The following is a 69,048-nucleotide window of genomic DNA, read 5'->3' on the forward strand; positions in this document are numbered from 1 at the left end:
GAGCACAGCACTCTCTGATCTCACACTGAGTTGTTATTCTGTTCCTCAGCTCATCCAGCTTGTTCTCTAGGTAGCAGTGGTCTTGTAGCCCTAGCCTTCTGTTTGTCGGCTGTGCCGCTCATCCAAGGCCGGTGCTGCTGGGCCTTGCCACCTGGTGCTGGTGGAGTGCGAGCGTAGAAGAAATTTGAAGTTCAAAAGGCTAAAGGTAAGTTCATGACAAACTTTATCAATCTCCAGGACCGCCTCTCTACTTTAACTGACTGTACCGTAGGTATACTGTACATTTAAAATAAATACTGAAGTTTAAATAAATAATAAATAGCATTGGTTGCAGGAGGAACACACAAAGCCGTCTCAAAGGGGCCTCAAAGCGGGCATAGAACTCATTCAGCTCATCAGATAGTGTAGTGTGGCTGGTTGTGACCACCCTGGTAGTTGGTGATGTACTGCAGTCCTTGCCACATGCACCAGGAGTCTGCGGTGGTGTAGTAGCCCTCCAACTTCAGCTTATACTGTCTCTTGGCCTCTCTGATAGATCTACGCAGGTCATATTTGGCCCTTTTGTAATCTTTAGTGTTGCCTGAGAGAAATGCAGCATGGCAAGCATGTAGCATGGACCGAACTTCACTGTTTATCCAGGGTTTCTGGTTGGGGTATTTTCTGCAGCGCTTTATAGGAACAACGTTTTCAATGCAGCTGCTGATGTAGCCTGTTACCCCAGAAGCATAGTAAGCCTGGTCTTGTATGACTCGAAATAACATCCTGGCAGTGTTGCCAAGATGGTCATCGAGTGGACAGACTTTCCTACAAAGACTTTAGAAGAACAAATTAACAGGCAAAAGCTTATTAATAAACTAAAACATCTAAGTATCACAGACCCAGATACAAATGTTGGACTTGATGAGATGAGTTGTAATTATTGGAGCAGAGTATAGGCCACACATATTACAGTACAGATACTGTAAGTAGCTTATAGCTTGTAGGACTTGTACTAATGGAGCTAGGCTTTGTGTGTTGGTTAAGGTATATAACACTAGACCTTAGTAAGTGTAAAAAAAATTGTATAGTTGTAAGGATGCACAATATTGCTATCAGTATCAGCACATAAGCAGTGCTCGCCTACTGAGCTAAAATATCTGCATTTTATTAATTGATATGCTTACATAACCCTATAGAAAGAAATGTTATATTTTTCTGCAATGCTGCACCAGGTTAATATAGTCTCAGTTTCTACGTACTGGCAGATATATAAACAAAAATATTGTATGTTGGTAATCGGCATCAGCCCACAATTCCCATATCAGTGCATCCCCTTGTTTTTCTTACTCTTAATGAGGCCAATCATGGAGAAAAGCTTGCTTCACTCCCAACTGCATATAGGAATATATTTACAGCATCTTGAAACACCTTCTGCTCTTCTGTTGCACCATCCATTTAGAAATAAAATAATGGCCTTTTGTACATACATTAGAATACCTGGAACTTTTGCCCCAAATCAGTGCATATCCACATGATACTCCCAACACTCAAAGCCCCCAGAGGATCATCCATCAACGAATAATGAACTAGTCATCAGATCTTTCACTCTCAGAAGAGTGGTCTTGTCACCACGCCAGCAGTTCTAAGAACCTGATTCCAAGTACCCTGGTACTGCTCATTGGTCAACATCATTGGCCACGTCCCCCGGAAAGCCTTGGGGAGTTTCAAAAGGTCATTTGCGGTCATGCTGTTCTGATGTCCTTCTCCGACAAGAGCTGTGTGTAAGCATGGGCAATCCTGGGGAGCTAACAAGTCCATGTTTGCTGTGCTAATAGTTGAAAATGTCTATTTACTCCTGAGAAGATCATTTAATGAATTACACCTTAATTTCTACTTCATATAACCCTATAGATCCCTAACAATAATATATAACACTAAAAAATTCTAACATAAATAAGTTCAGTGACCAGCTGGTCAACTAACATTAAAAACGCAATGAATTAACTAGGCAGCTATCTTATTTATAGCCTACCTATCTAGATTAACATTAACAAAACAAAAACTACAGTATTGTGAAAAGGTTAGAGACTAGACATCTGCACAAGGTAGGTTTACCCACAGGTCCCGCATGATCTGAGAAATAATTGCTGGGTGGCATTAAATGTGCAGCTCCGCAGTCATAGCGGGCAATATTGTAGTGTAGATGGATTAAAATCATTTAGCTTACTTTAAATTGTGTTTAATATTGTTAGTGGAGTTACTTTTGTGCCATTGGCTAGGCTGTTTCTGTGTTCAGTTGTTTTGCAAGTCATGCGCAGCTGCAGTAGGAGAACAGTAGTCTGAGTTTGGTTTATGAAGAAGGCAGCTCGTAGCCCACCGCATGGACGAAAACAATAGCGTTCTGTGCCCGAGCAAGAGCGCCTCAACACCTGTAGCCAGACCGTAACCACACAGAGACTGTAACAGCGTCCCATTGATTTGGAGACTGTGATGAGTGTTGGTTATTTCATTGCCCTGTACTGCCGAAGATTCTCAGTAAACAACTCGGCTAACTACCTTCAAGTGTCTTTGTCGCGGCTTGCTTCTACACCCACGCAAGTAACCTCCATAAACATCGAGACCATAAAAAACACGACAACATCATGTAGGCTGTGGGCTAGTGTGGGTGGGTATAATCACTCACTGGGAAAGGTGAGCTTGGGAAGTAATATTAGTTGCGAATGTAGGCGGGGATAAAATATACTGAAATATATTAAAATATACTGCAGGTGTGCTGTGCAGAAAACCATGTAAATTTACATTTTTTACATAATGCATGCACGAGAAGCGGCTTAGAAAATGGATGGATGGATGGATTGAACTTTCACTACAACCTAGATTTGGAAATGCACTAAATCTATTTGCCTTTTCTTTACAACAACATTGTTTGTTTTGGCAAAACTTAATGAAATAAGACCGCCTTATCTATTACATTTGCTGAGGCCAGCATTTAGCAGGAAAAGTCCAAGCCAACAGGCAGCATGGCTAGCACTAACAGTGTAGAACAGGAGCTACAACATGGTTAATACAGCACTGTAAAACCATCCATCCATCCATCTATCATCTTCCGCTTCTCCAGGGTTCAGGTCGCGGGGGCAGCATCCTGAGCAATGAGGCCCAGACCTCCCTTTCCCCAGCCACTTCCACTAGATCCCTTGGAGGGATTCCGAGGCGCTCCCAGGCCAGCTGGGCGATATAGTCACGCCAGCGTGTCCTGGGTCTTCCCCGGGGTCTCCTTCCCGGTGGACTTGCCTGTGACACCTCCCAAGGGAGGCGTCCAGGAGGCATCCTAACAAGATGCCCGAACCACCTCAACTGGCTCCTCTCAACGTGGAGAAGCAGCGGCTCTACTTTGAGTCCCTCCTGGATGACCGAACTTCTCACCCTATCTCTAAGGGACAGTCCAGCTACCCTGCGGAGGAAACTCATTTCGGCCGCTTGTATTCACGATCTCATTCTTTCGGTCATTACCCAAAGCTCATGACCATAGGTGAGGGTGGGAACGTAGATCGACCAGTAAATCGAGAGCCTTGCCTTATGGCTCAGCTCTTTCTTTACCACAACAGACCGGTAAAGAGCCCGCATCACTGCTGACCCAGCACCAATCCGCCTGTCAATCTCCCGCTCCCTTGTACCATCACTCGTGAACAAGACCCCAAGATACTTAAACTCCTCCACTTGAGGCAAGAGCTCATCCCCGACCCAGAGAGGGCTCTCCACCCTTTCCCGCGTGAGAACCATGGCCTCGGATTTGGTGGTACTGATCCACACTTCTCACTCGCTGCAAACTGATCCAGTAAAAGCTGAAGTTCACGGCCTGATGTCCCCAATAGGACCACATCATCTGCAAACAGCAGCGATGTGACCCTGAGGTCACCAAACCGGACACCCTCCATCCCCTGACTGCGCCTAGAAATTCTATCCATAAAAATATGAATAGAATCGGTGACAAAGGGCAGCCCTGACGGAGTCCAACTCTCACTGGGAACAAGTCTGACTTACTGCCGGCCATGCGAACCAAACTCCTGCTTTGTTTGTACAGGGCCTGAATGGCTCGTAGCAAAGAGCCATGTACCCCGTACTCCCGAAGCACCTCCCACAGAATACCCCAGGGAACACAGTCGAATGCCTTCTCCAAATCCACAAAGCACATGTGGACTGGTTGGGCAAACTCCCATGAACCCTCCAGAATCCTGGAGAGGGTAAAGAGTTGGTCCCCACGACCAGGGCGGAACCCGCACTGCTCCTCCTGAATCCGAGGTTCGACTATAAGCCAGGCTCTTTTCTCCAGTACCCCTGCATAGACCTTACCAGGGAGGCTGAGGAGTGTGATTCCCCTGTAGTTGGAACACACCCTCCGGTCCCCCTTTTTAAAAAGAGGCACCACCACCCCAGTCTGCCAATCCAGTGGCACCACCCCCGATGTCCACGCAATGTTGAAAAGGCGTGTCAGCCAAGACAGCCCCACAACATCCAGAGCCTTGAGGAACTCGGGACGGATCTCATCCACCCCTGGAGCCCTGCCGCCAAGGAGCTTTTTAACTACCTTAGCGACTTCGGCCTCAGTAATGGACAAGCCTATTCCCGTGTCCCCAGACTCTGCCTCCTCACTGGAGAACGTGTTGGTGGGATTGAGAAGGTCCTCAAAGTATTCCTTCCACCGCCCAATGACGTCTTCAGTCGAAGTCAGCAGCACACCATCTCCACTATATACAGTGCTAGTGGCACACTGCTTTCCCTTTCTGAGTCGCCTGACGGTTTGCCAGAATCTTTTCGGAGCCGACTTAAACTTACTTTCCAAGGCCTTACTGAACTCTTCCCACACCCGGGTTTTTGCCTTGGCAACGACTGAAGCCGCAGATCGCTTGGCCTGTCGATACCTGCCAGCTGCCTCTGGTGTCCTACAGGCCAACCATGCCTGGTAGGACTCCTTCTTCAGCTTGACGGCATCTCTCACCTGGGGTGTCCACCACCGGGTTCGAGGATTACCGCCCGACAGGCACCAACTACCTTGCGACCACAGCTACAGTCTGCCGCTTCAACAATGGAGGAGCGGAGCATGGCCCATTCTGAGTCAATGTCCCCCACCTCCCGCGATATCTGGTCAAAGTTCTGACGGAGGTGTGAGTTGAAGATCAATCTGACAGGTTCTTCTGCCAGACGTTCCCAGCAAACCCTCACTATACGTTTGGGTTTGCCTGGTCTGACCGGCATCTTCCCCCACCACCTGATCCAACTCACCACCAGGTGGTGATCAGTTGACAGCTCAGCTCCTCTCTTTACCCGAGTGTCCAATACACATGGCCGCAAGTCCGATGACATGACTACAAAGTCAATCATTGAACTGCGGCCTAGGGTGTCCTGGTGCCATGTGCACTTATGGACATTCTTGTGTTCAAACATGGTGTTCGTTATGGACAAACTGTGGTTTGCACAGAAGTCCAAAAACTGAACACCACTCGAGTTCAGATCAGAGAGGCCATTCCTCCCAATCACACCCCTCCAGGTCTTACTGTCGTTGCCCACGTGAGCGTTGAAGTCCCCCAGTAGGACAATCGAGTCTCCAGGAGGAGCACTTTCAAGCACCCCTCCCAAGGACTCTATGAAGGCTGGGTACTCTGAACTGCTGTTTGGTGCATATGCACAGACAACAGTCAGGACCCATTCCCCAACCTGAAGGTGTAGGGAAGCTACCCTCTCGTCCACCAGGGAAAACCCCAACATACAGGTACCGAGTTGAGGGGCTATGAGAAAGCGCACACCTGCCCGCCGCCTCTCACCATGGGCAACTCCAGAAAAGAAAAAAGTCCAGCCCCTCTCAAGGAGATTGGACCCAGAGCCCAAGTTGTGTGTTGAGGTGAGCCCGACTATATCTAGCCGGTATCTCTCAACCTCGCGCACCAACTCAGGCTCCTTCCCTGCCAGTGAGGTAACGTTCCAAGTTCCAAAAGCCAGTTTCAGCAACCGAGGATCAGAACGCCAAGGCCCACGCCTTCGGACACTGCCCGATCTACAATGCACCGCACCCCTACTACTGCCCCTCCCATCAGTGGTGGGTCGATGGGAGGGGGGACTCATGTAGCTCCTTCGGGCTGGGCCCGGCCGGGCACCATGAGTGAATGCCCGGCCACCAGACACTCGCTGGCGAGCCCCTCCCCCAGGCCTGGCTCCAGGGTGGGGCCCCGGTAACCCTGATCCGGGCAGGGTACACAAGTCCTGCTCTCTTCTTTTCATAGGGGTGATTATGGATCACACTTTGTCTGGCCTGTCACCTAGGACCAGTTTGCCATGGGAGACCCTACCAGGAGCTTTTGCTCCAGACAACATAGCTCCTAGGATCATTCAAGCACACAAACCTCTCCACCACGATAAGTTGGTGATCCATGGAGAGGACTGTAAAACCAATAAAGGGTAAATCAGATGTCTGATCAGATGTTAATTTCTGTTGTAGTTGATGGAGAGGGTCAACACATCATATATTTAGTGTGATAAATGCTCAAGATTTTGCAGTTCAAAGGCCACAAGTTGCATACTTCAAGTTCAGACGAGATGAACACAGACTGCGAATCTTAAATTGGATTGTGTTGTGCTGCAGTGAAGAAGAGCAGTTTTGTTCCACATCAGAAAAGCATTTATCTACAGCTGTAAGTAAAGTGTGTTTCATAGTTTTGAATCTGTCTCTTTCAGCACCAGTCTCTGTAGCACAGTGACAGCAGGAATCACATCTGAGGCTAATGTGTTCACTTGTAAGGAGCTCACTTGTGGAGTTTTACATCTGAAGACATTTGCTTGGCTGGCTGAGCTGTAGTTGAATGTCCTCTAAAGCCAGATATTTGAAAAACAACAACAGGAAAAGATTTGAGAACTACCAAAAATAAAAAAATGCAAAAAATAAATATTTAAGTTGTATTAGCCTTTTTTCTTTAATTATGTACAGCGAAGATAAAGATCACGACACACGTAATTACTCAGTATACTAAGCAACACAATGTGTATAAGGTCAAATAAGGTAAGATGGGATAACACACACACAAGAAAGAGTATGTCCAGTTCTTACGCTGTCCTCCCTGAGCAACAGGAGTGAGCTTGCATAATGCTCAGTAATTCCCCAGATAGTCATTTCTCTGCACTCCATTCTCCTGAAGTGCCTTTCAATTTTCAAAAGGATGTCCTTTCAATGTTTTTGCAAACGACTAACTTTTAGACTCTTTTATAGTGTTTCCAGACTGAAGTTAATTGCACATTGTTAGAGAGGGAATATGTTGCAGAACTGTCAGCTTGCAGTGTATCTTAAGGTAACACCTGGATCAAATTTCAGTGCCAGAGCATATCTTCCTAATGGCCATAACTTCCTAGTGGGCATGTCAATAAGTCAGTTTTCAGCATATCTGGAAAGTAACCATTTTCACTGTTAAAATATGTCTTCCTAGTGTGCATTGCTACTCATTATGTACAGCGCCTGCATAGTCCTCATGGTAACAGCCCACCTGATCAAACAGAGAAAGCGGGGCAAAGTCCATGCATGCAGCATGGTCAGCAAACAGCCATTCACTATCACTGACTCACATTCAGATTCAACTACATTTCATACATACAAATCTGGTCTTATAACCTTTGATATTAGAAAATGTGAGCTGCACAGTCAAGTGATGTTCTTGAACTGTCAGCTGACAAATGAATTTGAGGCACATGAACTGTGTCTAGACTGGGCCAGATCGGTTAGCACAGACCTTCTTGTATGATAAGTGATGGTGACTTTCTACTGTAAATACCCCACAGCGGAAAAGCTCATTTCAACATCAGGAATTGCTAAATGGCTTGTTGAAAACTTGGTTATCGAGGAATTATCAATGAATCAGTCAGGCCATCATTAAATTACAGTACACTGATGACTCTGCAGTTTTAACACAGCTTCTGACAATAATCTGTACTTTAATTTCACGCCACATTACTTACATTAAATCATCACAGCAACTGATCAATAGGTTGTAGCCAAAGAAGTACAGTGTGATGTATATTATTCATTTAATGTTTCACCAACAAAGAAATGATTGGTGGATAAGGCCAAACATTCTTAAATTATATTGGAAGTTGGAAGTCAAGGCTTTTTTCCAAGTAATTCTGGGCTATTTCTGTTGGTTTGTTCATGTTGAAATCTTAACACAATGGAGAAGGTAACTGGAGTTTTCAAAATATGTAAAAAAAACAATAAAAGTAGAGATGCCTGGATTTTGTGTGAGAGTGACAATATATATTATAACTTATTTATTATTTTTTTTTTTTTTTTGGAAAAGGGAGAAATTAAAGCAAAGGTCATCAACTTTTTTTCAGTGCTTGAGAAAAATCTGTAGCAAACCAATTGATACATGTAACACATATATACACTTAATATACAGCATCTCACAAATGTGAGTACACCTCTTACATTTCTGCAAACATTTTATTATATCTTTTCATGGGACAACATGACAGAAATGAAACTTGGATATAACAAAATAGTCAGTGTTCAGCTTGTATAGCAATTTACTGTCCTCTGCAAATAAATCAACACACAGCCATTAATGTCTAAATATCTGGCAACACAAGTGAGTACACCTCACAGTGAACATGTCAAATTGTGCTCAAAGTGTCAATATTTTGTGTGACCACCATTATTATCTAGCACTGCCTTAATCCTCTTGGGCATGGAATTCACCAGAGCTGCACAGGTTGCTACTGGAATGCTCTTCCACTCCTCCATGATGACATCACAGAGCTGGTGGATGTTGGACACCTTCCACTCCTCCACCTTCCACTTGATGCCCCACAGGTGCTCAATTGGGTTTAGGTCTGGAGACATACTTGGCCAGTCCATCACCTTCACCTTTAGCAAGGCAGTTGTCATCTTGGAGGTGTGTTTGGGGTCATTATTGTGTTGGAAAACTGCCACGTGGCACAGTTTCTGATGGGAGGGGATTATGCTCTACTTCAGAATGCCATGGCACATGTTGGAATTCATGTTTCCTTCAATGAACCGCAGCTCTCTAGTGCCGGCAGCACTCATGCAGCTCCAGACCATGATGCTACCACCACCATGCTTGACCGTAGGCTAAAGACAGTTGTCTTGGTACTCCTCACCAGGGTGCCGCCACACATGCTGGACACCATCTGAGCCAAACAAGTATATGTTGGTCTCATCAGACCACAGGACATGGTTCCAGTAATCCACGTTCTTGGACTGCTTGTCTTTAGCAAACTGTTAAAAAGAGGCTTCCTTCTGGGACGATGGCCATGCAGACTGAGTTGATGCATTGTGCGGCATATAGTCTGAGCACTGACAGGCTGACCTCCCTCTTTTTCAACCTCTGCAGCAATGCTGGCAGCACTCATGCATTTGTTTTTAAGCCAACCTCTGGTTGACCCTGGCGAGGGCTGTTCTGAGTTGAACCTGTCTTGAAAACCATTGTATGACCTTGGCCACTGTGCTATAGATCAGTTTCAGGGTTAGTAATAGCCTAGGTCATCTTTGTGGAGAGCAACAATTCTGTTTCCTACATCCTCAGAGAGTTAGTCCTTTTCCATGAAGTGCCATGTTGAATATCCAGTGGCCAGTGTGAGAGAACTGTAAACAAAACATCAAATTTAACAGCCCTACTCCCCATTCACACCTGGAACATTGTGACTCTAACGAGTCGCATAACACCAGGGAGGGACAACGACACAATTGGGCACTCTTTGGACATGTTCACTGTGAGGTGTACTCACACGTGTTGCCAGATATTTAGTCATTAATGGCTGTGTGATGAGTTATTTTGAGGATAGTAAATCTATAATGCTATACAAACTGTACACTGACTACTTTAAGTCCCAGTTTGCTTTCTATAGTGTTGTCCCATGAAAAGATATAATAAAATATTTGCAGAAATGTGAGGGGTGTACTCACATTTGTGAGATACTGTATGTTTACACTATATAAAGTGTCATAAACATGTCACAGTGGTGGTACCCTCAAGAGTACCTTTAGTAGGGAACATTTTTTTGCAATTTACAGCTTTAAGATTGTATTGACTTCATACTCACTGTGCTGACTTTAAGCTTTCTGTTTTATTTTTCTATTTTAAAATGCAATGAAAATATTCAAATATATGCCTTTCTCTCGGAAACGAGAACATAGTGCACCAAGGGGTATTGCATCCAAGGGGAAGACAGTTGTCCCAACCACGCCCACCCCATTACATTTCTTGAAAGCTTATTGCTTCACTTTCATGATCAGATGGGGATGCATGCGACAATGTTATGTTTGAAAATGAATGAACCCTAACTCCCAGACGCATAGGAGCCAAAAAAATGATTCGTTAGGAGTCGACACACCATCACTAGTTGCAATTGTTTCATTTGCATGGTCAAGCAATCCAAGAACAAAGTCCTACAGCGAAGGTCCAAATATAGAAGCCAATGCATCTTTGCCTGGACAGTTATGTTAGCCAATTCAGTAGTATTTGCTGTAGGAGTTTTATACCAGAACACTTTTATACTACCTTTTTTTGTGACGCCAAATTTAATGTCTAGCCAATTAATCCACTCTCTCAAACTCCCACTAACAATGAATTTGGTCTATTTCCTCCCCTACTGCCTAACTGTGATTGGTTGAGTTGATCAGTTCAAAGTAACTAATACCTTTAAAACATGCAATTTATCTTAAAAGAGCATCATTTGCTCAGTGATTTGTGACTGCCAGTCACAAATTCAATTCAGGAAATGTGCAACAAGTGAAAAGCACATGGGACAGAATCACTTGACAATGAGAGGGTGGGGGTGGGGTGGTGGTCTTGTACCCTGCAACTCTCATGTTTGCTACACCCCTGAGTGTTCCTTTAAAACTCATTTTAGGTACACAGTGAGGGTACATCCACATTCTTTGTACCTTGATGAACAAAAATGCACCTGTTCAGAAACAGTGTACCTTTGTAAATTTGTGTAGACTTGTTAGCTCTTGCCCACCATGACAAAGCTGCTAACTTTGTTGGTTATCAAGCACATTTTGTCACTGTCGGAGCAAAATCTCCATTTCTATCATTATGTTTTAACAATATTTTAAAAAGAGAACTACATTTTATACTGTGTGAATACTGTGGCCAATAATATAATCTAAAATTACATATAAAATATATGGAAAAAAGTATTTTATTGACAAAATAATATCATGTATTTATCATACTTCTGTTTGTCACTAGGAGGAGAGGAAATGGGGTGAAAGGTCTTTAGCAAAACCCTATCAGGAAATTATCAATGAATCAATTATGTCATCAAAAAAATTTCAGTACATTGATGACTATGCAATTCAGGTATGCTCCTGACTATGATTTATTCAGAGTTAATCTAATGCCATATTTCGTAAGTCATATCAGCATATAAACTGATTAATAGTTTCTGTCACAGAGATATGACTTCTTGTAAGTCGCTCTGGATAAGAGCGTCTGCTAAATGCTGTAAATGTAAATGTAAATATGATGCATTGGATATTAACCCTTGAATTCTTGTTAAGTTCCCCCATTTGTAGATTTCATGAGTTGTTAGTAAACCGATCTACAAGTTCATCTACAAACTGCAGGGAATGTGTAAGACTGACAAAATATTTTTTTGGACAACAGCAATATAACAAATACATTTTGATGGTACCAGTTTTGTTTGTCACTTATCTGAAAAAAGGATGAGGTAGAGAGGGTGACATGAGGAAACGAGTCATTAGGCACCTATGGATTGTATTTAAGTGCGCAAATAGTCATGAGCTAATGTACACTCTAGATGTTGCTTTAACTAAGTGGCTTGCTAATGTAATAAAGTCAGGGTTTGGTTAAGGCCTTCATCATGCCCCAATCACAGAACACATGCTCAACTTTAGCATATGCTAAATGCTCTGATAAATCAGGCTCCTGGTGTCCAACAGGGAGCCATTTAAGAAGCATCCTGTTAGGAGCGTCTGGATCCCTGGTGCTGGGCGATAAAGCATGTGGCTGTGTTCCCTCAACCGGCTCAACACTGCAAGATTCAGAGGATTTATACAGCTTATCTACTCATATTAAAGCACTATCTAGGGGAAAGGTTAGCATTACGCTATAGCGCTGTTCTACACATGAGTAACGAGGCCAATATGTCATTGAATAGCACCAGTTAAGAGGCCAATGTAGGTGAAAGGGGACTGAGGGGAGAGATGGAACTCAACATGGGCAAGTTGTAGCTGTGTAGTAATTCTTATTAGAAGAATACACAGCAAACAATACACAGTCACCTCAAGTATCTTTGCTGACCAAGTCAAGATATCAGCTCGGCTTGTTTGCGTCACACAGATACATTGCTAGCTATTGGCATCTTTTTTTAAGCAAGAAAAAAAGCTACTTTTCACACATTCAACTTTAACCCACATGTAATAAATCAGCCAATACATGTTTGGCCTCTGAAGTTTAGGTTCATATTGGCGCTATGAGGCTAATGTAATGTAGAGGCTATTAAGTAACAGAAGCTTATGCCTTGCATTAAGCAAACTGCACTTCTCAATTATTATACTCTTGCCACAAACTGTGCTGCGTTTTTAAATAGCCTCAAACAGACTGATGTGATTTCTGACTCTGTATGACATTCTGTTATTTATAAAAGGAGACTAAAGCTAAAACAGCCAGCTAAAAACAGTAGCAGCAGCTAGAATAAGCTTGAATTTTGTCTGTACTTTTGCAAATTTGTTAGGTACACTTACATCTCACCTGTCAAGCAAACCTGGGTTGATGGGGGGGGGGCATTTTGTCACTGTTGGAAGGAAACCTTGTATCTATCTTTTTGTTGTGTTTTTTTTTTAATCTATAAAATTTGAAAGCCAGCTGCTCTTTACAATATCATGAAGAGCAAGCCAAGCAAAACGACTTTACATTAACTCACATTAAAGAATAAAAATGTTTTTTTTGTTTCTGAGATTAGAGGATTGTTTTTTTAGTTGTTTCTGGTGATAAGAGGTTTTATGCCCACAGTGTTGATTGTGACACACATTACCAGCCACCACATATTTTCGAAGCTGCCACTCATGTAATGTCGCTTGGCCCGCATGGAAAACTTTTTGCAGTTTTCACGAAGATTCTATCATCCACCACTGTTTTCTTAGGTAAGAACAGAATCTATAAACAGTAAAGAGCACAAAAATGCGATGAATTCTGCAGTTTAAGAACACAGCTTTTTTTTTTCTTAAGACCTTTTTCAAGAACAAATTTAAGAAAAAAACTAGAAACTAAGCCACGTTCTCCACCTAAAGAGCAGAAATGTCATTTGTGGACTATTTGTGTACTATTGACATCGTAACATTTTCAGGTCATGCTTGAACAGCAGACAGGAAGCAGAGAGAGAGAGAGAGAAGGAGATGTATAAAGTCCAAAGAATGACCGGAGGCCCTTTGTGGTTCAGCGCCCAGGTTTTACAGCTCAATGATTGCCTTATCTTCTCCATAAAGAGAGAGAGAGAGAGAGAGAGAGAGAGAGAGAGAGACTTCTCTTACCTGAGAGAGATAATGTCTGACCACTGATTCAACTTCCAACTGTCATGGCCTCTTTCTCTGAATACGCTTTGTAGAAACTAAAGTTCACTCAGAAGGCAAAACATTTATTTTTTAAGTATTAAAGTCATATTAAGTCAAAATTAAGAATAACTTACATTTTGTGTGAAGCACAGCTAATGTAGGAACAAACTACAGTCAGGCCAGTCATGCTTTCTGACTGAATTTAAGTTTCACAAAACAAATGGAACCACCGTGGACTTATTTTACAACAGCGGTTCACATTTTCACTGCTAATCCTTTAAATGTCCAGTTTTATAACACAAGTCTATAACCTAAGAATAGCTCAGCCAGTTTGCACTGAAGTCCCTGTAGTTACTGAATAATAAGCCATAGTATGTCATAAGTCTTGGATTTTAAGGGGTTAACCAAGGTTTAGATACTAAGGCTGTGATTAATTCTTATGCATGCAGACTTGAAAGCATGAAGTTTATGTCAAACAGCCAATCACATGAAACATGAGAGAGTGTTGAGCAGCTTTTTGGAATGAAAAATAAATCCATGTAAATCTGTAAAAAGTAAAGCATTCATTCATTCATTCATTCATTCATTTATATTCTTGTTCTATACTTAGTTTGCTGTTGCTGTGACTGTTCAGGATTTAGGTCTAGGCATGACCTGACAATGTTAGGATGTCAATAGTTACATCTGAGGTCACAGAGTCCAAGAGTGCACAACTGACCTTTCTGCGCTCTTGGTGGAGAAGATGGCTTAGTTTCACCCTGTCAATCAAAGCAATGTTACAAAATTATGTGGGTCTGTTATAGCTCTCCTCCATGTGGGCTCAGTGACACTGCGTGAGAGGCAGCTTTAAAAACATGTGGTGGCTTGTTACATGTGTCATAACTGAATAAGGCACTATGAGAACAAAACCTCTTCTCTGTAAAAAGCAAACAAACAAAGGCGCTGCGGACCTGGGCTGCCCACCGCTCCGGGCAAGTGTGCTCACTGCCCCCTAGAGTGTGTGTGTGCTCACTAGTGTGTATGTGATGTTTCACTTCACGGATGGGTTAAATGCGGAGGTGAAATTTCCCCGTTGTGGGACTAATAAGGGTAACTTAAACTTAAAGAATTCTGTTCCCTGACTTCACCTCAGCCTGCTCCAACTCAGCATGCCAACCCCCAATTGGATCACCAACTTCCTGGGAAAGTTCACATCAAAGACCCAGATCATCAGTACAGGCGCTCCACAGAGTTGTGTACTCTTACCTTTGCTCTTCTCACTGTACACGGAAAACTGTACCTCCATGGACCCCTCAGTCAAAATCTTGAAGTATGCAGATGGCTCTACAGTCATTGGTCTCATCCGAGACTTTGAGAGGAGCCCTCCAACCCTGCCAGCACTCACTATCCTGGACAGAACTGTGGTGGCAGTAGAGTCCTGCAAGTTCCTGGGCTCAACAATCACCAGGGAACTGAAGTGGAATGGCAACATCAGCTTCATCATCAAGAGAGCCCAGCAGAGGATGTACATCCTGTGTCAGCTGAGGAAATTCAACCTGTCCCAGGAGCTGATGGTGCAGTTCTACACAGCCATCATAGAGTCATCACCATGTCCATCACAGTGTGCGTTAGCTCAGCCCGCAAGAATGACCTCCACAGACTGCAGCGCATCATCAGGTCTGCAGAGAGGACAATTGGGGTTAAGTTAACTGCATGCCTCCAGAACCAGGAAACATGCAGAGAAGATCTCCACTGACTCGTCACACCCTGTCCACTACCTGTTCCAGCTCCTTCCCTCAGGCCAGCACTTCAGCCAGATGAGGATCAGGCCATCCAGGCTACAGAGGCCTGGAAGCCATTACTCTCTTAGACAGTTAAAATATAAAACATAATAAATATTCCAGTTTCTAAACTGCACTTCTACATATACTGGTATATAGTATCACACTTAATTCCATCCTCTGAAACTACTCTCTCAAACCAGTGTTTATTCTACTTACCTTATTACCCCATTTATCTGACTGTTATCTCACTGATCCCTTTCTTGCCACTATACACCCTTTAACTAAGTTTAGACATGTAAAATAAGTTTATACAATGTAAAAGTTACAGGTATGACTGTGTGTGTGTGTGTGTGTGTGTGTGTGTGTGTGTGTGTGTGTGTGTGTGTGTGCGCGTGTGTATGTGTATGATTGAGTCATGGTAGGAATGGATGTTTTATATTATCTTATTGTATTTGATTTTATTTTATATTTATTTTGTTTTATCCACTATCCAAAATTCATTTTATCCACTACATGTAAATGTTTGATACTGTGCATTGTGAGCTCCTGTAACCAAAACCAAATTCCTGGTATGTCTAAGCATACCTGGCCAATAAAGCTTGATTCTGATTCTGATTCTATTAACAGGAAATAACGTGTGGTGAGACAGATCCCTGGGTCTAGAATGCTGAGAAGATTATCTTTAATACAAAATGTAACTCATTAGAACCCCAAACAAGCATCAATAACTGCAATACAAAATAGAGAGTAAATGGTCTGAGAGGTTTTAGAAGTGACTTTTGGACTAGGAGAAAAGTGCTTATCTAGGGATTCTAGAAAGTAGCAATAACGTGTTTGCAAGATTCAGTCACTCCTTAGAAGTACTGCATTACTGTTATAATTTCTCATCCAGATAATAAGTTAGTGATTACAAATTTTATATGAACTGTATATATATATATATATATTCTTAAACAAGGGATACTTGTTACTTTTGCACCACGTTAATGTTTCTTTTATTCTAGTGTTAAATGGTGTTTAACAAGCAACAACACTCCTGACATAAATAGGGTAAGAATACAGTACTGGCTAAACCAGGCATGTCAAACTGTGGACCTTCCAGGCCAAAGTGCTGCAGAGATTAGCGTTTACCCTCATCTATTGCTCTGAAATCAGTTCATGAAGGCCTTGCTAATTAGCTGATGAGCTGTATTGGTTGTGTTCAATAAGGCAGTGTGCTGAAGTCTGCAGTATTTTGGGCTTCAAGGACTGGAGCCTGACACATGTGGTTTAAACCCTTTTTCCTTTCTGAAAAACATCAGTTTCAAGATTCCCTGCAAGTACAGCAATAACTTTTCATTAATTTTAAATTTAAATAAAATATCTCTTTGCCGACTCACAAATATGATACTGACTGTCGAAATCCGCGCTTTTCAACCAGGTGTAAGCAAGAAGTAAATAATGTTGTAATGTAAAATTACAACACACTATCGTTATGATCAGCAATTACTGAATTACTCAATAATAAAATTGAGGTGGTGCAGTGTGTGTGGTTGCAAAATTTGACAGATGATCTGTTTCATGCAAAACCTGAGACCCATGCGTGTGAAGGTTTAAGTTAGTGACACATGTTCAGGAATCATGGGACTATACAAATACACACATCCAAACTCAGTATCACAAAATATTTGTAATAATTATAATAGGTGAGAGTGATTTAGCTGAATTTCTTATTAAAGTAAAATAAGAAAAGCTACATCTACTAACAAAAGCAGGTAACACTTTTGGGCCCACTGAACATTTTGTGCCCCCTTGCCTTACCGCAGTGGCTATAACTAGAACTCTCACAACATTAAAATGTGCCAAAACTTTCATAATCCTACTCTTTATTTTTGTTGTAATGCCACAATCCCAACTCTTACTTTCAGCATGCTGTCATCTCTAGTTGTGAACATCAACATAAAGAATAAGACTGCTACTGAGTATTCTGTATGCAACTGGCCAAAACTGTCTCAAAAGTGTTACATCTTGGCTGTCGAAGCAAAACTCTATAATTAACTGTGCTCAAATTCTAACTCTGTAGGACTGACACATTATTTAAAGCCCAATAAAATCTCCACAAATGTACTCAACTTTGCAGCTATACAATAATGAAGATGTTCTGGTTTAATTTGTACTTTACCCAGGCTGAAAGATACAAACAGAAGGAGAGGTTAGACTTTCCTTAACATAGATATAATGGACACTGAAACACCTTCACTTTCAAGTTAAAAATTTTTATATTTTGGTGGTTGATAGATCATGACATCTTAAAAAACAGTACGTCATGCTACTGATTTATGAGGGAAAACTAAGATTTGCAGTGGTAATTGTTTTGATATCATGTCTATTTGACAACTGCACTTCATTTCTATTAACCATATTGAGTTTATCTATTATTTATTATGCAGTTTATCTTTATTTCCCACTCTTACCTTTAAAACTTGGGCATACTGTTTTTCCTCTTTTGCTGCTCTCCTTTTTAATTTTTTCCCAGTGTTTTTAAAAGCCTGATGTGTTTTTTTGGCAGAATCTTCATTTGAATAAAAAATGAAATTCTTGTTCTCATTACAGATCATGAACAGGCTAAACAATGGAATGTTTAAACAGAGGGCCCACTGGAGGGGTGACCGAATGCAAGAATCATTGCTGTTGGCTATGTATCTAAAACTACTCTTCATTATTTAATCAATGAAGCATTTTAATTTTGTTGTGCTACTGTGCCAAGTTCCAACAAGTGAACTACCTCTTAGAATTTTCAGACTTTGTATGCATGAGCAAATACAAAATAAAAAGATTAATATGGCAATAAAAACTCTTTATTTATGTAGGTTTTAATAACTAAACATAACCTAATTTCAAAAGCAATTTGGATGTAAATATAAAGAGAATGGTTTGAAATGATTTGCAGCCCACTTAAACTCTATAATTAAAAACTAACAGAAAGACAACATATCATGTCCACCTGGTGGAACATCTCACAACTAATTAGGTTCTTTTGCAGGTCGTTAAAACATGATTAGGCATAACAGAGAGCCTCCCAGAGAGGCTGACCCTTTCAGAAGTAAAGATGAGGAGGGGTTCATCACTCTGTAAAAGACTGCATGGGCAAATTGTGCAACAATTAAAACTTTGAAATCAATTTTGGAAATCAGCCTGTCCTTCAGGCTAAAGAAGAGAGGAACCATTCAGCTAGTTATCATCACATAGTGCAAAGTTCGAGTTCAAGTCAGTTCAAGCCAGCATCTGTGATGGTATGGGAAAGCATTAGGACACTTCTGTGAAGGCACCATTAATTCTGAACAGTATATATAGGTTTTGCTGCCATCCAGTTGATGTCTTTTTCAGGGTCGGCCTTGCTTATTTCAGCAAGACAACGGCAAACACAAATTTCATGTATTACAACAGCATTGCTCTATATTAAAATAGTCTGTCTGCAGTCCAGATCTGTCACCACTGAAAACAGTGTGCATTGTGAAATGAAAAAATGTGTATACATATATATAAACACACACACACATTTTTTTTCATTTTATATATATATATATATATATATATATATATATATATACACACATACACACACTAGGGGTGGGAATCTTTAGGCACCTCACGCTTCGATTCGACTACAATTCAGAGGGCTGAGATGCAATTATATAACGATTATCGATGCATCTTGATACATCTTTTTTTTTCAATACAGTCAATTTTCTTATTGTCTGAGGACTTGGTTCGTTTTAAAGCAAAGTATTTGTAATGATCCATAATGAATTCACGTCCAATATCTTTTAATAATAAATCAAATGAAAGTGATGTGGCATGTGAACTAGAAGGCTTTCATTCATCGCTATTGCTTAGAGCACATTAGGCACTACTGCCATTCATCTGTGATAAAATGCACTGTTAGGGTGAAATAAGACCCACGAAGATCCACGCAGCACGTTACGGCCATCCTGTCTGTTTTCTTTAGTGATTTTATAACTCCGGTTTTGGTCTCATTGTAGGGGGAGGGGGATCGCTGTGTCAGTAAAATATTTTTTTACTGGACGCTGAATCTTACATTAAATCTGCAACGAGAGAAGATGGAAGGGGAAAATTCGAACAAGAAGCGACTTCTGCCTCGTAAATTAGTCAAATGTTCAGAGACATTTTACAAGAAACTGTTCTAGTGTTGAGGAAAGGTTTTCTGGCAGAGATGTGAAGAAAGCAGCTATAGCTGAGCTAAAGCTTCAAGCAGAGTGAAGTAAATCTGCCCTCTCGATTATATTTTTTAGCCTATATTAGGACAGAAGCGCACACTGAAACATACTGGGCCTCCCAAGGTGGTTTAATTTTTATTGAAAGGACAAAATGTTTCTTCTTAACATTTGGGTTGTGTCTCCTGATCTAACCTGGCTTTGATGCAGAGGGAGCCAGTCAGATTTCTCGCTCATCCATGTGTGTTTTTGTTATGTGCCACCACAGACTGTCCAAGTTCCAAGTCCCTTCCAAGTTTACAGTATTACAGTATACATCAACATAAGTGTGATCTACTTACAGAGCTGTATTTAGTATTATGGCAATATGTTGGTTTAACTTACCCAGTATAACTATATTTTGATAGGTCAGAGGGAGTGCCCACACAACCAGTCTCAGGTAAGATAAGTGCAATAAGTACATGGGAGGGGAAAAAAGGAGCAAAGAGAGTACAGTAAAGAAAAAGAAAATAATTAGCTTATTCAGATAGCTCAGATGAATTGTACTGAAATCAAACATACAACTACAACATTATGAAGCAGAATGAAAGTGTTCAGTTAGAAATTGCATTTGAAGATCGTCACTTATACTAGAGTACGTGTCCAGGAGCAGCCTCTTCTGAGAAAGGACTCGTTATGAAGCCAGGCCAATGGATTCCTGGAATGAGAGAAATATTCCTAGACAGACACAGAGAGTGAGAGAAAGAGAGAGAGTGAGAGAAAGAGAAAGAGAAAGAGAGAGAGAGAGAGAGAGAGAGAGAAAGGCAGAAAGAAAGGAGTTGTGGGTTGCATCTTGTTTACTTTAAAAAGAATATATCACACAATTCTAACAAGATAAAGTGGAAATTTTTCCACACATGATAATGTTTTTTTTTTTAAATGGAGAATGACGCATAGAGCAAAGTACACATCAGTGTAAACCAACAGCACGTTTTATTTCAAATAATCTGAGCATCAAAAAAGCCAAGAGACATTTTTAGACACTGTGAACAATCAGTGGGTTTTCATGTCTGGTGAGGAGGGGGCATTAGTGAGGCAGGAAGGCTTCTTTTTCAGATGAGTTAAAGCTAGTACTTACAGTTACATCACAGTAGCATTACACTGTAAGGGGACTCTTGATCTACACAAGATCTTTTGTCCTTGGGTAATTATGTGCCAGCTTGTTGAGGTATCACTGAAATCCATTAATGTTTATCTTTGCAGAAAAAAAACTTTTAATTGCAAATGAAAGCAAATTTGCCAAACTACACCCTTGTTGACTGTAGTATTTGTTACTAATAGAGATTACTTGGTTCAGAAGCTGTCAGAAGAGACAAGTTCAAAACAAAACAGTTTCGTAGTTTATGTTACAGCACCAGTGCAGTTCTGTGATTCTGTTTAACAACTAAATGTTAATGCCAGTTTATCACACGACAGTCATGGCAACCAGAAACCAGGTCTATGTGTAATGTACCACCAAGAGTCAGACGCTTGCGGTTAGAAAACACAATTGAGGGTTTACTGTCAGAATCAGAATCCATGTTCGTAGTCAAAAAACAGGCAGGGGTCAGTTCCAAAGGGAGCAGCAAATATAAACAGGCGACCATCACCAAAGGCAAACAATACTAGAGGGTTAAGCAAAATGCCATTGTCGAGGAAAACAGGCAAAAAGGCCAAAAACAGGAGTTAAACAAGAAAGGCAAACAGTCCAAAAGGGAAAGGCAAAATGCAGAGTCAAAAAACAGAAAGCAATGGTCATAAACAGTATACAGACAAATAGTAGAACGCTCAGTAGATCACAGATGATACAATACCTTGCAATTAGCTATGGCTAAAGCCCAGGCTTACAATCTAAACTAAGGGCATATGACATGAGGCACAGGTGAAGAGAATCAGTGTTCGTGACATCTAGAACGCTCATTGGAGCATAAGGAAAGGTCAGGAGTCATGTGATCTCCCAGAGGGTTCTGGGAGATGGAGTCTGAGTGAGACTCTGTGTGTGAGGGAAGCTCAAGAGTCATGTGATCTCCCAGAGGATTCTGGGACATGTAGTCTGGGTTAGTCTTGGAGCTTGACGGATGCGTGACACTACGGAAACATTGTTATATTTTACCTATTCACATTATATTTTCACCTATATCTGTGAATAATAGTTTTCTTCAATTAACATGATCAAAAACCAGGACAGGAACAGACTCTCCAGTGAACACCTGTATCAGTGTCTTCGCATTGCTACAACGGTGTAACGTCCCACCTTCAGGTATCTTGTTTCAACCCGCTGCTGTCACTTCTCTCAAGGAATGGTGAGCAAAATCAAATAACTGTAGTTAGGCCTACCTAATTACATACACTTCATAATAATAATAATAATAATAATAATAATAATAATAATAATAACAATGACAAATATAGGACTACTGCAATAAAATTTGCAGTTTGAGAGTGACACACTGGCCCTTGCCTTTCCAATGTTGGTTGAATGTGGCCCTTGTGAAAAAGTAACTGGGGACTCCTGTCCTAGAAAATAACAGATTAACCCAGGAGTATCCTTACAGTACTGACCACACACTTAGTCTTTCTCATTCCCTGTCCGGAAACCCAGCCAGCATTTAAGAAAATCACATTAGCTAATTATACTAGTTAATGCTAGTATGCTAGCTAGTAAAATATTTTTCAGTATTAGTTTAGGCATGGGAGGGGGACCACCGCCGATGAGAGGGGCAGTAGTAGGGGTGCGGTGGAACGTAACTTGGAACGTTACCTCACTGGCAGGGAAGGAGCCTGAGTTGGTGCGCGAGGTTGAGAGATACTGGCTAGATATAGTCGGGCTCACCTCAACACACAGCTTGGGCTCTGGGTCCAATCTCCTTGAGAGGAGCTGGACTTTTTTCTTTTCTGGAGTTGCCCATGGTGAGAGGCGGTGTGGGCTTTCTCATAGCCCCTCGACTCGACGCCTGTATGTTGGGGTTTTCCCCGGTGGACGAGAGGGTAGCTTCCCTACGCCTTCGGGTTGGGGAATGGGTCCTGACTGTTGTCTGTGCTTATGCACCGAACAGCAGTTCAGAATACCCAGCCTTCCTAGAGTCCTTGGGAGGGGTGCTTGAAAGTGCTCCTCCTGGAGACTCGATTGTCCTACTGGGGGACTTCAACGCTCACATGGGCAACGACAGTAAGACCTGGAGGGGTGTGATTGGGAGGAATGGCCTCTCTGATCTGAACCCGAGTGGTGTTCAGTTTTTGGACTTCTGTGCAAACCACAGTTTGTCCATAACGAACACCATGTTTGAACACAAGGATGTCCATAAGTGCACACGGCACCAGGACACCCTAGGCCGCAGTTCAATGATTGACTTTGTAGTCGCGTCAGCGGACTTGCGGCCATGTGTACTGGACACTCGGGTAAAGAGAGGAGCTGAGCTGTCAACTGATCATCACCTGGTGGTGAGTTGGATCAGGTGGTGGGGGAAGATGCCAGTCAGACCAGGCAAACCCAAACGTATAGTGAGGGTTTGCTGGGAACGTCTGGCAGAAGAACCTGTCAGATTGATCTTCAACTCACACCTCTGTCAGAACTTTGACCAGATATCGGGGGAGGTGGGGGACTCAGAATGGGCCATGTTCCGCTCCTCCATTGTTGAAGCGGCTGACTGTAGCTGTGGTCGCAAGGTAGTTGGTGCCTGTCGGGGCGGTAATCCTCAAACCCGGTGGTGGACACCCCAGGTGAGAGATGCCGTCAAGCTGAAGAAGGAGTCCTACCGGACATGGTTGGCCTGTAGGACACCAGAGGCAGCTGGCAGGTATCGACAGGCCAAGCGATCTGCGGCTTCAGTCGTTGCCAAGGCAAAAACCTGGGTGTGGGAAGAGTTTGGTGAGGCCTTGGAAAGTGACTTTCAGTGAGTTTCTCATGCTGCATCATTCACTAGTGTGTAGGTACCACAGACTGTATATAAGATCTTCCTGTGAGTCATTGGTGTATAATTGTGTCAGTATCTATATCTAAAATAATTGTGTCAGTATCTATATCTAAAATAATTGTGTTAGTATCTGCAACTAAAAAATGTACATTTCAGCCCAGACTACTTTTTGAATCAGAACACAGGTCATTTAAATATTTTCGTAACTGTGTCTTAAAGGCACAGTAACAAAAACAGCCTCTTCATTTAAATGGTAAATAGAGGTTAAAAAAATGGTCATCTGGCATGATGGCAATGTCTGGCATGAGAATCCACAGCTGTGCCTTTAACTACAGCCAATCTAGATCCAAATGCACCAGAGTACATTTTAACTGTGATTATGTAATTTTTAAAATTTAAAATTCTTGAACTGCATGCCTGCTGCACATGATGCCTGTGTGATTCCTGTGTGTGTGTGTGTGTGTGTGTGTGTGTGTGTGTGTGTGTGTGTGTGTGTGTGTGTGTGTGTGTGTGACAAAGAGTGAAGGCTGGGCAGTGGAAAACGCCTGAGTGCACTGACTGTCCCTTAAGGCTGTCTCAATGATTGTGTGCAAAGGTGAGTGGAGTTAATCCAAAACCTCACCCCCGTCTTCAAATTTTGATCAGATCAGAACATAAAGTCCAGCCAGTAAGCATGACTCTCTCTTTCAGTACAGTATATTTATCAGTTTCTTTATCTTTCATGTCAACATTATCACTATACTTTTTTCCTTTGTTTTTCTTTTTGATAACAGGAGCATGTTTACCACATCACCTGTTATATTCCTTTCAACAGTACTTCACAATTTTCTGGGAATCTAAGACACCAATTCATCCAGTTTTGAAACTGCGTATGGAGCCTTCAGAGTCATATATTGTGCCATATACTATGCCACATGGTTTTAATGGGAGACAGGTCTGGACAGTAGTCAGACTAGTCTAGCACCTGCAATTTCTGATTAGCCTCTTGCGCTTGCCGTTCTCATCTTTAAATAAGCATAGACATTCTTGAAAAAGATGTCATCTAGAAGGCAGCATATTTCACTCCAAAATGTGTATGTGCAGTTTCAGTGTTAATGGTGCCTTCATAGATTAACATACTACAACAGATCCTGGCTTTTGAACTTTATGCTGGTAACATTCTGTTGGCATTATTTACATGAACAATCTGAAAGGTTGACCATTTCAGATAAGCATGAGCCACCAGTGGCATTTCTGGCCATGCTGACATATGGCTTCCTCGGTGCATAGTACAATCTTAACGTGCCTTTGTGCAACAATGAACTATGCTAGGTAAAAAGGGTTTGTCAAAGCATTCTCAAGCCAATGTGCTTATATCCATCATAGAAGCAAGCCAGTTGTTAATGAAGGTCCTAAGCTCCGGGCATTCAGCTGTGGCATTCAGCCATGGCCTTTTTGCACACAGATTTCACTGGATTCCCTGAATCTTTTGATGAAATTACATACAGATATAGCCTGTGAAATACCTAAAACCTTTTTTCAGAAACATTGTACTTTAACTGATGAATTATTTACTGATGCATTTTATTTGGTAAAGTGGCAAGTCTCTTAAAAGAAAAGGCCTCTCCTGGATGTTCCTTTTATACCCAAGTATTCTTGCATCACGTTTTAGGTGTTTTTTGAACGTTTTACAACATTCCTCATCTACAGTTACCTCATTAAACATTAAAAATACAAAATTAATTGTACTGTTTAAATGTCAAAATGGGTTTACAAATCACTGCTGCTTTCAGTTTTAATTAGTATTTCACCCCCTAACATTTTTAGATCTGACATTTCAATCATTTTCTGTAAATTCCTCATTTTAGTGAGGATTTTAGTTCATTTTAGTGCAAACTATCATTTCAGTGTGATCTTTCCTTTCAGTATGATATATTGTTTCAGTATGATCTCCCATTTCTGAGTGATCTCTTGTTTCAGACCTCTCATGGTTTCCAGACAGCAGCACCTTGCTGCTAACAAGCTCAGCATGCATGATTAGCTTGACTAGCCTAGAGTTCAGTATTATCCATAAAAAAGCCCGACTGGGAGCTGTGCTTAACCTCAACAGACTATTTCAAACTGCTAACTGCTTTTTTAGAAACTTGCATCATAGCTTTCCACAAGCATGAACTCCCCAGCTTACTCTTTTATATGTTCATTTCAACACTAGAATTGAGCCTAAGTGGTATTTACTGTGAAACTAATATATATGTTGTTTAGTCATGAGGATGAGGAATTATAGAGTGAGTCCGAATACATATATGTGGGGTACAAGAGAACTGTATTCTTTTTTGCCTGTAATGGCAGAAACTTTGTACTGAATGTATAGTTTTGTATACTGTATGGGAACGGTAATCTTATTCTTTCTATCTGTAGTACAGAGCAACTCTGTTCAATTCATTGAAAACAACAGTTCTCAAAATTGAATACTTCCCATCGCTCTTTAGAAGCACTTACATGGGGTGGGGCAGAAGGAGGAGCCATGGGAGGGTCAGTAAGAGGCGTTTAAGTGCATATCTCCTCCTCTTCTCTCAACAGAACAGCAGCATTAAGAGCTTGCAGTGATTGAAGACTTCCTCTGTTCAGCTTTTGTGTTCCAGGACTCCGTGCTGGGGGGGAAGCATAAGAGGCCCACATGGAGAGAGAAAGAGAGAGATGTGTGTCTGCTTGCTGTCTCCAGCAGTGCGATTAGGAGATGAGCCTGATCAAAGCCTCACAAAGAGAGACAGCACTGCAGAGTTAGGAAAGAGAGGAGTTCAGGCCAACTGCAACGCAAGGCTAAGAATAGAGTTCACATTTGGCTATGATATATTGTTCTTTCAAACTACCAAGACAGAGAGATGAAAATGAGCATTAGCCCAGGGGTTTGTAAACCAATTATAATGAATTGGAGCTCCTCTTTAGGGGCTTTAGACACAAAACCAATAATACCCATCACAGCTTCTGATCACACATAATTAACTACATGTTCAAGATAATGTGAATTGAACAGATGAATATTCCTTTGCTTAAGTGTGTTCTGACGGTTCTCATGTGTCCTCAGGCCCTGAAGTATGTCTACTTTGTAAGACAATGCCGCACCCTGGTGGATCAGAAACTATTAAAACCTAATTACACTTTTACTTAAATTATGTTATTTACATGTCTAGACTGAAGGAATTCATGTATCAGTTAATGTGATTAAAAGTATGTTGTAATGGCATGACCCTAGTAGAAGGGCACTGGGACAGTGAGCATCACTTGATGAGTTATAGGTTAGTAGTGTCAACAGCATTGTAAAGCTGTGTGTGGGTGTGTAATGACCATGTATAAACTGTTTGTGGGGACCAAATTTCCCTAAAATGATGGAAAACCTGAATAGCGTGACATTTGGTTTGTTCCCATGATGTACTCTATGAAGTACATTATGCTGCTGAAAAAATAATTTCATTTGATTTCAGAGGTTATGGGTGGGGTTGAGTTGGGTGTGGCATAGTAGCATTTGACTACAATCATACAGAAGTTAATTGAAATATCCCACAAAGATAGCAATATAAAACAGTACTATGTGTATTGCGAAAGCTCTTTCAAGGGGCCAGATGATGGGAAACCTGAATAGTTTAACATTGTGGGGACACTTGTGTGCTCATATATACTAGGCTATCTGCTACTATGCCTACTATATAATAATAATATAATATAAATATATTACATCCTGTTTTGCACAACTCTTCATATTCTTTCATATTCATAAGTCTTTTGTATTTATTGCGCTGTATTGTCTGCGCCGTGTATACTGTATTGCTTTGCACTTGTGTGCCTGTGTTGCACCATGGAGGAATGTGGTTTCTTTTCACTGTGTACTTGTATATAGCTGAAATGACAAAGCTCTCTGACTTAAACTTGAATTACAGCTTGATTTGTGTTCAAATGGTTTAGGTTGGAAATAAGATAGATATACTGGAAATAATGTTTTTGCTTTACTTTTATCTTTCTGTTTTTTTAAAGAGGGTCTGCGTATTTTGTGTTACTGCAACAAAGAGAAGATCAGAGGATGCTTGTGAGAAGATTCATGTTTTTATGCCATTAGATGTGTCTTACAGTGTGCTTATATCTGTATTTCCATGTGTGGATGGTTGTAGCTTGCAGTGTTAGAGTTGTGGCTAGTGAATAACTGAAATAGAGTTTATCAGAGGCTATAATTGCTTTTTTGTTGACGGCACCAACTAGGAAACTCAGGGGTCATTGAAAAATCCAAGTTTCCCACTTGTATACATGACTTTACGGTGCCATGTATGTGTACTCATCTCATAAATCCTATTTTTCTAACAGGAACGGAAGGCATCGATAGTCCACACAAACCAGCACGGTTTGTCAGGTGTGGTAGTTAAGCTACTTTGGCAATAGTGCCCTTTACTTTCACACATCATTTCAATGTGCAGTAGAGGTAGCTGGCTTTGAGCATGTACGCTTCATACTCTGGGCTGCCTCTCGTGCATTTAGGTCTAATCTCCACCACACTTGATATTTTTCGCACATTTTTACACCTTTTTTCAACACCACCTAGCGATGAGCCTTTAAAGGGTTTCCTGCTCATAACTAGAACTTTCATTGATTAGAAACGCTGGTTGGGCAGCGGCGGTTTACATTAATGCCACTAAGGGGAGAGCACAATAGTGTAGACCTTATACATGAGCTGACCAGTGACTGGCTAAAATGATTGGGAAACCTTGTAACGCTAAACATGGCGTCTGTTCGTGGAGGAATTCCCGCCGTTTTAGAGAAAGAGCCAATCAACTTGCTGGTTTCACCAGAGCGTGACGTGAGCGGAGATTGTTATGGAGATCTGTGCCAGTAGCCAGAACCCGAAAAATCACACTTTTGTGAGTCAGACACTACAAAACATTTATGATGTTTTGTCCGATTTGACCACTGATATCAAATGTGTAATTTAGCCTATAATTTGACCTTCAGTTTAATTTGGTCTCCCCCATAACTGTCCGGCAGCGTCGCAAAGATGGCCGCCGAGTAAACAGAGCGGCCTATAAGGACTTTGACCCTGGCTAGTCAGTCACTGCCGGTATTGGATCCGATACAGTTCCCCCTCAAATTCACGTTCCCTTTGACAAATCAGGTCCGCGGGCGTGTGCCTTTACTGAACAGAAAACAATGCCAAGCAACATTTGAACCACAGAAAGCGAAACGTTTCAAAACGGCCGTCCTGCAGCTGTATTAACCCAATCGGCGACGAACAGTACAAAAGCATTTATCAGTACGATCGTTTACTCGCATTTAAATAATATTTATCAGGTACTTTTCCGTATGCCGTGTTATCTGGAGTGAATTTATATTGGGTTTGGGTGAAAACAGGCGGCCGTTCATTGTTTCAACTTTCTCTCTTTCCGTAGTTCTGCTGCTGCTTGGCGTCGTCTTCTTTTTAATGAGTGCGGTCCGCGGTGCTGTAGACCAGTGGGGGCGGGGCGACATGGCAACAGTAAACCAGTACAGCCGTGTGAGGACAGCTGTGTTTGAGCTGAACGCGCTTTAATGTCAGAGAGCAGAGAAAACTTTCACTAACCACACAGCAAACAGACAACACCTGACGGAAAATGAAAAGGTCAATAACAAGACTTGCTCAGTAAACTAAACATGATGAATAAACACAACTTGCCAGCGTTCAGTCTGCGCTTCTACCAGTTCACAACTGGTAACACAACGTGCGTCCATAAGCCACAATGAGCACAGAGTAAGACTGAGATCCATGAGCACCCAGGACACAAAAATAACTGACTCACTAACTGAATGAATAAAGTACAATAAATAAAATCCCAAGCCTGCTTGAATCCCCACCACCTAGTGTCCTGATTCACAGAATGTCCGGTTTTCGCCACAACACAACAGGTCAACTTAATATCCTACAAAGACAGCAACCCCTTATTTCTGATAGCTCTCTGCGAGGACCAAACGTCCCCAAAAACAACACTGTAGGGAGAGCTGACTGAGCCACATGAAAAATACTTTATTTTAAAAAAAAAAAGCTGAGAAATAATTGCTTTTGGTTCTTGAGGTCAGTCAGCCTTAAGTTCAGTGTAGCAGCAACAGTTAGCCATAGGCTTATACTGAGTATTGTGTTTCTCAGTAACTGAACCATTTCACATCGCCATGACATCTGTCTGGTCTCCATGAGGAAAATGCTTTAATACAAAATAAATAAATGAATAAACAAATAAGCAGAGCAGCTGAAAACATTCATTCCTTTTGGTTTCTGACGTTACAGTCAGTGCTGAGTTAGGAGTAGCGTAGCATAGCATACCCCTAAAGATAGCAGTGCACTTGTGTGTATTGTGTGTTAGCATTTTGCTGGGACCAAATGTCTTTAAAATAAGGTTTGACATGTTGTGGATACAGGCTGGTCAGCAAGAGTTCAAATATTTCTATACAAAAACTGCTGCTGAAAGAAATATTCTTTGTGTGGTTACAGCTAGCACTGAGTTGGGTATGGCACAGCAGCATCTAGCTACAGTCATACAGTCAAGTCAATTGAAATACTCCACAAAGGTAGCAAAACAAAGTCCTGTGTATATTGTTTTTGTTGTGGCGACCAAATGTCACCAGGATAATGGAAAATGAACTTTTATTTTAAAAAAGTAAAACAATTCAGCGGAGGTTTCTGAGGTTAGAGTTGTGTAGCTACAGTATTACAGAAATCAATGTAAATATAATCTCATGTGTGGGGTGTCGTAAGGTCCATTACATTGTCCACCAGAGACGAAACTTTGTTCCGAGACGGAAAACGTTGAGTGACTAAGAGCGTAACAAAACACACAGCTGACGGGGAAACTAGCCGGAGTGTATTAGCAGGGGAAGTCAGGTGAAAGCAGGTTCAACTCTCACACGCCTTTAAGTTCAAACAGAACAAAACGCCACACACTCAAACACGGCGTCCACACACACACGCGTGCGCGCGCCTGTGGAACCCGTATCTGTTGCATCATATCTGCATTATGATAGATAAAAAGCAGATTTGGCTGATATCTGATCGATGTCTTTCAACATTCCATGTTTATTGAGCTGAAGTAATTCTCCTGCTCCCTGTCCAGCCTCGGCTCCTCTCGGCCCTGCTGAAATTTCACTGAATTTCATCAGTGAGCGCGTTCACTGATGCAACATCGAATCAACCCGCTCAGCTGATGCGGGGAAACAGAGACCCCAGGTGGTCAAAAAAATAAATGCATGCCGGCTCAGTGCAGAGAAGAATGTAAAGAATGTATAAAGAATGTTTAATGCAGAATATTTTGTGTCAGGTTTAATACTCTTGATTATATTTTATAAAAATAAAAACTAAAGACAGATGGAATATTTAAAAAAAATCCAAACATTTTCACTTTTTATAGTGCAACTTTTATTAAAACATCTTTGATTATTACTCCAGCAAATCATGTGGCATGTCTTCAAATACATAGAAAAAAAAAATAAAATAAATACCTTATGTGTATATACATATCAGTTTTAGCCCTATGAGAATTGAAAGATGAAAATGGTACAAACTGCTTAAAAGGTCCAGGGGGATGCTACAGAAACAGTTTTGCTACAAGCGGTTCACTTAAACCAAGCATGGAAAATGTACATGCAGCTACTTTTTACTGGGTCCTGTAATGTAGCATCAGTACTGTTCTTAAGCAGGTACCAAAAACAGTCTGCTAGCTGGACTCAGTCTTGAACTGAGAATGAAAAAAAGCAGAGGTTTATTTTCTATAAAATAGAGAAAATGTGCAAATCATGTTGCTATAACCAGTAGTCTCAGTAGAGGTGCATAATTAGCACTAAAGTACATACACGATTTAGGGACTTAAATAAGGCAGAAATTTACAGTACAAGTGTCTTTAAAGCACATAAAAATGCAACCAGTGATACAGCTATATCTCTGATATAATAAATCAATCATGAATATAGCACCTTTCCACAGCTTTAGACAGGCAAATTCTGTCACGCTGAGATGTTTTAAAATCAGTTATGCGTAGAACCCACTGACAAAGATTCCAAATGCAACCTGACTGGTTCGGAAACCAAAACAAGTTCTGAGCTTAACGATGTTCTAGATAAAACCCTCTTTTAAAAAAAGCTTTTCGTACTGTAACACCTGGCTGTATGCTGGACCCCTCCTTTGTAAATAAAACTGAAGCACACATCATCTCACCCTCATCTGTTCAGCAGTTATATACTGAGATACGAACGGACGACTCCCAATGCAGCTAATGATGAGTATACCACAGGCAGAAAGAAAATGTGTGTATGTGTGTTTCAGGAGTTGATGCTATTGGCTGCTGCTAGTAGTGCTGCAAAGACAGAGTTTGGTCTCTGGATGAGATCCTGCGGCTGGTCGAATTCAACAGCCTGAAAAAGAGAGAGGGAGGGGGTTTACATTGGAGAGGGTTTCTAACTTTTAGAAGTAGAGCTATCTGCTCTAGAGTAAATAACCAGTCACTTTACTTTGTTTTACTGCAGCGAGGTACACTAAAGCAAGCATATGCATGTATTCTCACCTTGCCCATGTCCATAACAAGGATGCGGTCACACACCAGTACAGTGTTGATGCGGTGGGCTATGGTCAGCATGGTGCAGTGCTGGAAGGCATCTCTGATTGTGTGCTGAATCAAGCTATCTGTCTCAGAGTCTATAGATGCTGTTGCCTCATCCAGTAGAATGATCTACACAGCAACAAAACAGTTTACATTTAGATGAGCAGTCGACGTGTGTACATTTACATTACATTTACGGCATTTGCAAGACGCTCTTATCCAGAGCGACTTACAATTTGATCATTTTACACAGGTAGGCCAAGGTGGTGTTAGGAGTCTTGCCCAAGGACTCTTATTGGTATAGTGTAGGGTGCTTACCCAGGTGGGGATTGAACCCCAGTCTACAGCGTAGAAGACAGAGGTGTTATCCACTACACTAACTAACCACCGTGTACAAGCATGTCTGAGTGAGAAAGCGTGTATCTCCTTACTTTAGAATTGCGGAGCAGTGCTCGTGCCATGCACATGAGCTGCCTTTCTCCTACAGAGAAATTCTCTCCATTCTCCACTACTGCCGACTCCAGCTTCTCTGGCAACTTCGAGATCTATGAAAGACATTGAGAGAGAGTTAAAATCTGCTATTGTATGCTATACTGTGTTGACTGCAGCAGGACTGAAGTTTAACCACTTAAACTCCATCGCTACATACCTCGTATATAGGTTTACTTAAATAATACTAAATCATTTATAGTGGTTAGTTGATCAGTCTTAAGTCTGAGAACTGAATAACAAGCCCAGTGATTACGTACAGTTTCTTTCATATACGTTTTCTCCAAAGCCATCCAGATCTCCTCATCTGAGTAGTTATTAAACGGGTCGAGGTTATACCTGCATCAGATAAAGTCACACACAGACACCGATTTATACATTTAAAGTGCTGTAACTAACAGACTATTATTTCATTACTGGATCAACAGTTTTTGCTTAAGTTCGCAGATAAAAATAGAGAGGTGGGAGGTTACCTGATTGTGCCAATGAAGAGGACAGGGTCTTGTGGGATGATAGACAGCTGACTTCGCAAGTCCTGCAGGCCTAAAGTGCTGGTGTCCACATTGTCAATCAAAATGGTGCCTCCTGCCGGCTCCACCAGCCGGAACAGTGCCACGCCCAGGGACGACTTGCCTGCCCCACGGAAACGTTAAATACTTTAACACAGTAGATTGCCCCCTGAAGGAATGCATCCTTATATATGGCCTTATTTACAAGTTTGGGCTACATGCTACATTCCATTTCTTGTTTTTCGCAATGTTTTCTCTCACTGTCATTCCTACAGCTTGTGTGTATTCTTTTTACAGTGGAGGCTCTTAAGGGGGACTTTAGCTTTTTACTTTGCTATTGCCTTTGTCAGTTTACTGCTAGTTGCTAGTATATATCATCTCTTACCTGATCCTGTTCGTCCAACTATACCAAGCTTCTCTCGTGGCTTAATTGCGAGGTTGAGGTTATCCAGCACTATAGGTGTGTTCTCTCGGTATCTCATGCTGTAGTCTTTAAAAGTAATAGCGCCCTCTTGTGGCCAGCCAGAAGGAATGCTGACATCTTTCACTTTGCGCGGTGCCTCAGAAACACAGCCCTGAAAATATATTAGTAATGACCAGAGACAATTTGTTTGTCAAAAAGTTGTATGACTAAAAGGAACACGTAAGTTTGTCATTTCAGTTTTGCACTGAAATTAACATTTTAATACTAAGATCAATTTGTGTTACTGGACATTGTATTTTAATTTCTATTTATATGAAAAAAAAAAAAACAATCACAAAAGAATACTCAATGTATGTTCAAACGTTTTGATCTAACAATTGAATGAACGAGATTCTTACAGTGATGTACTCCTGCAGTCTCTCCACTGAGGTGAACTTAGCCTCCACTTCTGTAGAGAGCCTGACGACGTACTGCAACATGCCTGTCAGCTGCAGTAACAAAAAAGCACATGCTAAATAATGCTAGCTTACACATTGTACACAACTAGGACTGCGCAAAATTCCATATTGCGATTATACTGCTACACACTGTGGATGTGACATGGCTTAGAATGTATTATACAATTTATAAAAGACTAATGAACCCTTGATGTGCCATGATTAAATGTTTAAACAATGCCTTTAACTTGATAAATCACATGAATGCCCTGGTTCTTCAAAACATTTATCTAGAACTTTTACAATGGTCAGGATTCTCACACCCAAGTAAAGAAACACTGTGATTGGTTAGAGGACTCATCTAAATATTGTAGCTTTCTGGGATATCAATACTGCAAAAACTAATATTTTCATTGTACAGCCCTTCTCACAGCCCACGTCATACACAAGGTAAGATACAGTATCCAATATCACCATGATCAACTAAATAATGCTTAATCAGGGCATTTCATTGTAAGTGCCGTTCCAGCTAGCTGAAACATGAAAGAGAGGCCGAGTGTGTGTGTTTGTGAGTGCGCACGAACACACAGGGCAGGGAGGCAACTTTCAAAATGTCCTGAGTAACGAATTTCTGATTACCTGATTAAAACTAATCACAGACATAATCTTAAGGGTTATACAATCACTTCAAAGAACTTTCATTCAAAGGTCATTTATCTACATAAACTGAAGTGTCAATATATTCCCATCAGATCATATTTGTAATTTCACTTTCTTGAATTCAGGGATGTGTGCTGCTTGGAAATAATATATGTATTGCTTTTACTCTATTTAAAATTACCCTGATTTTATTAAAAATAATACAACAGCTTCTACTTTCTAAACAATGTGGGAGGGTTTGGTAATGTGTATATTAGTGCTTGTTTCTTGAGGCTGCAAAACAAATTCTTAAACCTCACTGACTACAGCTTTTTGCTGTAAAACACACACACACACACACACACACACGATATTCCAAATACTAATGGCAAATACTAATATTTCTCAGTATATATATATATATATATATATATATATATATATATATATATATATATATATATATATATATATATATATATATATATATATATATTTTTTTTTTTTTTTAAAGTACTAAACTTTAAAATGAGCTGTTTAATTGAAGCACTTCACTTAAGTTGAGCATCTAAAAGTAGGCTATCATGCTCAAACTACTCAAATGCTGTGCGACCCCCACAGGGAGAATTGCAGCTAACATCACATCAAGCATGTGAGTGTGGCTATTACAGACTTGTTACATGATTGGATATAACCAGATTGCTTGGTACATAGTTTCTTGTGACGATGATGATGATTAATAAAATTAATAATAACTTTTTTTTAACCCTATGCATTTTATCATATTGTATTTTATTTTATCATATTGCATTTTATAAAGCAATAAGCCACGCAGGGTTATATGTCACACTGACTACCACTTAAGGGGTTTTAACTGTGCTGCAATCACCATAAAATATAGTCTTCTGTGCATACTGCTTTGGTTTTGAAGAGGCCATGTTCAGAGCATAGAAAACAAACATATGCATAAATGTGTAGGTGTGCATGTGTTACCTGTATAGTATAGGAGAGGGCCAGACCCTTGATTGCTGGGTTGATGGCATCATTAGGGGTGAGCACTACCAACAGCGCCACCAACAGGGCAACAGTGGCAGATAGGAAGTCCAACCAGAAGGACAGCCAACGTGTTCCACAGTTAAACATCAGGAAGTGATTGGAGTTGTGGTCACTTACCACTTTGAACCTGTCAAGCAAACATGCACACACACATTTACACACATAAATATGTCCACACACAGAGGATATGAGATGACAGAACTAGTCACATATTTTAATTTTTTACAGTATTCCAGTGCAAATGTGCTCAGAGTATTATATTGTGATGCTTGGTCACCATGGAGCTCTACGGCATTTGATCCCATTGTTATAAAGGCTGTATGACTTATGAATATTATACTGTATGAGCTAGACTATTTGTAATGCAGCATTTTACCAGCGTCTCATTGTTGTAGACAGTGAGTAAAGCAGGATTTTCTAGGTTTTTGTGAAATGTGTTACAGTTGGTTTCAGCTTAATCTAAGATCCAACGTACCAAGCTGTTTGCATCAGTTTCAGTTAGTTTTAGTTGCAAATCGGATGCATACTGGCTCACAAGACAAAGTACAGTTTATGGGCGCATTGGAAAACCCACAATACATTTCATTCCCTCATACATATGCATTTGATGAATAATTGGGCAAAATGTGGGAGGATCATGCAGAAAATGGGGGGAGATATTAAAAATGCAGCTGATTATCCTCAATTTACTAAAATTTGAGCACAGTGCAGCATCCAGTTTTGCACAGATTATTCTCGGCCTTTCAAAGCAGGAATACATTTGTGGTAATATCTCAAAAAACATATTGCTGGAAGACTTTTTTAAAAATGGCAGGAGACATAGGCCCATCCCATCTCCTCTGCTATCACCACAGACTGGAAAGGGCACCTACAGAGCACCACTAGTAGCCTGTTAATGAAGTAATGTTCTTTTTTATTTGAGGGTTACCCTATTTATTAGAAGATTTCAACCACTACCCCTTGTAACTACGTGAAACAAGAGGTAGGGGTAAAAACAAGAAATGGAACTGGGTCATAATGGCTAAAAGGCCATTAAACATTCTTTTAACTGGTGTACAATAATTTTTTTTGTGAGAAAAAGCTTCATTCACTAAACACCAATCTCTCTGTCACTGAACTATATGTTTTCTATAATTGTCTTGAGCTTATTGATGGCCCCTTTATTTCCCTGCGTTTTTACATGCACACAGAGTTTGCGCAGTGTGCAGGACAATGTGCAGCCTTTGTAAATTTATTGTAAAACATTAATTTCAATATTGTGAATGCATACTGCAGTTGCAGCAAGGCTCATTTTGTGCTGCACCTGTGTTTGCACATATATCTGGCACTCAGTGTTGTGTTTGTATTGTTCTACAGTGTTGTGGGGAATCCTAATGTTGTATTATACTGGTACATGCTAAAGTGAATTGGTATGTGTAATTGTGTTGCTTCATTTTTAGGTGTGTAAGGAGTCTTACTGTTGAATGTACTGCGCTCTCTTGTTGTAGGCATGGATGGTGCTGAGGCCCTGGATGACTGAGGTGGTAAGGGAGATCCAAGGAGAACGGCTCACGTTTTCCATTCGCTTCATCTCTCGAATACTCCTCTGGAAGATGCTAAACCATGCAAAGCAGCATAACGTTAATACAACGCACAACACGCCTGTCTACTGTTCTGTAAAACACATTATGGCAGTGAAATGTACATGAAGGATTTCTTAAACTGAAAGTACCTAAGAAATTAATTCTACTTTTAAAGGATTCAGTAGAGTTAGTCATCGTGAACAGGAATTGCGAAAAAGTGTTACATGAGGTGGTGGAATTTAGGCAATGGTTGGGTTGCACCAAAGATGACTCAAACCAGTATCTCACAAGATATAAATAAACAAAAAACCTTGGCTAATGTTTACTATATTAATATTAATTTGTAATTATTTGTAGTGTACGATTCCCCAACCAGATGACCAGGATCTTTTCGATGCGGAGTTTGCATGTTCTGCATTGGTATCCTCAGGACTTCTGGTGAACTGGAGATGCTTAACTGCCTCAGCTGTGAATTGCGTGATTATGTATTCCTGCCTCCCACCCATTGACTACTGGCATAGTTTCCAGCAAACCCCGCGACCCAGAAGGATAAGCAGCTTAGATAATATGTGTATGTATTTGTAGTGTATCTTGACTGGCCTAAGACTAAGACACAGTACTGTTATCTCAAAAAAAAAAAAAAAAAAAAAAAAAAAAAAAAAAAAGTAAAGCAGGATCAGACTACCAATTGAATAATTGCTTAAAAATCTCTTCACTTGAAAATGCCATTTTCATTTTCATCACCAGGTGGCACTGTTTGCCAAAAATTTATAGCTTATTTCTATTTGTTTTGCACCAAAGATATTAGATACATAAAGAGACCTAAACTGCTTTTAAAAGATCCAAAGAACTGTGTTCCATCACTGTACTGTTTGTGAGTGAGGGTAGTGCTGGGGGACTCACTAGAGGATAACAGTGAAGATGACCCCCAGGACTGCCACAGCGATGAGGAGGTATGGAAATACAATACAAACAGTCAGGATGGTGTAGGTGACCATCAGGCAGAACTGCAGGAAGTTCTCCATGTTGAATGGCAGGACTGCGTCTATCTCATCCTGGTCCTTGCTGAAGCGATTAATCATACGGCCAGTAGGGGTTGTGTCAAAAAAGCTCATGGGACTGGCCAGGATCTAATGGGCAGAGGTCAAACATTACTGCACAACACCACTGGTTCTCCATCTCAGTCGGGACGACACTTGATTTGAGTCACTAATTAAAGTCAATCATGAATTCAGGCATGCAGAGAACAAGCAAAGTCTACAGAACTAGGATGAAGAACAATACACTCCACTATTACATTAGCAAAAAACAATACTTACACTAGTCATGCTCTCATCCTCCTGCACTCATGGAGGTCTTAAGGTTGCCTATGCTTGATTTAAACAAGCTTCTATAAAACCATGAGTGGAGACTACTTATTTATTAAATTGGTTATTTTAGCTCATTTTAAGTAAACAACTAAGCTCTTTGAAGAACACTAACACTGTATTACTTGCTCAGTGTCTGACTGTCAGTTCCGACTAATTAAAAGGTCACAGAAAAAGGCAACTGGTTTATGTGTAAATATGTCAGTCTAAGCACACAGTTCTACTCTACTGGGAGACTCACCCTCTTGAACATGGTGTCATGGAGTTTTGAGGAGGCATGTAGTGTGACTTTAGTGAAAGTATAGCCTTTGGCCACACTCAGCACTAACATGGCGATCACAGTCACTCCATAAATCATCTGATAGAACCCCAGATCTGGATTCTCAGAGATGTTGCCAGAGCCTGTGCTATTCTATGAGAGATAGATAGATAGATAGATAGATAGATAGATAGATAGATAGATAGATAGATAGATAGATAGATAGATAGATAGATAGATAGATAGATAGATAGATAGATAGATAGATAGATAGATAGATAGATAGATAGATAGATAGATAGATAGATAGATAGATAGATAGAGGCATGAAGGCTTAAAACTGCTAAATTACATTACACATACATTATATACATATAATAATAACAATAATGCTTCCACTTTTAGCACTGCTTCAAAAATACAAATGAGAGGGGATACATTTTTTCAAGAACAAAGATTTTTCATAATATGAAAACTAAGTTGCAAAAACAGCCAGTTTTGAATTCACTGTAAAAAAACTATTTGCATATATCCATCTGTATATCCATATTCCCTGCCCAGTTCACATAAAAGTCACAAGGAATGTTTCAGCCCTTGCTGAATATGAATATGGCACAAAACAGGGCAGCCAATCAGAACAGAGTCTTCAAGGTAAAAAAAGAAAACCTGTCATGTAATAATGAATTTAGACCCTTTTTATACATAACCCTACAAAGACAAAAAAAAGTAGACTTTGAGGATTAAATTAAAATACAAAACAAAATGTAGGATATAGGCCCTTTAAAAAAACTGCCACTGTGTATGTGTGTGGTCATCAATGACCTTTTTGGCTCACAAAGCAAAATTTTATTTGCTATCTACTCTTTTCCTTGGCAGCTCTGACCTATTTAGCACTATCCAGCAACTGATAAGCGGCATCCTGACACACTTCACATCACATGGTCCTACACAGAACAAAAACAAAGTGTGCCGTTGTCTCTGCTAGCAAGCTGCCATTACCAAGAAATGCTGCTGGTACGCAAGTGCGTTGTGTTGCTGGAGGCCAAATATGAGGGACCCTCCATGTGGGGGACATACCGTACTATCCAAAAGTCATACCCCACCCTTCTTGTACTTAATTTTATTCATTTATTAGGCAATATTTCTGAGGACATAAGATATAAGACAATCCACTTGCACAAGAAAGTGCAAAGGACAATAAATGAAAAAAAAAAAGAAAAAAAAAAAATGTACCTTTTCAATAGAAGAGATTGAAAATCATAGCCATCAACTTTGACAGATAAGAAAAGATCAAGGTCCACTCTTGATTTAAACCTGCAAAGTTTTTCTGTCTATCGTTCCACTGTGAGAAGACAACTCAATGCTATGGGTCTGAAAGGATGTGTAGCTGTCAAAAAGCTGTTAGCATAAAAAGGAAATCTGCAAATCAAACAAAGAAGCTGCTGGTGTCCTTAGAAATAAGGACTGACCACTGCAGAGTCCAGACCTCAATATCACTGAATTGTTTTGGTATTCTGGAAAGCAGAAAATGTTACTAATGTCTAACACTAAACTTTGGAGCTGTGAAAAATATCCCTGCAGATTTTGAAAAACTGAAGGCATATCAAGAATGGAAGCTGTGATAAAGCAAAAAGTGGGCCCACTATACAACAATAATATATTTAGTTGTTAAGATTTTTTCCTGATGCTAAAAATCTTGAACTTAATGCTTGTTTTGACTGGAATTAAAAAAAATGAAGGGGGGAATCTGACTTCTGCACAGAACAATTTTTTTGCTTCCCATGAGGATATCACATCCCATTTGGTCATTCAAATACACATGTACTGCAAATGTAAAAGTAAAAAAGTTTTTATTTCAAAAACTAATTAACGCTATTTATTTCCTGGTTATTTAGGTAAAGCTTAGTTAGTTTTACATGTAAGTAATATTTAGCTCGCTAGAGCAACAAGTAGGTCAGGTGAAGCCCTCAGATAAAAACAGTAAAAACAGTGTGTTTACCCCAGAGCCTTCATGTAGCCAGTAACTGAGCCACCAGTTGCTGAAGGCAGTTGATCCTACCAGCAGGATGAAGATCAATATGACAAAGAGCAACAGAAAGTAACCTAAACCGTGTGAGACAGAAAAACAGTAACAGAAATAAGCTGAGAAAATATGGATGGATGGATGGATGGATGGATGGGTGGGTGAGTGAGTGAGTGAGTGAGTGAGTGTCACCTCCAGCAGCCATGCAGTACCGGTGGTAGGTTCTCAGGGTGACTGATCCTTCCTGAGAAACCTCCTTTGTGACCAGCTGATCTTTGCCCTCTGAAGTACACACAGACCATTTAAATGAACTGGGGTTAACTATGAGCTATGGTTCCAGAATAAATGCCATAGAAAGAAATATGTTCCTATATAACAAAAGAACCTCAGTACCTTTCGTTTTTGGAGCTTCTTTTACTGAGTCATCTGGATTAACTTTCTCATCAGACATATCAAATGCTGGAGAAAAACAATCAGCAAACAACAATCCAGTATTAATACAATCTTTCAAATAGCAATCACAGAAATAAAACCCATGTATACTAAACTGCATGGCCTCTGACCTGGGTTTACAATTCCATTGGCTTTAGAGTCATCCTGGCCCTCCTGTCTGGAATCAGAAGGAATTGTGGAGGCTTCCTCTTTCCTCTCCTAGGAAATAATGATAGGACAAAATTAAAGCTGAGCAATTTTATAAAAAAAACAATATTTGTTTAAATATATGTTAATAAAACGTTTTCCAAATATATTACAGTGTCAGATCATGTCTGCATTAATAATTATAATTTCTGCCTACTGATGTTCTGTGTTAAAAATGTCTTACAAATCCTGACAAAGCTTGTTTTGGAGTGCTTTGTTATGCTCTCAATCCGAATGGAACCTTAGTGTTGTAAACGGTATCCAGACAGAAAACCAATTTCCAGAGAGGAAACTATTTACTTTTATGTAACTTGAACTGTTCAATCTAAAGCACCCAGCAAATGACATACTTTGCAGTTAGCTTTTGTCATGATTGTCATCTACCAACACTGTTTAAATTAAAAATGAATACTGTTGAATGACACCAATACCAGTACACTGGTATAAACAATGTATTGCACTATACAAAATCATGGTACGTGCAAGCAGAAATCAGTGTGCTGTCAATGAAAGGAAGATTCATTACACTGCTTTGTTCCAGCTGGAAGTTGGTGATGAGTTGGGCATATCGCCCCTTTGCTTTCATCAAAGTTCTGTGTGTTCCTGCTTCCTTAATCTCTCCATTCTCCAACAGCAAAATCTCATCACAGAACTCCAAATACTGCAGACAGAGTGACAGAGAGACAGAGAGACAGAGAGACAGAGAGACAGAGAGACAGAGAGACAGAGAGACAGAGAGACAGAGAGACAGAGAGACAGAGAGACAGAGAGACAGAGAGACAGAGAGAGCCACAAAACAAAATTATGATCTGACAACAGCCTTCAAATCTTTATTGGCATTGATACATTGAAAGAACTCATTAAGTTACTTTGATAGAACATTCAGGCTGGGTAAAATAGTTACCAGTCTGCTGGATTAGTATGACTCAATAAAAATAAATGAAAAGTGTGCACTGACTGCAATTTTCCCTCCCCATTCACCCATAGTTAAACCTTTCACCCCTATCTGACTATCTGATTAGATAAAACTGAACTGAGTTGAACTATCCATGTCTCCTCTAGCTCCTGTTCCTGAATACATGAAGTGCTCACCAGTTGCCAGATATTATTTCAAACCCTATATGATCCGTTTTCTAACCGAGTAGAGTCATTTAGAACCAAGTTTCTTGACCTGCTACTCATGAACTACTAGCCATGCACATTTTTGTTGTGTGTCCAGTTCCTGACACATCTGAGTCTGATAATTAGCACTATACAATCCACGATGGCTGATTCAGGTGTGTTTGGTAATAAAGAACTATAATTAACATAATATAGAAACTGCTTTTTAAATGAGTTTTTTATATGTTTTGGGGAGTTGAAGACCTTTTTGGTGGAAATATGTAATTACACGCAATGTAGAACATTTTCATGTCTGTTGAGCTTTGCAGCAGGGCAGGCACACCAAGTTGTTTCCCTTATGGGCCAGTAATGCTACTTCTTTCAATTTTAGCAAATATATTGTATAATGCTGGTTTAAGAAAGAAAAAAAAAAATTAAAGAAAAATAGAAGGAATGTGTGAGTTAAATACCTAGTAAAAGCAGCTACGTCAGTAGGAAGGCAATGGAATGTTAGGCCAGTAGGTTCTATCAGTATGGGAACAAGGTGGCGGACGCATACGTGGAGATAAGCGACTTTTATTGAGGGCAAATCCAGGGTCATGGTCATGACAGTCCAGGTTCATAGATCCAACACGGATAGAATGAGGGACAGACATGACGAAATCGCAAAACAGACTAACAGTTTGCACATCCACACAGCACATCCACACAGCACAAACAAAGACTTGCAATCACACAGGGGAAAACACAGGGCTTAAATACAAGAGGGTAAACCAGGGACAGGCGGAAACACAGGTGGAGACAATCAGGGATTGAGTCATGAAACAAGGGGGCAGGACTGAAAACCAAAACAAAGAAGCACATGAACAGGACTGGGAAGTAAACAACACGAGCACATGGACAGAATTGGGAGGGGCCTGACGGAGTTTCTATTAAGACCACATGTCTTTTTTGTTTTATCATACAACTTATTTAGTAACTTCACTGTAAAAAATGGTGCAGCTTTTAAACAAATGTAAAGCACAATTTATTCTTCTGTTAACTTAATATTACAAGCTTAATGAACTCAAAATTGAAAGTTAACCTAGTTATTTTTTATGTTAAAAGGATGCATATTTTCTTAGTGTACATAAAAAATTTTTTAATTATGAAGTTATAGTAGTGAATGAAAGTCTATGAATGGTAAGTGGTTATTAATTCAAATATTTCTTTCAGTGGAGTTTCTCAGGTGTGAAAACGTAATGGTACAGGACAAGAGTAAATATGAAAGGTTCAAAATGGCATGGGCTTTGACACAATGTTCTGCAAGTGGTGTGTTCACTGAATTACCTGGAGTTGATGTGTGACCAGAATCACAGACTTGCCCCTCAGCTCTTTTTTGATGCACTCCTCAAAAATGTGCTTGCCTACGTGAGCATCAACTGCAGAGAGAGGGTCATCCAACAGGAAGATGTCTCTCTTAGAGTAGACTGCTCTTGCTAGACTGACCCTCTGCTTCTGACCACCAGACAAGTTCAGACCACGCTCTCCAATCTACACACACACACACACACACACGAACAACTTATGTATATACAATCAGTCCTATATAAACACACAGATAAATAAACTGAGAGGGCCTTGCATCAACATGCATTTTTGGTGAACAGATCATGTTTGGATTTAACTCTAACTCATGAAAAGCCAGATGTAAACATGTCTAGGATGCATTGTGATTAGATTACAATCAGATCAACCAAACCACATTTGCAAGTGGTCAGAGATGGATCTAGATCTTTAACGCAGGTGTAAATGGAATGCATTTTCGTTATTCTTATTCAATCATGAAAGCATCTGCTAAAGTGCTGACAAGCAGGTGAGAGGATAAACAAGGAAATGAAAAATGGAGGATGCACAAGGCTGGAGTTATTCCCAAACCAAAAGCCATGCATTTTGATAACAGGGAAAAAAGTAAACAAAATTAAAATGGAAATGGTGCAAGTGTTGATGTCCTGTTTATGCAAGGAAAGTAAAATCGGACCTTATCTGGCCACACTAGGGAAAAGTGTAAACAGAATCCGGCCAAAATATATCCAGATATAATCCAGACATTAACACGTTAATGCAAAGTGTAAACAGGTTCATAGTTAAAATGTAGTTATCTGATGGCGTAACAAAAAACCAAGGACAATTATATAATCGCTAAGCAGTAAATCAACAATGAATCAAACAAACCTCTGTGTGGTCACCGTATGGAAGAATGGCCAAATCTGGACTTAGGCTACAGGCATGGATAACCTGGTCATACCTACAACACAATCACACATTCAAATATAGACACAGGCCGACAGTGACACAGTAATGAAGCTCACTCCATAACACAGTCAGGTATCTAATTTCATAGTAGAGGAGCCAAGATAAAGCAGCAAGATCTGTGTATGGTTAACTGCCCTATAAAACATTACAGGATAATGTATTACTGATACACATGGTGCCAAAAAAGCGTGTTACTCCTTGGCACTTAACCTATCTGAGTATCAAGCTGTTGGTAGTACTTGTGCCTTGCTAACATTTAACATGGTCCTTATGTATTACTATGGCCAGGTTTATGATCCATTACCTGTCCTGCCATGTTTCGTACAAAATAGTTAAAATAAAATGCTTTAAACTCTTATAAAGGCAAGTGATTCCCTGACAGCTGATCTCTACTCAATGCTCTGAGATTCTCAGAGGTTGGAGTAAGTGACCTAAAACTAGGTGAAAGCAGTGGCAAAAATATTTTCAAGGGAAAATAAAGCAGACCCCTTAAAGGTAATCAAATAGCATTCATTCCTTATGTTTCATCATGGTATACCAGACAGATGAGCTGACAGAAATAGTTTCAAATAGAATGGGCAAAACCATATATCCTGGATCTCAAGCTAAATGGCATTATGCTCTACATAAACTCTAGAATTTGATGATTTCCATAATGAAGATCTACAGCACATGAACTACAAACGAGCCCCATTTTGATAAAAGCATTATTCTAAACAGAATGACAGACATTTAGTAACCTTTCTTTATAGGGTCTGCGTCTCAATGTGCATTTATGCGTGTTTGACCATGAGTCTAAAGGTACGTATACAATTCAGGCATGTAGTACCTCTCCTGGTCAAAGGGTTCTCCCATTAGAATGTTATCTCGTACAGTTCCATGGAAGATCCAGGCCTGCTGGGAAACATATGCGAATGTTCCGTTTGCAGACACTGACCCACTCTGAAGGTGCATCTAAAAAAAATAGACAAATACCCTTCACAGATAATTGCATATGAAAACATTGCTCCATGTATTTGTTGTCCAAACAGGCCATCAGGGACAGAATAGGCACTATAGTAAAAGCTGTATTATAAGTATCATGGATATCATCTTACATAAGGGGTCTGAAGGTCCAACTCAGTTACTTAACACATTTAAACGGTGTGTTTGAACAGGGAAATCACCAAACTGTGCCAGACAGCTGCTGTATATTTTACTTTCTTTCTTTAGTTTTAGTTATTTGTTTTCTATTTGACTTATTTCTTTCTTATTCTTCATTGCAGAGCTCAACAATGACTGATCACATGACTAGCAGATGTCTGCCCAAACTACTAATATTCTATGTCTCTAACAGATGCACACATGGCTGGTCATGAATGCCTGGCTCACTGACCTGTATGTATTTACAACAATGATTATTGCTCCCAGTATATGCGCAGCTACTTGTACAGCCCACAACAGAAACTACATTAACCTGACAATCATTTGCAGATGAACCAACAGCTGCAGGGCAAATACAAAAGTCCTACATGAACATCTTTTGGTCAGACTGGGTTTCTGCAGATGGACAGAGAGCTCTCTTCGAATAGATATTAAAGACATTATTCCTGCCTAGACCCTGCTTTTCTAAACTCTTCTTCATTGGCACAAAGACACACTGGACCTCCAGAACTCCAGGAGTTTCAGATTCCTGGTTTATAGCTTAGAAACACAGGCATACAAGTACAAATGGTACCTGCTCGAGTATGCTTGAAATCAATGATGTTTTTCCACTTCCAACATTGCCACAAACTCCAAGCAGATTTCCCTGAGGAAAAATGCAAAATTAAAAAAAAAAAAAAAAAAACCAGAAACTAAGATCAGGCTTTGCTTCCTCAGAATAACAAAGTTATTAAAAAAGGTAGTGAAGCAATCCAGTCGCACTCTATTACAAGCATACACATCTATATTATCAATACATGTCTGTGTAACCTAGCAACCACAGCCACGGATACACACCTTGGGCAGGGTGAAAGTGATGTTCCTCAGTGTTGGGTTGGTGTGTGGTGTGTGAGTGTCGTTCTGAGTGACTTCTGTTGGTAACACTTCATCCCTCTTCAACCCATTAGCCACAGGTCTGCTGGGGGACTCTGAAGTAGAGACGTCTGGAACACCCCAGGCAAATGAAGCTTTATTCATCATTAAAGCAGCATCCAAGTCATTGTTCTGGATCAGATATGGGTCGGGATCCTTTACCAAGAGGAGCCTCTAAACAAGCAAAAAAGAGATCTTGGTATGATGAACGAGATGGATTACATGCAGTCAAATGTGTTGATTTCCAGCCATCAGTCTATGCTAACCAATGATTTCTATCAATTTCATATGGGGGAGAACTCATTTATTAAGACACGGTCCTCACTACTGTCCAAAAGTCTGGAATACCTTGCCATATTAATTTTTCTTCTTTTCTATAGAAAGAGAACTTCTAAAATGTGGATTTAAATATTGCAATTTATTTGCAAAAAAAGTATTTTTAGATGTTCTAACTCAATATTTCAAGAATTCTGTGAATCCATTTCTGAAATATGATGTTTGCTGAATATTAATGCTATTAAAACTTCTAAAATTCTCAATGTTATGCAGCTTTCCCTGTCATTTCAGAATTTTCTACAGCTATGTTCTGGACACATGTACATTTCTTAATTTTTATTTAGAGCTTTCTATTGTCCTACTAATTACTCAAAACTAAAGTTGATCAGGACAATCCTAATAGAATTATTTTATCTGCTATCTAATACTATTCATAAAAGATGGACATCTTTTTATTGTCTTATTATTTTACATTATCTTATCATTCTTATTATCAAATGAAGCTAAAAATTTACACCTATTTAAAGAGGAACTCTTATTTAAATGCTGAATGTTCATCTAGGGCTTCCCCCAAAATGCTTCAAGATAAACAAGCCAAATAAAGTTTAAACTAGCATTATGTGCCATCAGCGTCAATAGTAGTCTGCCATTAACTGTTTCACAAGCACAGGATAAAAAATATTTATCCCACAAACACATAAAAAAAAGCATTCAAACCTTTAGTCGTGCCAAGGCCACTTTAGATTCAGCTAGGGATTTTACAGAGAATGGCAGGAGACCCATAGACATCCGCATTGAGTTAAACACAGCAATGATGGTGTATGCCTACAAAAGGTATACACAGAGATAGAGAAAAAACATTTGGGATGAACAAATCAATTGATTAATTGATTACATAAAAATATGCTGTATACTGTAATACATGGGCAAACCACATTGAAAGAGCATCCTAACGGTCTTTTACAATATGTGATTGTGTAATTATATTGTCACTGGATGCCTTGACTAGGACTTTGAATTCAATTCATGCAGTGATAAAGGAGGCCACATGCTGCATAATGTGAGGGAGACAATATTACAACCCAGCAGACAGACAATAAATTGGACAATATTTTCAAATGGTCCAATACATATTCTTCCTAGTCTAGAACAAGAGGATGTAACCTTGGCAAAAACTCACCGCAGAGGGTTGCAGAGGGAGTCCAATCGTAGTGTGCACAATGAAGGTGAAGATGGTGGCCAGAGTCGGAACTAGTGTTGTTAAGGAAGAGTTCACACTCTGAACATATCCTGCTTTTTCCAACAGCAATCTCTCCTTCTTCCTAATGTCTAGTGAGTGAGTGAGTGAGTGAGTGAGTGAGTGAGTGAGTGAGTGAGTGAGTGAGTGAGTGAGTGAGTGAGTGAGTGAGTGAGTGAGTGAGTGAGTGAGTGAGTGAGTGAGTGAGTGAGTGAGTGAGTGAGCAAATAAGAGAAAAGTATGTATTAAAATAGTTTCAAGACAGTGTATCAATCAGTCTTTATGTACAGTGAGGATGACCCCCATTAACAATGTAGCCAAGTAAATGAAGGTGCTGAAAAGTAAAAAATACATTTGTGATAGTAGAAGTATAGTAAATAAAAGCTTAAAATATGACCAAGAAATTATTATTAAAACAGCACAAAAAAATAAAATGAGGAAATATTTAGAAAAACAGGACAAATCAGAAGAATCAAATAAAATTAGATATAGATAGTAAAAAAAAAAACTAAAAATGATAAAAATTAATAAATCAAACTACTGAGTAAGGCAAGAAAAAATAAAACGACAGCAATAATGATAAAATAAAATGATAAAATAAAAAAGAAATAAAATCAACCAACAAAGCAACTAAGACAGATTATATAAAAAACTAAACTTAAATAACGGAAAAGATTCTTTGAATAATGACTTTTCACAGACACACTTGTTGGGGTCACTAACAATTTTATAGCAAATAAATTTAAAGACAGAATTTTAATTAATAATTTATGAACTATTAGACCAGTAGGCAATACAAGCCCATCCAAGCCTGGGGGAAAACATGGATTCTTTATTTTAAAAGATTAGCATGCAGTAATAATTTCACAAATGATTAGGCAGTAGGCAGCTGACCAATTTACAACAGTTATATTTACAATTTGGTTAAACTTTAAGCCCACGAGAAAAATAACCACCACAGTGATTGCAGAATGTGTGGTAATCAAATAAAGTAGTTCACTGTAAACAACAAAGGCAGAGTCTATAAGCAAAAGCACACGTCTTGTGCTGGAGTTCAATTAAGGAGACAAAAAATTTCACTTTTAATATTCTGGTTTACTTGACATTTACATTTACGGCATTTGGCTGACGCTCTTATCCAGAGCGACTTACAATTTGATTATTGTTACACAGGTAGGCCAAGGCAGTGTTAGGAGTCTTGCCCAAGGACTCTTATTGGTATAGTGTAGGGTGTTTACCCAGGTGGGGGATTGAACCCCAGTCTACAGTGTAGAAGGCAGAGGTGTTAACCACTACACTAACTAACCACCTGACACTCACACTACTGGCAATAACAAAAGATTGGAGTCTGTTATACAGGGGTCTAACAATTTGCCAAGACATTGTGATATTGCAATACAAAACTGTGACATTATTATCATGAAGAATGGACATTCTATTAATTATGTCATCATCTGGGCACTAGATTTTGAATGAATACAGTCCTTTACATTTTTGCTTTTTTTTGTCATTTCTTGACATCAAAACAAATGCAAAAAGTTGGAAGTGTACATTCAAACCTGTCCATACACAATGGAAACTGAATGAAGATGTAATTTATGGAATAACTCACCCTGTAATTAAATCTGTACTGACATAATTCAATTGAATAGTATAGCAAAAGGACGGTAGTAGCATTATTTATTGGGTTACATCTTTGACCAGAGAAGAAAAATGAGATCCTGTCTCACACTCTGCTTATGATCTGCTTCTGAGCATATTAATATAAAAACGCATTCGCGAAATTTGACTAGGCTATTTTCTGGTATCTGGAAGGTAATTTATTTAATTTTCACGTATGCTGTCTAAATTAGCAGTGGTTACTGACTATAAAACAGGTACCTGTGATTTTCTTTTCAAAAGACTCTTCCCATGCATACATCTTAATGAGTTTGATGCATGTCAAAACTTCATTCATAGTGCGAACACGTTTGTCCGTGACAGAGATAGCCCTCCTCCGGAACACATTGATCAGTCTGGCAACGAAGAACTGCGCACACACACAAACATTCATTTTTAAAATGACAGCTGCATTTGGCATAAATGTTTTACCTCATGACAAATGTCTCCACAACTGTTGTGGGGATATTTTGTATAACCCATAACTAAACGTTCATTTTGGTTGATACTGTCGTGAACAACGTAAATAAATAAATAAATAAATAAATATAATACAGTCCACATTATAAATAGAAATTTACACTATCTTACATTCATGAAGTGAAATGAGGGAGTTGAACAGGATGCAAAGGTCCACCTCTAGTGGATGCACATGCATCAGTGTGTTTGTAAACAAAAATTGGCACTGAATTATCAGTTGTATCTGTTACTGCCCCACCCTGCATATGTACACACATACCCTTTCATAAACTGTAGAACTTTTAAAATGTAAAAAACTAGTATTAAAATCTGAGAGAGTTGTTCCTTTAGGAGGGTGACGTGTTAAAGAGAGACCACTAGCTCACCTGTATAGGTATAAAGATCAAGAAGGTCAAGACTCCTATAAGAGCTGTGTAGCCCAGGATGAAGCAAGAATAGATGATGCACACAACCAGCAGCACAGGGACACACAACAGAAACGTGCCAAAAATCACCGCTTCAAACATACGATAGCCGTCACTCGTCAATACGTTGATCATCTGAGAAAGCGACAAAACACAGCGCTATACAGTAAACATACAGTTGCATTCTAATTTAAAGATCACAACATTATAATGCAAAATCACCACATTATAATTTTTACTTCTGCAAGTGTGTTCATTTGTTTTTTTAAATAACGTTAACAGTTTTTAAAATCCTTTTTTTTCTATGTTTGTGCCATTTAATCTCAAACGAGGGATAAACATCTTTAACTTATCCTTTCTTTAAAGAAGAATAAAGAATCATTAATCATTCTACCAATCAGTAAATCACTCCTAGGCTACCTCTCCCACTGTGATGCCGTTGAGTGTTCTAAGGGAGATGATTTTCTCAAAGGCAAGTATGCTGAATGCTCCTTTCATTCGTATGGCAGTACGCAGGTTCACGGCCCAGAAAAGTGAGGCAAAGAATGCTTTACAGAATTCAGTGACGAACAGGGCCACACACAGCCCCACGCCATACAGCAGCGTTGACGAGTCAGGCTCCTCTGCATACCTCAGGATTTTATACACTAGAATAGCCTGCAGAATACAGAATACATTTTCAGACAATGAAATGAACTGATCATGTTATAGCTACGTGTTTATGCACTCACATCAAGTAGAATTTCAGCTTTACATATGATTAAGTACATCGCAAACTGCCTTTGAAGTGTACTTGCGATTGAAATGCCAGCTGTAGTGATTTGACATTTAATATATTAATGTAACATTTGACATCTAATGTATGTACATGCAGCCCACAGGTGTAGCAGTGTTATTCTTTTGTCAAATATTCTTTCAGCATTTGTGAGAGCCCTTGGTCGTGGTCTCCTAATGATATGATTTTGAGACACTACTGGCAACAAGTTAGTGCATCCAGACGTAAGTCTGCAGCTTTGCGCATGAGGGGCAATAAAAAGTAAAGAAGAACGTACCGGTCCAATAAATACTGCAAATGTGAAGAGGACAGAGATGAAGAAAGACACTATGAAGCGTGTCCTCTGGAAACGCATCACTACTGAGGAGAGAGAGGCTTTCTCAATGCCTTTACGTTCCACCTCTTCATCCCAAATCCTCTTGAGCCTTCATACAAACAGTGTTAATCATATAAAACAATAATGCCGATATAGCTAGTCCTTAAAAAAGTTACTCATTCATGCTGCACTCACCTAATTTACCAGTTAGTGAAATCATTAGTGCAACTCTAATTAGTTTTTCACCATAATACATTTGTGTTAAATGATTAACATGCAGACATTTCACAGTGTATCTCATACAAGAGTCTATACTACCACATTGCTCACTCTCAAAAATAAAAGGTGCCACATTTTTGATTCCCTAAAGAATCCTTCAATAGATGATTCTAGAAATAACCCTTAAATTAGTAGAGAACCTTTACCATGTGTAAGAGCTCTTTATAGCTTTAAAAGGTCTTTCACGCCCACACATCTGATTTACAACAATGGTTCTTCTATGGAACTGTTTGAAGAACGCTTTTTTCCAAAGTGTTTGACTATAAAACATTTCTACTAAAAGTGTATACTAATGACTGAATAATGCATCTTAAAATGAAAAATCCAATTATAAATTTAAAGAGTCAGCCATTACCTTTTGCCATTTTTGTGGGCTCCATCATAGGGAGAGAGGCTGAAAGAGTTCATATCCAAACGGTTTCTGAAAAGCTTCCACATCATGGGGGTCATCCATGCAAATGAGGTGAAGGAGAAGAACCCTGCTTCGTCCATGGGGTTTGAACTGCAGTAGGATAAAGAGAACAAAACAACTGGTATAAACCATTTTTGATTATTTCTCTACCACTGGACATGAAACCAAAAATAGCAAAGACAAATCAGACAATGTACACTGGCTGATTGCACATTACACAGTAAAACCCAAAAAATAGCTATACAAGAATGGACTTTTGGAACATTTGAGTTGCTTTAACTTGTTTTATTACAAGCCATAAAACTAAATAAGTTAAAGAGTAAAAAGTAAAGTCAAAGGTTTCTTTCCATAAAATTGGGATTTTACAGAGTGTGAATTGTGGCTTGAATCAGCAAATTGGGGCTTGTCTTGGTTCCCAAAGCCAAACATGTTGTAATTCCTCTGGTAGAACTACTAATCTTTTTTATGGATATTTATGAGTGTGTATAATTTGTTCCTTACCCAGAGCTGAAGCGGATTGGGATCAGGGTCTTCATGCTAGCATGATATTTGTTTGGTTGTTTGATGGGGGGCTCCGTTTCTCTGTAGTCTGGAACTGCAGGGTTTTCAGGAAATGAACTCATGGTCATATTTGCGTTATTTCTCCAAGATGCACTCTCTCTCCTCGGTCTCTGCAGGGAGAAAGGGAAAGTGAATAGTGAGAAGAGATGAGAGAGGAGAAGAACATGGACAATTATGTAAAATTAACATGAGACAAAAATATGAAAGCACAAACAAGATAAAGATCTGATCAGAGAGCAAGTGAAAAAGTAAGACGAAAAAGATGCATTAAAGAAAGAGGGAATGGATGGCTGAAGATGGAGAGAAAAAAAACCCTGGTTTACTTACGAAAGATATTCCTTCTACATTGTCTTTTTCTGTGGTGTGACGTGAAAAGCTCTTTGTTTTCATTTTTTTCTGTAGATAAAGAAAAACAATGATGTAACCAAACAAAAGTCATCAAATAAGCTTTAGTAGCAGTTATCACAAAATACTAGATTGCAACCTTATATCAGCAAAAAATAACACTAGCTTATTCCAGTTAAAATCACAAGCTCACCACAGATATTCTCAATACCCCTTACTCTGCAATACTGTAAAAGGTGAAATCAGAAGAGTACTTGTGCTTGTCTCAAGGAGGGAAGAGAAGTGACCAGGTCAGATTCATTCACAACACTTATTTGCCAGCAGCAATGTGCTATATCATCCCATGCTCAGGTACGTCAGACTTTTACGAGTTTCAAAGGTCAACCAGAGCAGAGGTCTCTGCTAGTTTCCCATAATGTCAACATTGTGGTCTTGACTTCTCAACAACCTCCCCAATGCTGGACACAGCTTTATCGTTAACTTTCAATCACTCTTTCCTTTTAATCTCGAATTGGTCAGTTAAAGACAAGACATTAAGTTCAAAGATGTGCTGAGAAAGTGGAAGTGGTTCTCTGTAATGGCAATTCTGTTTATTTGCACTGATTTTGCATCAGTCACAGTGACCAAAGAAGCTTCCTCCCAACCTGAATTTCACTGTGCACTCTGACAATCAAGCAAACACCAAAAGCGCCCCCTGTATGCGCAACCATGTCTCACCTAAAACAAACAACCTATTATATACATTTCCTTTCCTTTAGCCTTTATTTTAAACATTAACCTAGAGACGCTGTGGGTGAGAGGATAAATGTTTTTGACAGGGTTTTTTTTTTTTTTTTTTTTTTTACCTGCCATACTTAAATATTATCTCAAAAAGATAAGGAAATTGATCCTTCTAATCCTAATTACAAGTGATCTTATAACATAAAAAATTCAGTTTTACAGTCTGAAGCATAGTTTTGCATTTTCCATGCACCATATCAGCATCATGAGCTAATGACCCTTCTAGTCCTCATTGAAATGAATCATCTGTGCTAAAACAGGAAAACACAAAAAGCAGTGCAGGTGGTTGATAGGACTACAAATACAGTATGTATAAAACACAAATGTACAACAACCCAGGTTTACCTAAATATCTGTTTAAATTATTGGTCAAATCTAAACATATGTATTTTCTTTTATTTCTGCACCAAAATGATTCCAATGTGATACTGACATACTGCTTTTCAGTTTTAGTAATATTTGTAGCAATATACACACTAGTGTTCAAAAGTTTGGGCTTGCTTTTTCAAAAATTGCAAAATAATGTTTGGAAAAATGGTAGACAAATTCAATTTGGTTGCAGACAAGCATATAAAATGATTCTAATATGCTAGTCCTTTCCAATTTCACAGATTTCAAATAATTAGTAGGATACTAGTAAGCTGTTAATAAAAATAAAGAAATTTTATGTGTCCAGAATCATAAACTGAACTGTAGATGAGCCGAAAATACTTTACAACGAGAATGAGGTTATAATAAAATTAATATCCATAATTCATTATATTTCGAATTGGAAATCCAATCTCAAGGTAGATAACAACAAATAATTACTGTCAATAGATAATTACAGTAAACTATTTATCAATGTATCCTTGTTGACAATTCTTTAAAAATTGAATAAAACATTTGGCAAATATTTGCAATTTTTAAATCCACACTGTATAAGTTAACCAAAATAAGCTGTGTCAATATTGTTTTTAGAACAGGTTCATTAACTGTATTAATGCTAACTTAAAATAAATATCAAATACAGTGACATATTTGAAAAATACTGTGAAATTTCATTATATCAATACCTCCTAGCACTAATTCACTTCCCTGTGGTGTGGAGGAGCTTCTGAGTCTGAGTTGGTCAACTTTAAGAAGACAATAGATATGCTAAATAATAGAGCACAGGTGATTATTATACTTAGTTTATGTTCATCAAAACTGCCCGGATTCAATATCAAGCTATTTTCCAAATATATAACTATCAGATTATATTTAATATTAGCATAAACAAAGTTAATGAACATCCTGAGTTCTCTATAATAAGAAAATGTTATTTTTTTGTTTTTTTTTTTTTCTTAAAATGTTTCTCTTAAAAATTACACCAAATGGAACCTCAGAATACAGTGAAACATTTACCAGACACAAACCCCTTTTCCAGAAAGGAAAGCTGCCATTTAGTCTTATTTTGAACTACACTACAGTTAACTGTCAGGTCCTCAACACCAATGCACACAGAATAGAATATACATTAGTTTTCCCCCTATTCACAAACACCCTCTAAACCTAACAATTAACAGATGAGTTGAATTAGGCATGTTGAGCAGGGAAATTACAGAATTGCGATGAATAGAATGTCACTGCCATTATGTAAGGCAAAATAAAAAAAATCTTCAAGGATACCTAAAGATGTTTTCGTGGTATGTGATATGTACCACAATATTTCATTTAGTACAAAGATTGATAAGTTGGATTGATAAGTTGGACCAATTAAACAAAACCTATTAAACTCTCTTCTTGATGAAACATGCAGTTGGTCAGTGTTCTTCCCTTACAGTATTTACAATATCCAAGATAAGACCCCAACAAGATATACTGGGAATTATTCAAATTAAAACCAAGCAATTCATTGGTTAATGAATAATTCACAAAATGCTAACACAGTGTTTTACTGACATCCTTGCTAAACATTAATTTAACTCAAAGGGAAGGCACTCTAAAAAGTAAGCAGTAGGTTAGAGGCCATAGCTGCCTGTTGCAGAAAAACTTTATTACTGTGAACCTGGTGTCAACTACGTCAAACTGCAATCTGATTAGTCATGTTGCTTAACAACATTTCTGCCACCTAAGTGCACAACACTTGCTATTGACATGCATTATCTTTTCAGTTTAGGCCTAAAAAACAAAGAATTTTAGCACTCCTACATGTCAAGTAGGATATCGCTGCTGTCGGAAGAAAACCTCGTATCTCCAAAATGCTAACTTTACAGCAGAAGGAAAAAAACTTACTTTACTTTTAACGCAAGTCAATGGAACCAGACTTTTTGGCCAGACATTTTGGGCCGTTTCTTTTGGTCCATTCATCATAAAATTTACACACAATGTAAAGGTCAACAGTTTTTTTTTTTCAAATTATGCCAAAAACTAAAAAACGACAAAAATGGAGATACGAGGTTTTCTTCCAACAACAGGGATATGTAGACATACAACAAGCATTGAATAATGGATAAATAAATGCATGACCATTTTACCAAAGCACTTGCTCTGTTAAAGACTTCCTGGCCCCTCAGAGATAGGTGGCTCTAGGCACTTATACATGAGGACATAGATTTCTTTCCTATGTTCATCCACATAAGGGTGAGTAAAATCATTCAAGCTTTTAGGGATTGCTAGTTATAGCCATTTTTTCACCTCTCAGACTAAATATCCAGTAACTATCATAAGCCTTACTATTAATATTTTGTGGTGAAATTCATGAGTGGCATGTTTCCGAAAAGCCAGTGACATTTTAGCATTTCATACGCATAAAATATTTGTAGAAATGATCTAAAGGATTTTTACAAGGAAGTCAAACACAGTACAAAGCATGTTACCATACAATCTCTGTTAAACATCTCCAGGAATTCTGCAAAGCAAGAGAGAAAGAGAACAAAGAGAAGGTAGTACATCTGTATCGTCCTCATTCCAAATATTGTAGCTCTATAGAAGCAGGTGTGTCGCCACACTCACTTGTCTTTCGACAGAACTCAGTTTTTTGTATTGGTTGATCATGTAATATTTTCTTTTTTGTCTTGTCAAACAAAAACAAACTTGGCGGCTGGTGAGATAGATACTCACCAACCCCAAGACCAAATGAAACACTGTTTCTGAATATTCCTCTGTTTATTTCAGAAATGTATGTTGTATATATGTCATTCTACAACAATGGTTCCTGACCCTGGTCCTGGAGGATCCCCTGCCAAAACACTTCCACTTCAACTCAGGAAGGATTTGTTAAGTAGGAGATTTAGGCAGTATTAGGAATGTTTGGAAATGGGTAAACATTAAACTGTGCAGGGCAGGGGGTCCTCCAGGACCAGGGATGGGAACAGAAGCAGCGTTACCCTGCAATGACTAATTTCAGCAGAAAAATTGTGGAAATGTTAAAAGGGCCTATTTTTATGAGTATGAGTAAATGAGCACAGTATCCATGCATCCCTAATTATAATTAGGCATATGAAATCTGCAAGATTTTTAAAAAGTTGGGTTCTGATAAATATATTTATCATCATCAGAACCCAACAGACCCTAACAAAAACTGAAACACAGAACCATTATTTCTGTCCACTGCACTGGGTTAGACTTTTTTTCCATCAATAGCTACAGTAATGTAAATCAGTATATACGCTAAGTGTCAAAAAGCTCTTGCTTTTATAATGATATAAAAAATTTGTAATATTTTAGTAACAGACGTCCAGGTAGTTCCAAAAGTTCAGAAATGTTTTCATGCAGGTGTACATGCAGTAAACACAGAAAAAGTTCAGTGCCAGGTTTACTGGACATTGGAAAAAATACTTGTGTGTGATGCTATTTATTATGTAGAACACAAGAACGTTTCATAATAAAACTCTGTCTCGGCACTGGGGATGTTAATTTGATGGCCTCACAAAAAGAGTTTCAACTGGGCGAAAAAAAATGCAGCTGGATTGGTTTGTGTGGCTGAGAGACAGAAAAGAAACGATACAATAAGGCTAAGTTGTAATAAAGCAGGAACACTGTGCTGCTCACAGTAAAATTGATGACCGTTGAAAAAAGTAACTAGCCCCCTTTGAGTAAGATAACAGACACTTAAAGGTTGCTTGAATCTCTGTGAAAGAGGACAGCACAGCTCTGGCACCTGAAGCAACTGAAACAACACAAAACCTCTCTATGAACACTTTAAAGCTTCAGTGTGGTAAGATACCAATATTTAGTTATATAATTTTAAAAACTGAGAACAAAAGAATTTGATGTCAGAAAGTGCACAGAAGAAACATCTCAATTCACACCTAAGTTAGTTGGTCACAGTACCGTGTGGCTGTATTTAGGCAGCTAACTAATTAGCAAACGATTCCTTCTCTAGGTGAATCCGAATCTGTACGTGCTTGAGGAAAAGATTTCCCAACAGAACAGTGTAACGGTTTATTAAATAAACCTATATGATTAGTTGACAGGAACTGTTCATATGTAAACAGCATACAGCATATCACAAAAGTGAGTACACCCCTCACATTTCTGCAGATATTTAAGTATATCTTTTCATGGGACAACACTGACAAAATGACACTTTGACACAATGAAAAGTCATCTGTGTGCAGCTTATATAACATTGTAAATTTATTCTTCCCTCAAAATAACTCAATATACAGCCATTAATGTCTAAACCACCAGCAACAAAATTGAGTACACCCCTAAGAGACTACACCACTAAATGTCCAAATTAAGCACTGCTTGTCATTTTCCCTCCAAAATGTCATGTGACTCATTAGTGTTACTAGGTCTCAGGTGTGTTCAAATTTGTAGGACAGCTCTCACACTCTCTCATACTGGTCACTGAAAGTTCCAACATGGCACCTCATGGCAAAGAACTCTCTGAGGATCTTAAAAGACGAACTGTTGCGCTACATGAAGATTGCCAACACCCTGAAACTGAGCTGCAGCACAGTGGCCAAGATCATCCAGCGTTTTAAAAAAGCAGGGTCCACTCAGAACAGACCACGTGTTGGTCGTCCAAAGAAGCTGAGTGCACGTGCTCAGCGTCACATCCAAATGCTGTCTTTGAAAATTAGGTGCAGGAGTGCTGTCAGCATTGCTGCAGAGATTGAAGAGGTGGGGGGTCAGCCTGTCAGTGCTCAGACTATACACCGCACGCTACATCAAATTGGTCTGCATGGCTGTCACCCCAGAAGGAAGCCTCTTCAATAATTATGCTGTCTAATCAGCATCTTGATATGCCACACCTGCCTGTGAAGTGGATAGATTATCTTGGCAAAGGAGAAGTGCTCACTGACACAGATTTAGACACATTTGTGAAGAATATTTGAGAGAAAAAGGCCTTTTGTGTACATAAGCACATCTTAGATCTTTGAGTTCAGCTCATGAAAAATAGAAACAAAAGTGTGGCGTTTATATTTTTGTTCAGTGTAGATTACATTTAGCTAACCTAGTGTGATGGTGCAGTGCATGCCCATCACTGAGATTAATAGGAATGTTTCATGTACCTACCTTGATGTCCTGTGTAGAAGGGGATGAGGGCAAATGGGAGGTAAAGTGGACAAGGCTTTTTGTCCGTGTTGGGCGGATCGACCTTCAGGGAGGGAAAGGGGCATCAGTGTTCTAAAGGGAAAAACCTGCAAAGGAATTAACTGGTTAATTAATGAATACTTACCGGTAATATGTACATAGTAGTCACTAATAGACAGTAGCTGTATAGATGGGTGTGTGTATATATGTTTGTGTGTGTATGTAAATTAGAGCCCTGGGACATCGTCCCTTCAAGCAAGTTATTAGTTTAGTCGGGGCGGGGCTTCGACGATAAGAACGCTCGGTGTTCTCTCAGCCAGGTCTTCTCAGCTACCTGTGAGAGGAGTGGTTTAATCCCAGTGTGAGGCTGTTAGCTGCTTGTAACAGCTTGGGAATAACCTGTGTGATGAGGATTAGCCTTGCAGCGAAGCCTCAAGTTTATCTCTCGTTTTATTTCTGTTTGATTCAGTTTTTCTTTTGTTTTGTGTGTAATAAAATAAGCACGTGTGCACTTGAACTTGGAGTCTCGCCTCCTCGTATCCACACCCACGCCCATAGTGCCAACTTGGCCGTGTGTAAATCCCGGTGTCTCTTCTTTTGGAGGTTGCACCGTTACAAATGGTGGCAGCAGTGTAAGAAGTACGGAGTAGCGTGCAAGGCTTGCGGACGCCCAGCGTCTGACGCATCGGGTGTCCCTGCAGTTTGACCAGCACAGCGATAGAGTACAGTGGAAAAAAGGGGGTGATGGCGCCCAAGAAGCAGGTGCCGATGACCGAGACGGAGCAACAAAGCGACTTACCTTCTACCTCCGACGGGACGTCCGGCCCGAGGTCTGCGAGCGTCGAGGAACTGTGCAAAATGCTCAGCGGCTTCATGCAAGAGCAGCGACAGAAGGCCGAGAGGCAAGAGCAGCGACAGAAGGACGAGCTGCAACGTAAAGAGGCCGAAAGGCAAGAACAGCGGTGGCGCGCTATGCAGCACCAGTTTGGCTTGCTACAGCAGCAAGTTAGCACGACGCGGTGGCAGGAAAGGTCGGAACGCGGAGCCGAGGGTGAAGTAGCCGGCGAGAATGTTGCAGCGACGGAGAGCGAGCTCAACGCGGATTCCCCGGATGGCGGCAGAGGAAACGGCATATGCGCAACTCGGGCCGCCCGTCACAGCCTGGCCGACACCTAGACTCCCCATGTTAAGACTTGGACAACGTTGAGCATTTTTTGACTGTGTTTGAAAGGCTGGCAACAGCCGCTGGATGGCCTGAGCAGCTGTGGGCTATACACTTAATCCCATTGCTGGATGGGAAGGCACGTTCAGCTTATGTTGCCATGGAGCCGAGAGACGCGTTGGACTATGCGTGTGTTAAAAACGCTATCCTTCAGAAATTCGAGATCAGTCCTGAGACTTATCGCCTGCGATTTCCTAATGATGTAGTGGGCGAAGATGAATCACCACGAGAACTCTACGTCCGTATCGAAGGTCTCTATGAAAAATGGATGCTGCCGAATACCAAGAACAAATAGGAGAAGCGATCATTTTGGAACAGTTTTTGAAAGTTGTCAACCCCGACCTAAGGAGCTGGATACTGGAAAGGGGTCCGTCATCCACGGCCGAACAGCCAAAATGGCGGAGGCGCGCGGAGGGACCGTTGCAGCTCGGCGGAGGCAACAGCGAAGGCGGGCGTTTCAAAAAGACCGGTGAGTCAAACTGGGCGGTTCGAAGTGGTTTTAAGCCTAAAGTTTCCAAGCCCTTTAGTAGGGGCACAAACCAGGCACGTCGCGCATTTTTAAATGCTATAACTGTAACGAACCCGGTCACAAAGCTAGTGTGTGTCCTAGGCTTGCTAGAGGCACCAGTCAGCTAGGTATTAGCCCCGGAATTAACGATAATGTGTCTTTGGTTGAGAAGCCTGCAGAAATGACAGTCACTGTTAAGATAGCAGGGAAAAAGCTGAAAGCGTTGGTAGACACGGGAGCCAGCCAGACACTTGTTCTAAACAACCGCTTGCCGGATGACGTTAAAATTGGCGGGTAGACAAAGTAAAATGCGTGCACGGGGATGAGGTAGTCTATCCTACAGCAGAGGTAAACATGGAAATACAAGGGCAAACTTACCTGCTAACGGTTGGGGTAATGCAGAATTCTCCGTATAAGGTTATACTGGGTCGCAACGTGCCAGTGCTGATAGATTTGCTGACGGACAGGCAGAATGAATCAGAAGTTTTAGTTGCAACCAGACAAAGAGCTAAAAGTGCTGAGGAGGGTAACAGAAGGACCCTGAGTGAGTTGCCATTTAGCGAAGTGGTTAAAGCTAAAAAGTCTAAACGAGAGCGGAGACAAGCTAAGGTGCGCGGCACCAAAATTACGGAAGCCTGTAGCGGTAGCAGACCTCGGCTCTGGCCTGACGAACCCTAGCCTTGCGGTGCTGCAGAAGAACGATACAACCATACAGTCATTATTTCTCAAAGCAGTGCAGGGTACACTCGACGGAGGGAGTTTGTTTGTCATCAGAGATCAGATTTTGTATAGGCAGAAAGGGGAGCAGGAGCAGCTAGTAGTGCCGAAAGGTCTTAGAGCAGAGGTTTTAAAAATGGGACATTCTGAACAGTGGGCGGGCCATAAGGGGAAAGCCAAAACGTTAAGCCGCATTTTGGCGAGGTTTTATTGGCCTGGGCTTCACTTAGATGTCGTAAGTTATTGCCGCTCGTGCCCACAATGTCAGTTAACGGCCCCATCGAATAAATCAGACAGATCCCCTTTAATTAATCTGCCAATAGTAGATGAACCTTTTTCGCGAATAGCGATGGACATTGTAGGCCCCTTGCCCCGTAGCCGTTTGGGTAATAGGTATATCCTCACTTTGTGTGATTACGCAACCCGGTATCCAGAAGCGTTTGCTTTACGTAACGTAAAGACCAGGCAGGTGGTTAACGCTCTTATCCAGCTGATCTCACGGGTAGGAATACCCTGAAATTTTAACTGATCAGGGCACTAACTTCACATCAAAGCAGCTTAAAGATGTTTTTAGCTTGTTGGGCATTAAGGGCTTGAAAACCACTCCGTACCATCCGCAAACTGACAGTCTCCTGGAACGATTTAACAAGACGTTGAAGGTGATGTTTAGGCGTTTTGTGAACGAGACTGGATCCGATTGGGACACGTGGTTGCCGTATGTCCTGTTCGCCTACCGGGAGGCGCCCCAGGCATCAGTTGGATTTTCTCCATTCCAGTTACTTTACGGGAGGGAAGTACAGGGCCCTAGGATGTCCTGAAAGAGACTTGGGAAGGACAGAGCCCCGGATTACAACTGAACGTCCTTTCCCATGTGCTCAAGATGAGAGAGAGGCTTGCACAAGCGACACAGATAGCACATGAGAACCTTGAGCAAGCGCAGCGTCAGCAGAAGAGCTGGTATGACAAGTCAGCGAGGAAACGGGCACTGACACCACGTGATAAGGCGCTGGTGTTGCTACCGACGTCTGACAAATCTTCTGGCAAATTGGCAGGGGCCCTACGAAGTGCTAAGAAGGGTGAATGAGACCACCTATGAACTGTTACGTCCTGAATGTAAGAAAACCAAGCAGTCTTTTCACATAAACATGTTGTGGCAGTGGCAAGAACGAGATAAAGACACCACGGAACACCTGTGGGTGCAAGCAGTTGGAGAGGAGGAGGAATGTGAGGAGCAGTACTTTCCATCCAATACCACCCAATCAGAGGTTTTACAACTGGAACAAGTGGAGGCGCTCAAGGGCGTAATACCAGCGGGTTTGTTTAGCCGAGCGCCAGGTCGGACTACAATGATTGAGCATTCCATCTGTCTGCAGAAAGATGAGCCGATCAGACAAACGAGTTTCCGAGTGCCAACTAGGCTGATTCCAGACTTCAAGGTTGAAGTGGAACAAATGCTCTCTGCAGGAATCATTGAGCCATCAACAAGTCAATGGTGTAGTCCTGTGGTGTTGGTTCCGAAAAAGAACGGTAAACTGTGCTTTTGTGTGGATTTTTCAAGGTTGAACGCTGTGTCTGTCTTCGACCCATACCCCATGCCAAGGACGGACGAAATCATTGAGAGGTTGGGAAAAGCTGAATTTTTATCCACTCTTGAGTAAGGGTTACTGGCAAGTGCCACTGAATGAACAGTACGCGGCCGCTTATATAGATGATGTGGTGGTCTTCAGTGAAACCTGGGAGGACCACCTACAGCACATGGGAGAAGTGCTAAAGTGGATTCGTGGGGCCGGCAGGGATCTGTCTCCTACCCTGGATATGTTTTGGGGGGAGGCGTTATCCGGCAGCAAGTGGATAAGGTAGAGGCCATTAGGAATAGTCCGATACCTACTACTAAAAAACGGGTGAGGTCGTTTTTAGGATTGGCTGGTTGGTATCGCCGTTTTATTCCTAACTTTTCAAGCCGTGCAGCCCCATTGACTGAATTGACTCGTAATGACAAGCCGCAAAGAGTCAAATGGACTGAGGAGTGCGATAAGGCTTTTAAGGACCTTAAAGACTCTGTGTTCTGACCCGATTTTAGGTAGCCCTGATTTTAGCCAACCCTTTACTGTGCAGACTGATGCGTCAGGAAATGGACTGGGGGCGGTTTTGCTCCAAGGTGAGGAAAAGGACCGTAAACCCATTCTGTATATTAGCAGGAAGCTTTTTCTGCGGGAGCGTAATTATTCCACAGTAGAGAAGGAGGCTCTGGCAGTCAAGTGGGCTCTAGACTCTTTGAAGTATTATTTGATGGGTCATGATTTTGTTAGACTGATCATCGGGCGCTGCAGTGGATGCGGCGGATGCGGAACTCTAATGCCAGGATCACTCGCTGATATTTGTCCTTGCAACCCTTTCGGTTTCAGGTTCGACCGAGTGGACCGAGGCTTCTTGTCCCTGTTGGGCGGATCCACCTTCAGGGAGGGAAAGGGGCCTCAGTGTTCTAAAAGGAAAAACCTGCAAAGGAATTAATTAGTTAATTAATGAATACTTACCGGTAATATGTATATAGTAGTCACGAATAGTCAGTAGCTGTATAGATGGGTGTGTATATATGTTTGTGTGTGTATGTAAATTAGAGCCCTGGGACATCGTCCCTTCAAGCAAGTTATTAGTTTAGTCGGGGCGGGGCTTCGACGATAAGGACGCTCGGTGTTCTTTCAGCCAGGTCTTCTCAGCTACCTGTGGGAGGAGTGGTTTAATCCCAGTGTGAGGCTGTTAGCTGCTTGTAACATCTTGGGAATAACCTGTGTGATGAGGATTAGCCTTGCAGCGAAGCCTCAAGTTTATCTCTCATTTTATTTCTGTTTGATTCAGTTTTTCTTTTGTTTTGTGTGTAATAAAATAAGTACGTGTGCACTTGAACATACTCCAAACTAGAAATCCGGCTAAGAAATCTGACAAAGAGAGGTGAATTTTAGCTCAGTAATCAGATTTCTCAGTGCATATAAACTCTTACCTGGATTTCTTTCGGATTTCTTAGTCTGTGCATGTGCGGAGCCGACTGCTGCACCAGAAAGAAACCGGCGGTGTTGCCGCGAGATGGCAGCAAAGCACTTCTGGAGCGAAGGTGAACCCAATTACTTCCTTTGCGAAATTAAGGATTTACTTATTCTTTATCTTCTAGATGATGAAAGTTAATTTTTTCAGGTAAAGTTTCAATTAAAAAAGAAAAAGCATGAAGTTTCACATTAGGTTTACGTCACATCTTCTATGAGTTTATTGGCCGATTGCAAGTCAGAGATCCGGTTACTGTCTGACTCCTGCAGACCTTCAGTTTCCGATTTTGTGAATACTAAAGTGCATATAAATGCCTTGACTACTGATAAAATCTCATTTTCTGCAGTTATCGGATTACTAAGTGCATGTAAACGCACTCACTGTGTTTCAAGCTTTCACCATCTTGTTTGTCGCTGTTGTTACTACAGCTATGATCCGTGGAGCACAAGTTATATTTGATCTTTTATGATGTTTTACTAACGGTGTACAGAAGTGGTCTCTACCAGTGCCGCTGTCACTGTGTTGACTTGCTGAAACGTTCATAGCACATATTTATCGGGAGTGCTCTACATCTAACTAGGTATGGAATTTTGACACCCTACATCATTGCGTCAGAAAATACTACCAGCAGCAAAACTACAGGGATATTTAGACAGCCTAAATATTTAGATTACCTAAACCACCCTATCAAAAATGCTACCAGCATTAAAATGTAGAGGTAGGATATTTTGATGGCCTGTACCTCAAGAACAAGTTACTAGTGTTAAAAGAACAACTAATAGTTTGTTAGCTTTTTGGGCATTTTGGATATGTTGATAGACTGATCACCTTATCAGGGGAAAAGGGTAATATTAAGGGTAGTCTGCACTGAACTCACATTGAAAACATTTGAAATGCTACATTATCAAGTGATACTTTTTTTAATCCCACAAACAGGGAAATTCCACCTCCGCATTTAACCCATTCATGCTAGAGAATACACACACACTAGGGGCAGTGAGCACACTTGCACAGAGCGGTGGGCAGCCCTATCCATGGCGCCCAGGGAGCAATTGGAGGTTAGGTGTCTTGCTCAAGGGCACCTCAGTCATGGACTGTTGGCACTGGGGATCAAACCGGCAAACTTCCGGTCACAGGGCCAGTTCCCTAACCTCCAGCCCACGACTGTCCTTATGATATGCATATGCATGGTAGGACTACTTGATGGGTAGGACAAATTCAGAGGTTCATACTTATGACTTTGGAGGTCATAAACAAGACTTGATTTGTGTTTATGTGCTTTGGTTGGACCTGTCCAGGGTGTATCCTGCCTTCCGCTTCAGCTGGGATAGGCTCCAGCACCCCACTGTGACCCTGGAGAATGAGAGGTTTAGATGGTGGGGGTGTGTGTGTGTGTGTGTGTGTGCTTTTGGTCAGAAACAAGATAGACACACCACACTAGACATAATGCTTTTGATTAAGGTTGTTTTTCTTTCATTAAAAGAGACAATTTATGTTGCATTACTGCAAAGAAATGCTAAGCAGAGGATGCGTTCTTATAGGTCCACATATGGAAACTCAGTACTGGTTGGCCTGTTCAGCCCCAAACAAATACATTTGAGTGAGGCAGAATACAGGGCCAATCAGAACATTGGTCATTTACATATATTAAAGGCATAGTAAACAGCCTTAAGACTGTTTGGAAATGAATCATGAATGAATCATGTTTTTGGTACCTACACTCACATAAACATTGTGAGTGGACATCAAGGGAAAAAAGTACAAGAAACACATAAGATTTATTTAATGGTGAACAACTGCTGGGGGCAGCCTTTGCACTAGACCAAGGTAGTCATGAGCCAAGGGTCCCATGAAAATACAAATCAGATATACTGTAGGTGATGATGTTAAATAACCTATGCTGAAATATATTTTATATTTTGTGAAAATACCTGTTATTTGTGATTATAGTAATTTTCAGCGATTCCAATGCAGCCCCACTTTTCGGTCATGGTTATAATGGACTATTCCATGTTGTTAACTGATGACATAACAGCATAAACACAGGCTCGTATGAACAAGGCAATTATTTTCTAATCTAGATTTTGGAAAGGAGGTTCTTCATTGTGATTGTTTTGGGTGGAAATGTTGTACAAGTGTAGCAAAAAATGCAAAAAGAGAGAAAAGCAAAAGATTTACTGCTCCACTCCCAAAGTTTTTTCAGCCAGAACAGAGCACTGCATAGGCTCAGCAGATCATAGTGCTAGTGCTAATGGGAGTATAGATAACACCAGTGTCGACGAATTATTCAAAAATAGTGATCCATTAAACTTACTAATTACTTTTCTCAAAACTGAATGGGATCACATTGCTTATAGCTTCTTAGAAAAAAGTAATCTCACTACTCATTACTTTTCTTCTGCTTTACTTCTCATTACCTCACCTTACTGTACCATATTCTATTTTTTTAATAATAATACATTCTCATTATATTGGAATATATTGTTGAAACAAGCAAAAGTATATCTTATCCCGAGCAAAGTGATCTGCCAATATAACACTTCATATCATTACTTCAGTAAAAATGTCTAGAAATGAGTTATTATATTCTTACAGCAATCTTGAAATAAGATAATGACACATAGTGTCTTGCATTGTAAAGATGTAAAAATGCAATTCAGGAGTCCCCCATTCCTGTTTTTTGCCTAAAGCCCCGGAATCACTAAATCTGCCCCTGACTGATATCAACCTATCTAAAAACAAGGAACAGAATAACTTCAGTATTTGTGCTGGATCAAACACAGTCATAGCGAAGATATCAAACATGTGTGAAACATGACAGTAGCCTAGCCTACTATACAGGATCTTACCTCAGGCTAGAGCAGTCCTTTGACTAGATGCTCTCACTTTCCAATAATTCTCTTCCCTGCATGTGATCTTCCATCTTCCTTTCTGTCCCCCTTCCACTACACATGTACTCACACACATTCTCAGTTCAAGTGCCTCCCTCCTCTTCTCCCTGGCTTCCCTCCAAGCAATAAAAAAAGCATACCGAAGAAACGTCTTTGTCATATCAGTATGAGTGTGAAAGGGATACATGTCCACTAAGTCTAGAAACATACTTGGATAGGTGGACTGAAAGGGGAATCTGCCTTTCTGTGTTTCTCTCTGTAGAAGTGATTAGCGCTTAGGATACACAAGCCTTGCAGTTTGCTCGGTGGGGCATGAATAATTGAATTTTTTTATGAAAGCACAAAAAGAGCTTTCTGAGGGCTGAGGAAGGAATCCACGTGATTAGAAGTTTCCCCTCCTTAGGCTGTTTTTTAGAAACAGATAAGCGGAGCTGTAGATTAAACAGGATTTCCAGTGGAAATCCACAAAATTCGTAGGACAAACCAAGACTAGATTTCATCTGAACTAAAATAAAAAAAGGACAGAATTCCATCTGTTTCAGAAATGGTAAAAAGTAGCTCTCATCAAGAAAAGCATCAGGTCATCTGTCTAAACCTTTGTACCTGTAAATATTCAAACAACTGTACTCTTGGGGTAAAGTAGGAGTGATTTGGATGTTGGGCATATCAGCAGATACATTATATACAGCATGGAGATGCATTTGACTGCATGAAAGAAATTCAAAAGTCACAAACTATGGG

General features: G+C 40.2%; 1 protein-coding gene across 4 annotated transcripts; it reads right to left on the reverse strand.

Moving 5' to 3' along the window:
• Positions 1–30,842: 30,842 nt before the first annotated feature.
• Positions 30,843–59,951, reverse strand: abcc12 (ATP-binding cassette, sub-family C (CFTR/MRP), member 12). 4 transcript variants are annotated; one of them, XM_017693243.2, is made up of 31 exons: positions 59,913–59,951; positions 53,625–53,693; positions 53,238–53,407; positions 52,680–52,826; positions 52,007–52,154; positions 51,375–51,611; positions 50,916–51,089; positions 50,293–50,440; positions 48,355–48,503; positions 47,892–47,999; positions 46,824–47,072; positions 46,561–46,632; positions 45,673–45,797; positions 44,763–44,835; positions 43,878–44,081; positions 41,974–42,108; positions 41,372–41,459; positions 41,202–41,267; positions 41,001–41,090; positions 40,785–40,888; positions 38,768–38,938; positions 38,063–38,289; positions 37,055–37,192; positions 35,535–35,724; positions 33,864–33,953; positions 33,427–33,616; positions 33,006–33,165; positions 32,793–32,871; positions 32,475–32,588; positions 32,008–32,172; positions 30,843–31,858 (listed from the first exon to the last, which is right to left on the reverse strand). In XM_017693243.2, the coding sequence occupies exons 2-31, from the start codon at positions 53,685–53,687 to the stop codon at positions 31,766–31,768; spliced, it is 4,167 nt and encodes a 1,388-aa protein (XP_017548732.1). In that variant the 5' UTR covers positions 53,688–53,693; positions 59,913–59,951; the 3' UTR covers positions 30,843–31,765. The 4 variants fall into 4 exon arrangements, with proteins under 4 accessions (XP_017548732.1, XP_017548731.1, XP_017548733.1 ...); XM_017693242.2 differs by lacking the exon at positions 59,913–59,951 and adding an exon at positions 53,836–53,958; XM_017693244.2 differs by lacking the exon at positions 59,913–59,951 and adding an exon at positions 53,861–53,944.
• Between the last annotated feature and the right edge of the window lie 9,097 nt (positions 59,952–69,048).

The sequence above is a fragment of the Pygocentrus nattereri genome, chromosome 25 (assembly GCF_015220715.1).
Source record: "Pygocentrus nattereri isolate fPygNat1 chromosome 25, fPygNat1.pri, whole genome shotgun sequence".
Classification (NCBI taxonomy): domain Eukaryota; kingdom Metazoa; phylum Chordata; class Actinopteri; order Characiformes; family Serrasalmidae; genus Pygocentrus; species Pygocentrus nattereri.

Coding starts and splice junctions, on each gene's coding strand:
- abcc12 (XM_017693243.2), bottom strand. CDS start 53,687: ATGAAAACAAAGAGCTTTTCACGTCACACCACAGAAAAAGACAATGTA. Junction 51,612..52,006: donor TTGCAGTATTTATTGGACCG/GTACGTTCTTCT, acceptor TGTATTCTGCAG/GCTATTCTAGTGTATAAAAT. Junction 41,268..41,371: donor CAATGGAATTGTAAACCCAG/GTCAGAGGCCAT, acceptor GTTTTTCTCCAG/CATTTGATATGTCTGATGAG.